Source organism: Amblyomma mixtum, chromosome 6 (genome assembly GCF_055824585.1).
Source record: "Amblyomma mixtum isolate Tamu chromosome 6, ASM5582458v1, whole genome shotgun sequence".
NCBI lineage: Eukaryota > Metazoa > Arthropoda > Arachnida > Ixodida > Ixodidae > Amblyomma > Amblyomma mixtum.
The window spans coordinates 41,358,927-41,430,119 of record NC_143017.1 but is presented as its reverse complement, the minus strand read 5'-3'; the positions used below and the strand labels follow the sequence as shown (position 1 = coordinate 41,430,119).

Genomic DNA, 71,193 nt, shown 5'->3' with positions numbered 1-71,193 from the left:
AAAGCCTTTGACTGCATCACTCATCATATTCTACAAGACAAACTGCAAAAGTATGGAGATAGGGAAACTGCATTACGGCCGATGACATCATATCTTCATAAACGCCTGCAATGTGTTAGCATTACCGGCTTGCGTTCCTCCTTTGAATATATTAAGTATAGGGGGGAAGTATACTCAGGGAAGTATACTGGGCCCTTTTTTATCATTTTATATATTAATGCCCTGGGGCAGATTACAGACAGGGAAAAATTTACAATTTATGCCGACGACACTAGTTTGCTTCTTTCGGGACTATGTGCAAGTGAATTACTTGTGAAAGGAAATTCCGTTCTAGAAAAAGTGCTACACTGGTCCAATATGAACTCTTTAAAAATTAACGGCACAAAATCTACCGCAATAATTTTCCATCCAGTAAACCGCATAATATCTGCCCTTACATCGCTTACTCTGGGCAGCAATAGCATTGAAGTCGTCACCAAACACAAAAATCTAGGAGTCATCTTTGACGAACATCTTAAGGGATCAGACCATAATCAACATCTGACAAGTAACCGAGCAAGAAATATAGGTGTCATCTGTCGATGTCGCCATATACTACGTGCAGGATTTAAGAAAATGATCTACCATTCATTATTTCACTCCCAAATTAACTATTGACACATAGTTGGAGGAACCGCAGTCTGTGCTGTCATTAACCACGTTCTCATCATGCAGAAAGAGGTCATCCTTATTATTTCATCTGCCGATTACGTGGCACATAAACCACCGTTAGTAATCCTACACAACATTCTACCAGTAAAAAAAATGTTAGAGTACAACGTCCTGCTTGTTATGAAATCCACGACTTTCCACCATAGCAATTTCCTCCTCAAATTCGCATCGTTACAAAGAATGGCTCCACCCTGATATATACATAAAAGAAAGAAATGGACAGTACCTGAGGTTCGCACAAACTATGGCAGGCATATGATGCAATTCGTAGTTCGTAACACACTTAAATCAAATGAATAGTCGTGTGGAAAAGCCGGCTGTATAAGAAATCTTTTTACGACAACTTTTCTCAGTCGTATAGATGATAATAACAGTTTTTCTGTTTAATATTGTTTGTTGTACATGCTTGTACATCTTCACTGTGTGTCCTTATAAACTGAAAATTTTGGCTCCCTATCTCTATTATCTCATAGTGAACACCCTATTTTGTACTCATGTGTATTACTTAGAACTACTTAATAGCGTTGTGTTGTAGATGTAGGATTATGATTTCATGTATTGTTCTTCTTGCCCGTCATATTGTGTCCTTTTTCTTTTGATTGAATCGCTAAGGAAAACCTTGCATAATTCGTATCTACTGCTCTTCGAAATTGCATGGCTTATCCAAATTCATCCTGCGTTTTACTATGTTTATGAATTCTGTATGCTCTCTGCTGCCTTGTAATGAGCCCCTGGCCTAGTCAAGCTATTGTGAAGTAGCTTTTTGTCCAGGGCCTTTTTCTCTTTTAGAGAAATAAAGATTGTGTGTGTGTGTGTGTGTGTGTGTGTGTTTGTGTGTTTGTGTGTGTGTGTGTGTGTGTGCGTGCGTGCGTGCGTGCGCGCGTGTGTGTGTGTGTGCGTGTGTGCGCGTGCGTGTGTGTGTGTGCGTGCGTGTGCGCGCGTGTGTGTGTGTGCGTGCGTGTGCGCGCGTGTGTGTGTGTGCGTGCGCGCGCGCGTGCGTGCGCGCGCGCGTGCGTGCGTGCGTGCGTGCGTGTGTGTGTGAGTGTGTGCGCGCGCAACTCATGAATTGCGCGTATAGCCATAGCCAGTTAAATGACATATGTGATATATCCTGACGTGTTGGAGAGGGGGTGGGGGGGGATAGGGAATCGGTCCTGAATACAGCTGATTATCGGGAGGGTCTCTAGGGTGGCTGTTCGAGGGAGACCAGTCCAATAAACCTTGTGGCATGAATGCATGCATTGTCGAGGATGCCATCATGTCCAGCTCCCCAGGTGGCGTTTATGGGGTGTTGCTGAGCGTTTCAGTGTTCGAGTATGCTAGCGCCTGTAGGCATGAAGATGCTATGAAGAATATGTCTGTTCGCCGTTTGTGAATCGGTAAAAACACTCGTGACGTTAGTGTGTCGAGTCGTATTGTCGACGGTTTAGGGCTGCGACCACGCATTACACTTCACCAGAGTCCCGGGGGCGCACGGCTGCCACCATGGCGTGTGCCTTGATATCTGAGGAGGTCGCTGAAGCGGCGACAGTGCAGCTATAGTGATGAAGCGCCGGTTCCGTGTAGAGAACACTATGACAGTCTCCGAATTGGCAGGTTAGGTGTTGCGCATGTAATTATCGTCACCCCGCGTGCGGTCCGCTATTCATGTTCCGCGGTAGTGGCTGAGGCGCAGCTGCTCGGCAACCCGAATGGGAAAGGGTCTGGAGCAGCGTCCGGTGTTCCCTTAGGAACATGGTACCAAGCGGTCAGAGGAGTCTGTGGCCGTTGGGTTTGGTGCATTGTGCCTTGTGGTGGTCCAACCGTTGAGCCTTTGAAATCTAATTCTATTGAGTTCTGCACGCCAAGTTGGAGGCACTTCCCCGTGCTGGCATACGGGGTAATGCGTGAGGAGGTCTTGACCGCCTGTCGGTGCTTGGTGTTACACAAGTCTAAAGGTTACACAACGATGTTTGGCAATAAAATAAAATTTTACAGCACAGCTCTTCAGCACTGGTTGGCAGGATGAGCCGCGCCGTCGCCGTCGATATAACCAAGCCAAAACATAATAAAGATTAATACTGCCGCAAGTGGGATTCGAACCCTTGGCGTCACCAAAGGTCAGCTTCGCTGGCCACTGCCTGAGAGCGCAAGCTATCGCCACATCTGTTTTCATCATGGTATTTATTACAATAAGGCGATGTTTGATATACATCAGCTATCTACAAACATTAAGGAGGCAGTGTCACATCAACACACATAAGCAACTAACTTTTTCAACAAATACTGATATCGGACTAATACACATTCTCGCGGACTGTGCACTGCACATCGTCATCTTCATTAACTAATAATACTACCGAACTAATGTAGCCAAACATGGTGACGACCCAGCAAAGCAGAACAGTGAGCCTACAGAGGCTGACACACCTACAGAGCTGCGCTCGAATTTCGCAGTCGGGTGTATCGGAGTGGTCCTCAGAATTTTTTTCATTTCATGACTTAAATAAAGTTTGTACGCCCACCACTCTTAAATTCCGTCCTTTCCTGCTGAATGGAAACAGTTCAGGTTGATAGAAGAAAAATACTAAAGGGCTATTTCGCGTATTTTAACGCGTTCTCCCATCCGAATTTTTGCCGAGCCCCTTAGTGTTCTGGCAACATTGCAAAAAGCCTGCCTAAGCACTTCCTGTTTTAAGTTGATACAGCAATTTCTATACCAACGTCGTCTACAGGAGGCACTTGCGGCACAAAATGTAAAGTTCTCTGGAGCACCGTTTTCGCTTCTGGATTGCTTTGGGGAAGAATGTTCTAAATGCTGAAAATGAAAGTTGTGTTTTGAGTAAAGCAAATGACGCAGAAACTTCTCACATATTTCCGCGGACACCCGAATCATGCCGTGAGGGGATGAATAAAGGAAGGAGTGAAATAGAAAAGAAGAAAGAGGTGCCGTAGTGGAGGTCTCCTGAATAATTTCGACCACCTGGGGATCTTTGACGTGCACTGACATCGCACAGCACAGCCTTTGTGCGTTCCGCCTCCATCGAAACGCGGCCACCGCTGTCGGGTTTGATACCGGGTACTTCAGGTCAGTAGACGAGCACAACCCTAAGCCACCAGGGCACGCAGCTGTAAATGTTCCCTTGCCATGATTATGAGGTCGTGCTCTATTACCTTCCTAGTTGAACACACCATCATGCTGCGTGCAAAATCATATGCGTCATTAGGAAAAAAGACGGCTATTAATCTGGCGCCTTTGCTTTCGTTCCCCTCTTTTGTGCTCTCCGCTAGGCGCTGCAGTGTGAGCTCATTATGGTGGAGTGGTGGAGTCACTTACATTGCTGAATTCAACCCGTAATGTTCGGGCCACTGCAGGCTAGCTAGAGTTTTACCTTCCACACACTAGGCTGAGCGTTCGGGCTTGCTGCAGAATCAGGAACAAGTTCTGCTCTCTTCCGTGCTTCCTGTTTATGGCAGGCATCTACCGATTCGAAGCTTACAGATACGGCTTCAAACCTTTCCTGTCCAGCTCCTACAGACATTCAGTCGATGTTTCAAGCACATATTGCACGTCGAGAAAATAGCGGCCCCAAACATTCTTGCATCGGCACTGGAAATATTTTAAACACTATGCCGACGATTATGGAAGTCCTTCCGACTGAAGAATTCTGTCCCGTCTCTATAGTCGTCATCTGCCAGGTTTGCTTTTTCTTTAAAAAAGAAGGAAATTCCAGGGAAAAGGAAATAAAAGGAAAAAGAAAGTGGCAGGATAAAATAAAAAAGAAATCGCATCGATACGCTATTTGTCCACTTGCTGCTGCAAAAACGCCGCAGCACTAACTTTTCGTAAAACTTGTAACAGGATTAAATTCATTCGCCGGCACGCTTGCACAAATCTTACACGAGAAACTTGCTTGTATCGCAGCTATTTCTCCTACTAGCAACTCAGTATGGGACGTCGATCCTCGAAAGCAATTAATTTTTGGCATTCCTTCCATGGCCTTATTGCTTATTAGAAAAACAGATTTTAACAGGCTTTTCTGACTCTAGGATCGGGGATCTCCCGTAGAGAACGTGTTGGTTTGGCGCGGACGGCTTGCGGGAGGCGCGGTGGTGTACGGCGGTGGAGGCAGTATTGCTATCGGATGGCACCATCAGACGGTACAGTGGGTTAGTGGAAGGATAAGCGCTTCTGATACTCATCTTGTACGAACGGTAGACGACGCGCGGACGGCTTGCGGGAGGCGCGGTGGTGTACGGCGGTGGAGGCAGTATTGCTATCGGATGGCACCGTCAGACGGTACAGTGGGTTGTGGAAGGATAAGCGCTTCTGATACTCATCTTGTACGAACGGTAGACGACGCGCGGACGGCTTGCGGGAGGCGCGGTGGTGTACGGCGGTGGAGGCAGTATTGCTATCGGATGGCACCGTCAGACGGTACAGTGGGTTAGTGGAAGGATAAGCGCTTCTGATACTCATCTTGTACGAACGGTAGACGACGCGCGGACGGCTTGCGGGAGGCGCGGTGGTGTACGGCGGTGGAAGCAGTATTGATATCGGATGGCACCGTCAGACGGTACAGTGGGTTAGTGGAAGGATAAGCGCTTCTGATACTCATCTTGTACGAACGGTAGACGACGCGCGGACGGCTTGCGGGAGGCGCGGTGGTGTGCGGCGGTGGAGGCAGTATTGCTATCGGATGGCACCGTCAGACGGTACAGTAAGTTAGTGGAAGGATAAGCGCTTCTGATACTCATCTTGTACGAACGGTAGACGACGCGCGGACGGCTTGCGGGAGGCGCGGTGGTGTACGGCGGTGGAGGCAGTATTGCTATCGGATGGCACCGTCAGACGGTACAGTGGGTTAATGGAAGGATAAGCGCTTCTGATACTTATCTTGTACGAACGGTAGACGACGCGCGGACGGCTTGCGGGAGGCGCGGCGGTGTACGGCGGTGGAGGCAGTATTGCTATCGGATGGCACCGTCAGACGGTACAGTGGGTTAGTGGAAGGATAAGCGCTTCTGATACTCATCTTCTACGAACGGTAGACGATGCGCGGACGGCTTGCAGGAGGCGCGGTGGGGTACGGCGGTGGAGGCAGTATTGCTATCGGATGGCACCGTCAGACGGTACAGACGGTTAGTGGAAGGATAAGCGCTTCTGATACTCATCTTGTACGAACGGTAGACGACGCGCGGACGGCTTGCGGGAGGCGCGGTGGTGTACGGCGGTGGAGGCAGTATTGCTATCGGATGGCACCGTCAGACGGTACAGTGGGTTATTGGAAGGATAAGCGCTTCTGATACTCATCTTGTACGAACGGTAGGCGACGCGCGGACGGTCTTTCTGGCTTCACCAAAGTTACAATGAGCCCGTACACTTCTTCGCCGCAACAGCTCAATGGACTGCTCTTTTTTGCTCTTCTTTCTTTATCTGGTTCGCTTCGCAGAACATTTCCAGGCACTCGACGTATTCGTCCCACGACGCGTTCGTGCCGAGATGATACTCGCCGATCTTGCCGACGGCCATCGCCACCGCTGCCTCGTCGCCAACTGTTGTGTCAGTCAGACGCCAGGCTGGAACCGAACAACGTTTATTGATACAGTGCCTTTTTATAAGCCGATGGACATGTGATCTGCCGACGACTGCTTGCGTGGCTGATAAGCGATACATGAAAATGCAGTGTTTAAAACATGCGCATGCGCTGTTAGTACACCACAAAGCGCCGTACTTCAACTGATTTATTTGCATGCGATGCGCTCACATTTATGCAGTGCACCACTGGCACTCGCAGAAAAAAGTACAAATATGACAACAAAATCGAAGTGATACGCCTGGCTACTCCTTGATAGCGGTGATGGCCGTCGTGCGAAGAACCAGGCCACGTCATAAACAACAAAAAAAGAAAAAACAAACATTATCCACAGCGAGTAAACACGTTTAAGGGCAACCATTGCAACAGGCGTTACTGGGGCATTATGTCTAAAAATTGAAGCTCCATTGTGCTTAACTGTACAGAAAGAATGCTGACACAATTATCTTTGAGTTTATCGATTTCACTAGCTTCAATAATCTCCCTTGTGGTTTTTTCCCCACACCTCCGCAGAACTGTGGTCTGCTCAAAGATAGACCCGTGTTTCTTGCACAGTTCGCAATCACGGCAGGGTATTCTCAGGTGTCGTGAGGCATTATTGATGTTGTTGTAGTGCTCTCTGAGCCTCACCTTAGGCGCCTCTCAGTCTGGCCGATGAGGCTCGACCGCAGGGCAAGGGGCTGGAGTACACCACGTTTCCTGCAGATGCAACAAACTACTGCTGGTGTCTAGTGGTGCAGCTCCTACCATGACAGCCGGTAGAGTTGACCTTCTTGCGCACTTTGGACAGCTTATTCGGTGGCGAAAATGCCACTTACACTCCGGCTCGTTTGCCTATTTTCCTGAGGTTATGAATGATCAACGTTCATGGAACTAAACTCAGTTGCCAAACCGAGAGCGGTTTCGCGGCGCCGCCACCACTGGCTGCTCTGAGTGGCGCTGCAGTCGTACCAGGCTTCAGCCGGTCCGATCAGTTGCTGTACTGCGCACATATCGTAGAGTGTTTTCGCGACGCGATTGCCCCTGTTGTAGTTGTCTTTGTGCGCTTGCATGTAGAGTTTCAGATGCTGTATCTGCCATGCCAACGTGCTGTGTGCCGGGCTGCACGAGCGGTTAAAGAAACAGCAAGACTGCGAGGCAATTTTTCAAGGCTCCTCGTGACGCGGGTCTCCGTGCGGCATGGGATCGATCCATTCCCCGTGTTGACAGAAAACCCTCCGACAAATCACGTGTGTGCGACCTTCATTTCCATTTTGAAAAAAGCGTGGTTATAAGAGTTTCTTCGCCAAAGTAGCATATTAGACATCTACTTTGAAGGGGGAGATCAGATCATCGCAAGGCTCATCGTAAGTTCACTTACCAGCTTATCTAAACGCGAATGTCTGGTAGGCATTAGTGCAGTGTGTTTTAAACATAAATTAGCAATAGCTTCAGAGCGCAAAGTCCCGCATTTGTGGCACTCGAAAGCAGACCACAAGTACCTACGATTTCTGTGGTGGAGTTTTCCGAAATAAGCAGATTTTACGCACAGCGTTCACTTCGTGAATGACTCCGCGCGCTGCTCACAACCCGAGCTGCGAAGGCAATGAACTTCCTCGGGTTCCTGAGTCGTTAGTTTCTCTTTCCTTGCAGCAGCGAGGATGCCTGACGCCAACTCCAGACAAGAAATTTCAGTATTTTGAGTTTACCGCTCTCCGTGTATTGCTCCTAGAGTGCGCAACCGTTCCAAAAATATTTTTAGATCCTTCACGCAGTGCACTACAGCTGGACACAAATACAGAGATATTTTTACATTTTATTCACAACACATTTTGCGCACGCATCCCTCGACAAGGCTCCATTTACTCCTCTCGATTTTTGCTTCTTCCCCATTAATAACATGGGTGTGCGTCTTCAGTATGTCTTCTTCGTGAAAATGAAGGTCGCACACACGTGATTTGTCGGAGGGTTTTCTGTCAACACGGGGGATGGCTCGATCCCATGCCGCACGGAGATCTGCGTCACGAGGAGCCTCGAGAAAATGCCTCGCAGTCTTGTTTCTGTAACCGCTCGCGCAGCCCGGCACACAGCACGTCGGCATGGCAGATACAGCACCTAAAACTCCGCATGCAAGTGCACGTAGCACAAAGACAACGATCACAGCAGCAATTGCGTCGCGAAAGCACTCTACGACATGCGCGCACTGTAGCAGGCAGACATTCGCGTTTAGATAAGCTGGTAAGTGAACTTACGATGAGCCTTGCGATGATCTGATCTGCACCTTTAAATTAGATGTCTAATATGCTACTTTGGTGAAGAAACTCTTATAGCCACGCTCCTTTCAAAAATCACGACCGCCCGCAATTTCGGCCGAAGGTAGCATTGGCTAGGCAGCGATGATCTATCACTTGAGTTGCTGCAGCAAAGATTTGTGGCATACTCGCCGCACAGGATTCAGAACTGACTGGTGTCTTTACGATAAACATCGGTAAGTGCGATATTTGGGACGCCATTTACTGAACATTCCCGAAGGCTGCGTGCTACGACGCTGGGCGGCTTGACCTGCGGCGTCTGCTAGCGGCGGCCAGCAGGAGCCTGTTTCGACGGCAGCGCCCCCTCGCGCTAAAATTGGCGGGCCGCTTCAGCCGCATGGAGAAGGCGAAGAGTTTGGCAACTTAGTTTAGTTCCATTAACGTTGATGAAAGATGGTATGGAGGTAATGGATGACAGCCACTTTTTTGTTGCGACAAGTGTCCTCCATTGTGTTAGAAGCTGGCTTCTTCAGTTGCCGGGTCATGCCTTCAGCCACAGAAAATAAAAGCGTGCGAGGGTAGCCTGAACTGAGGAGCCGGTACACGTGGTGATAGAAGGCCACTTTAAGGCGGTGCTCGCAAGAGTGTGTGAGGGCGTTATTTAAGCAAGACCGAATAATGCCTTGCTTGACGAGCTTCGAATGAGCTGAATCGAAGGGCACGACAGGTTTGTTCCCTCTATGCTCGTAGGCCCAACATACATGAGTTGAAGAAAAGCATAGACCTAAATCGAGGAATCTTATAAAGTTGTTAATAGGGACCTCGGGGGTCAGAGTCACGTGTTCTAGACTAAAAAAAAGGGACATGGTGTCGGAAATATATGAATCAGGGCACGTACTAGCAGCACTTGACACAACAAGATAGTCAACAACAGACCTAAACCCCGCAACGATGTTCGACTCTTCACAACCGCGGCTTAGGTTTCGGTCGCACTCCGCAACAAAAATATCACTCAGCCCGGGCGCGACGCAAAAACCTATGCATATACCATTCTTTTGGCTGACAATAGTATCTTCCCAAGATGAGAGAAGTTCGAAAAAGCTTTCAGACCTCAAGCTACAGTCATTCTGGAATGAGATCAGCCCATGCCTATCTGTGCAGTTTTGCACACTTCTCGTGAGGTCGTTGTGCGGGATGGAGTAATGCAAACCTTTTCCGGCTATAGAAAAAGCTTACAAATCGGTGCCATGTCTGTCTATGAAAAACGTAATCACCTCGTCTGAATTCTGCACCTTAGATGGGTCGTGACTAGAAAGATGGTTGAGCTTCCGCTGTAAAAACTTTGCTAGGAACTTTTGCCGCGTCTCGTTCTCAGATACGATGACACGCAACGGACAATCTATTTTGTGAATTTTTGCAGAGATGAAGAGGTCTAAGCTGAGCTTCTCCTTGTTGTAAACGAGACGAGCAGCAGGGAAGAAAAAGACCGTTTATTCTATCACGCAGCTGTATTTAAGGACGCGTGCGATAAGCGGTCTGCGCAGGATTATGCGCAGTTGTCAGTTTGACAGGCATGACATTTTGCTCTGTCAGATCTTCCCTTCTTTCGAAAGAAAGAAAAACGAAAACAAAACGAAAACTTGGAAGGGGAAAAAAAAGAAAGGAAAATTATGAACTTCTGCAAACCAGGCTTGCTTTGCTATGTTTTACGTTCTGGTAGTGGATAACGCTGCGGCTCTCGGCGCATGCGTTCACTTCTTCGTAGAGCGCCATGAACTGCGTCCATAGGCGGGCTACTTGAAGAGACTGGGGTTGCAGGGGCATCCGCCACGGCTTCTGTGGCCCTCAGATGCTCTCTCGTACGTCGTAACTGCTGTCCGCTGTCTGTAGCCACGACGTAGGATCGCGTCAGTCCTGCTGGACCGATCACTGTGGCGGGAGCCCATGTTCTGCTGTGTGTCGTACACAGACACCCGGTTTCCACTGTGAAGGTCATGCAGATTGCGTGTCGTTCTGTTGTATAGCAACGCTGTTTGTGTCTTATTTCTTGTAATTTCTGTAGAACGGCGTCGGTGGGGATCGTCTTCGGCTCCAGGTGACAGTTGAGGACCGGAAGTCGTGTTCTGGTGTGACGTCCCATTAGCCTTTGAGCTGGAGATTGCAGACGTTCGTCCCTCGGAGTGTTCCTCCATTCCAACAACGCACTGTAAAATTCAAGGGTGGAAAACGGGCTTTTGTTGAGCAGTTTTGTAGCTTCTTCAAAGGCGCGTTCTGCCAACCCGTTGCCCTGAGGGTAATATGGGCTAGACGTAATGTGGTTGATGTTGAACCGACTCGTAAAAGATTGGAAGTTTGCACTGCTGAAGGGAGGGCCATTATCACTACACAACTCGGCTGGGATGCCATGCGTCGCGAATATTTCCGCACTTGCATCAATTACAGCTGCAGCGGATGTCCGATTAAGCTTGCGAATCTCGAAGAAAAACGAGTAAGCGTCTACAAGTACGAGCTACTCATTGCCTTCGTGGTGGAAAAGGTCGGCACCGACAATTTGCAATGGCAAATATGGTAACTCATGGCTAAGCATGGACAGTTTTAAATTTCTCTTTTTGTACTTGTCACAAATGGTACATGCCTTCGCTACAACAGCAATGTCCGCGTTCATGTTTGGCCAGTACATTACCTGTCTGGCTCTCGCCTTCATTTTATCTTCGCCACAATGTGCAGTGTGCAGCAGGCCAAGAACTTCTCTGCGCATGGCTGGAGAAATGACAAGCTTGTTGCTTCTGAGAAGCAGCCCATCCTCGACGTGCGGCTCGTTGCGGTAGCTCCAGTAGGCCTTTAAGGCATCCGGCAGTTCTTGCTTGCGTTGTGGCCACTCTGTGCTTGCATAACGGCATAGCTCTGACATGAGGCCGTCGTTATTGGTCCCATGCTTGAAGTTCAGGAGCTGTTGATCTGAAATAGGTAGCGTAGAAACAACGTTGACCTGAAATTGCTCCGTTTCGTCCACCAGCTCTGTTTTACACGGAAAGCGCGACAGGGTGTCGGCCAAAGACAGTTCTTTTCCCGGTGTGTAGATCACCCTGACTGTGAATTTTTGAAGCACCAGCCTCATGCGTTGAAGGCGGAGAGGGCAGTCGCAAAGCGGCTTCTTCAAAATTGATTCAAGTGGCCTATGGTCGGATTCTACTGTGACCTCTGGTTGCCCGAGTATGTAGTCCCTGATCTTCATACAGCCATGAACAATGGCTAGTGCCTCTTTTTAAATTTATGCGTACCGCTGCTGCGCGTCAGTTAAGGAGCGGGACGAATAGGCTATGGGATGATTGTCTTGTAAAATCACGGCACCAACACCGTACTGGCTCGCGTCCACAGACAACTTTACAGGCTTTGATTATTAAAAGTGTGCCAGGACTGGCGCTGTGACAAGGCAATCTCTCAACCTTTAGAAACTGCTTTCCTGTACTTCTGTCCACGTCCATGCGACGTCTTTTTTTAGTAGCTCTCGAAGAGCCGCGGATGTAACGGACAGATTCGGGATGAACCGCGATACCAAGTTAATCATACCAAGAAATACTTGCAGCTGCTTACGGTTCTCTGGTGCTGGCACTTGCCTGATGTCTTGCACTCTGTCAGGGTCCAAGGAAAGTCCTTCTGCGGTGAGGATGTGGCCCATGTAGCGTACTCTGGACAGCAAAAATTTGCACTTTTTTTATTAAGCTTTAGGTTGTGTTGTCTGCAACGTTCAAGCAAAGCGGCGAGGTTCCTGTCGTGTTCCTTCCTTGAGGTCCCCCAGACCAGTATATCATCCATCACGACAGCTATGCCTACCAACCTTCCAACCACCTCGTGCATTGCGCGTTAGAAAACCTCTGGTGCCGATGTGATGCCGAATGGCATCCGCAGAAACCTGTACCTTCCAAAGCACTCCTCATGTTGGAAACACGCGAAATTTCTTCATCAAGAGTTATTTGCCAAAACCCTGACGCCGCATCGAGGGTGGAAAAATATTTGGCTCCTTGCAGTAAGTAAGTCTTCCAAAGAAGGCATTTGGTATTGTTCTCTTAGAATCGCCTTTTTAAATCTGAAGGGTCCAAGCATATGCGCACCTTTCCATTTTTCTACACTACAACAATATAACTGGACCAAGGGCACGGCTCTGTCACTTTTGCCATGACGCCGTCGTGTTCCATCTCATCTAGTTTTGCTTTCACGGGCTCTTGCAGGGCAACAGCAATCCTTCTTGCTGGTTTTACGGTGGCTCGTGCTTCGGGCTTCAGCTGCAGGCGATAGGTGATACCCTTAAGTTGTCCTAGGCCTTGAAAGACGTCTTTGCTTTTACTGCGTCTATGCTTCTTTCTGGCGCTGAAGATGGGACGGTTGCTGCTTGGATCTGCGCGAACTGCTCTTTACCCTGTTTCTTAGCAGGACAGATTTCTACTCTTTTGGTATAGGATGGATTATCCGAGATGAGTCTTTGCTGCAATTCCTTGTCTTTCATACTGAGGATTATTCGGCTGCGTAGAAGGCTGTCCTCAAGTTCTCCAAATTCGCATGGCCTCGCGAGAGTCCTGAGCTCTGTGAGCCAATCGTTGAATGACTCGCCAACGGGCTGGTTCCTGGAACCAAACCGGAACTCGTTGAACGTGAGGTTCGTGGCCGGTTTGTAATACTCTAAAGGAAGACGAAGACGAAAGGAAGACGTCTGTAAAGGAAGACGAATTTCCTCCGCTAAACCCCTCTCTGTCCGATGAGATCTCTGCCATTGATGATGCGATCGCCAGCATTCGCCAACAACTTGACCAGCTATGCCGACGTCGCCCTCTCTTACTACAACGTCCGCATCTACCCCCAGTTGCGCCTGTCTGCCAATTGCCTCAACCTTCAGGCTCAAAATATGAACAACCCGAGCAATCTGCAACTACAACCTCAATGCCATCTCTGATTATCCTGCTGCAGCAACTGCCTCAGATGATTGCATCTGTTTTGCAAGCGAATGACCACTAACGCTACTTCCCATGTGCTACAATGGAACTGTCGGGGTCTTACTAATAAGCTCCCTGAATTGAAGCTGCGTATTCAAGACGGCAAACTCTCTGCCTGGGCTTTCCTTCTACAGGAACATAATGCCATCCTTCCTCTGTCTGGTTGTTGTGCATATCACTGTCCATCAATACCCGACCGCCGAAGTGGCCTTGCTCCTGGAAAAGAAGCTATACATGTTCATTGTTCGACACCGCATTCTCCCGTGGACCTATCTCGTTGGTGCAATACCCGCCAAGAAGTAATTGCCATTATCACTAAGCCGCAGCGTACTCCAGTATTATTGGTCTCTTTTGACGGACGGGCCCAAACCTCTCTACACAACTTTGGATGGCTTACCCATCTACGCACCTCCTACCCAGGTGTACCCATACTAGTTGGAGGAGATTTTAATGGGCCACATACAGCCTGGGGATACACTCATAACTCTGAACGTGGAGATCAGATTTACGACACGTTTTTCGACCAGTCCTTTACACTTCTGAACAACTCCTCTAATTATACCCGACTGCGTGCTCCTCCATCAACTCCGGACATTACCTGGTGGCTGGGTCCCGGCAATCCTCACTGGTCTTGCGAAGCAGACACCTGGGGCAGTGATCACTCCCCCATTCTAACTGACTTTGTCTCAAGTACATAACGTAAAATTCGCCGCAAGGTCCATATCACTTCTTGGGACAGTCTTCATATGGATGGTCGCCTCCTCTCAATAACTCCTGCCTCGGCCCTTTCTACATTCAAGCTTGTCTTAACTCAGAACACAATTTCTTCTACTATCAACGAAGACCAACCAAATCCTGACTTTCACCTGCTTAATCTCTTGGCAAGGCGCAAGCAGCTGGACGTATACGTCACTCAGCATCCGTCAGATCAACACGCACGAACGGAACTTCATAGAGTCACAGCTAAAGCCAGTCGGTATTCTAAACGCCTTCTGCACAAGCGCTGGACAGAGTGGTGTTCTCAACTCAACACCCCTGTCGGCAACCGCCACTTGTGGCGTGTATTTCATTCCATGGAACGCAAGCCGTCCGTCAAAGACTATGCCGAAAGTATTCGCCTTGCCCTTCGTCTTTCTCCGGATGAATTCGCTTCGCAAGCTGCACTTCAGTTCTTTCCAAATTATGATTGCTCACCTGCGCCTGTTCCAGTCAGTCATAAACATGAGACAGAGGATGAGATCACCTGCCCGTTCACCATGGCTGAGCTTATAGCTGCCATTGAAGACATCCGTCTTTAAAATTTCACCAGCGCTGCGACTAGGAACAAGAAACAGAGAAGGAAGACAAGCACAAGCGCTTGTCCTTGTCTTCCTTCTCTGTTTCTTGTTCCTAGTCGCAGCGCTGTGAAATTTTAAATATGTACCAACTAGCTCAAACCACCATTTTGCTCCAAGACATCCGTCCTAACACTGCACCTGGTCATGACGATGTACCTTATGCCTTATTCCGGAATCTGGAATGTGAAGCATTGACTTCACTTCTCAGAATTTTTAACCAAATCTGGACATCCAGTGAAATGCCATCCGATTGGAAACATTCAGTGGTTGTTCCGATACCAAAGCCCGGAAAACCACCCACAACTCTTGGAGCCCTACGACCGATTTCTCTTACCCCAACTATTTGTAAACTCTATGAAAAACTGCTTGCCACTCGAATCTTTTGGTGGCTCGACCATCATCAGAAATATTCGTCTGCTCAAATTGGTTTCCGACCTGGATATGGAGCTGAGGATGGTCTTGACCGCTTTGCTAACGACGTGATACGTCGCTCACCTCACAGCCGTCTCGTTCGCACAGTCCTGGCAACAGACATCACGAAAGCCTACGACAACATTCTCCACGCAGCCATTCTTAACACTATGCAATCACTTGGCATGCCCTTGCAGCTTTGTCGAGCAATTCACGCCTTTCTTTCGCAACGAACATTTGCTATCCGCGTCAATGGCAAACCCACAGGCCGCTTCATTTCGAATCGGGGTGTACCGCAGGCCTCAGTTTTAGCCCCAGTTCTATTTAACATCGCATTCATTCCTCTGATACACAGTCTCTCCACCCTTCTTAATGTTCAGGTTCTAGCATATGCAGACGATATCACTCTCTGGTCCACAAATCGCTCAGCTCAGGTGCAGCAAGACTCCCTGCAAAATGCTCTCAATATCCCCCACAACTTTCTTGCCGACACTGGCCTCTCTCTCAACCTCTCCAAATCCTGCTATGTCCATGTGGGCAATAAAGCTGGCCGCTGTACTTTCAAAGCCACACCGTTCGTGCTCACTATTGACAATGCCCCACTTCCTGAGGTGGAACATACCAATACTTTAGGCCTGCACGTTCATGCTTCAGGCAAGGGCACGACTTGGTTGTCAGCTATGCGCAAAAGTGCTATAAACACACTTGGCCTCATCCGCAGGATAGCCAATCGCTCTGCAGGTGCCCGTTCTGATACAGCTCGTCAACTTGTTCGTACTGTCTTTCAACCTCGGCTCCTATACCAGGCTCAGTTCCAACAACTTACTAAACGACAGTGGTGCACACTTGAAGCACTCAACCACGAAGCCATGGGAGTCATTACTGGCCTACCCCGAGCAACTCCTATTTGTCTGCTGCAGGAGCATGCGCAGCTTAACACACTGCAAGATTTAATTACCCAGAGACAAACCAATAGACCACGATAAGTTTCTCTTCGTAAGATGTTCGCGCCTCAACCACCTCCATGGGACTACCGTCACATTACATCCAACAAGCCTGCTCGTCATAAGAAGTCGGAGTTCCTCTCGCCGCCGCTACCACAAACTTTTTCTACCCAACATGACAGCTGCACTCTTTACACAGATGTTGCCATAACCCCAACAGGAGGATCAACTACTTTTATAAGCCCGACACACCCTCAACTCTACGGCCGACAAACCTACTCTACTGACACTTCATCATCTCTTTCTTTGGAGCTGCAAGCGATATTAAATGCCATCACAGCCTTACCTGCCGACCCTCCTTATAACCAGGTGCACCTATGTACCCATTCACAAGAAGCCGTGAAGCATCTAAAGAAAGTCCGCGGTACCCTTCGGGTTTCCCAGGCCATACATGCTGCTTGCAAATCTTACCGGGTGCCTATACTCATTCACTGGGCACAAGCTCGCACAGATGTCCACAGCATCGCACCTGACATGACATCTCGTGCCACTGACATTCCACAAACTCCACCTGCCTCTTTGCCACCAGATCCACTTTTGACACATCTAACATCTTCAGCCTCCCTCAGGCAGCGTACACGTGCTCTTATTCCCCCTAACCTATCGCGGGTGGAGGAGGTCTGTCTGAGGCGGCTGCGTGTCGGAGTGGCCCTTACGCCTGCAGTTCGCAACCAGTGGCAAAGTGCCAAGATTCCTGCGCCGCAAAAATGCCCTCACTGCGAAGCACCCGCTTCCGACACCAATGTCCACCACCTTCTGTGGACATGTCCAGGAATTTCACTGGTGCGCGCTCGATTTCTTCAAGAGGCAGGCTTGTCTGCCAACAATGACTCTAATTTTCACGTGTGGATAACGAAAGCATTTACGCCCGAAGCTTATGTGACTTTTAACACTCAACCGGGCTTCATGCGTTTTTGTAACATATTCTACCGTTAGTCACTAACACCACGTTTTATGCCGCGCGGCACACTTAGCGTCACAAATAATAATAATAATAATAATAATAATAATAATAATAATAATAATAATAATAATAATAATAATAATAATAATAATACTCTTCAAACTTCAGGATTAGAGACTTCAAATCCTTTTTCTGCTCCTCTTTTTCAAACTTTAAGGTACGGAATGTATGCCTTGCCTCTTCGCCAATACCCATCTCAAAAGTAGCGGCCTGAAAATCATTGGGTTGTTCGTTCAGCTTCGTCTCAGTTGCAAAAAGTTCGAACTCACATTCCCAGACAGTCCAGTTGTCGAAAACGTCGCCTGTAGCGCCTGTAGCGTCGAGAGGCCTTGGCGGAGGGATCAGCGTCGAACTCATCGTTGTGGCTGTGCTCTGGAGGAGCAGCTGTCTCGAACTGGGGCCTCAGGGGCACACGCCGGTCATCAACGTGACGACTTGCTTCACATGCTACAGCTCGCTGCACGGCAGAAACGAACTGCCGGCGCCACTTCTGACGCCATGTAAACGAGACGAGCAGCAGGGAAGAAAAAGACCGTTTATTCCATCACGCAGCTGTATTTAAGGACGCGTGCGATAAGCGGTCTGCGCAGGATTATGCGCAGTTGTCAGTTTTACAGGCATGTTATTTTGCTCTGTCACACTTGTAAAAAGACTTTACCAGGTTATCAAGGTTGAACCTGCCGCATAACTGCTTAGCGGCGCTTTTCACACGGAACAATTACACACCTCTCCGCCTATCGAAAACCGAAAGCACAACATTAGTGGCTATTCTTTTATATGCGTTATCTGAGAGCACAACAAAACCACCCTCTTTGTCTGCGGTCAGGAGCGTCAAGGAAGAGTCCTTCAAAAAGAAGACAGTCTTCTGAATAGGTAAGTGGCGGCTACGTGCCGTACAGCGCGACAGGACATCCACACCTTGAGGCGCTAGCGTAGACACTAGCGTAGATCTGTTCGCCGCAGGGGGAGGACAGAGACCATGATGTACGAATATTCCTGATTTAGGTCGAGATCTCCTGCGCTCTGTACCCCTTATGGGCTATTAGACTGGTGAACGGGTCACTTTGAAAAGTGTTACAACCCGTGAGCTTGACGGCATCCCCGGTTTCTTGCAACACAAGGACTTAAGGTCTTTAAGTGGGCGCGTTCATTATTGTCTTTGAAACCCTGACAGTTCCGCTCCACCGCGAAAGTGCTTGCTGTCTCTGCGGGGGGCGGCGCCGCTCAGAGGGTTGGTTGGGTGGGGACGCAGCCATGTTGATTTGGAGGGAGATTGCCTTGGGGAGCCGGCACAGACTCCGTCACCTGCAGCGGGAGCGTTTACCGCTCCTCCGAGAGTTCAGTTACATCGATCGGTCGGTTGAATATGAGTGGTACGCGTTTTTGAGGGGTCTAATTTGACGGAGAAGCCGGGGGTTTGACTCTAGTCACATCTTAAAGTTGGGTGTCACAGCGGCCGTAATCGTGGCCATGACTGCCTTGAGCAGGTTGTCTAGGATTTAGCCAATATGTGAGAACTGAGTGGTTAATTCAGCAACGACATTTTTGAAGGCGCTGAAACGCACGCCCGAGCTAGAGGGCGTCGGGTCCACCAGCACTTCTTCCATCGATTCTGGAGCTACCTGGGCAGTAAGCGGGAAAGACCGAGCCCTTTCCAGGGCGTAAATTTTGGCTTGGAGTTGGGAATTTTGTGCCCGGAGAGTCCCGCGCTCGAGCGGGTACCTGCGACGTCAGAGCTGTGGGGGGGGGGGGAGGAGAAGGATTTGGTGGGGAAGAAATTAAGGGAGAGCGGGCATGTTGAGGATGGCCGTCTCTGCTGCCTACCTTAGGCTATGACGTCGTCTTTGGCGCGCCAGACGAAGGGCCCTCGAGAGCCTGAAAATTCAATTTTGGAATGCGGGTGCGCCTGGATCACGTGACGATGTTCGGATAATTGATGGAGGAGGCTTGAGGGCATGCCTGTGTCACGCGCCCGCCGACGGCGCTTGTCCGGATGTGGCTTGCACCATCTTGTTGCAAGGCGGAGGAACTTTTGGACCGATGCCAGCAGTCAAGGGGCACTGCACACTGAGGCTGGTTTCGCTGTCCGGTCGCGTTGCCTGGTTGCTGCAGCCGTAAGAATTTAGTTTTGCAGTTTTGCGAGCCCGCAAGATGGCCGCCACCACAGACAATGCAAGAAGGAGCACCTCATGTGGCACTGCGTTGCCGTCTTCGAGGACTGCGACCGTTTGGCCGTGGTGTCCGCAGCGATTCTCTTGAGGACTGTGGCATAAGTCCACGTGGTGACCGATGGTATCGCATCGAAAATACGCGGAAATAGTCCGCTTATATTCACTCACCACAGCCACTACACTGTTACACTGGAGGTAACGCGATACTTTGTGCCCCACGAAGGTGAGCAGGGCAATCGTCGACTTCCCCGGCTTGGGTCTTAAGGCTATCACTCCTCCGCGCCACTGGACTTTAGATTTCAGGGTAGTAGAAGTTTCCTGCTCATGGGCCGTAATACTCCCCCGGCAGACTTAACCGTTGATTTCGGTGTGACCGAGCATCCGGATAGAGCCTTTTGAAGTATTAACCCAGCAAACCAAAAACCTCTCAGAGACGCCTAGCTAGACGTCTCTGAGAGGTTTTTGGTTTGCTGGGAAGTGTAAATCCACGAGCGAGCGCGTTCACCGCACTGACGTCTTGAGCGGTGGCAATGATAATATTCTGGACGTAGATGGGCCAGATAATGAGCGTTCACCGAAGAGGCATATACATAGCAAAGCATCAAGCTCACCGTTCTACAGGGATGCCTTCAGGGAGTTCATCACTCTGTGCTTGATGACTATCGTGTATTTTCCTCCCAGAAAGCGGACAAAACAAGCTCGCGTATGGAGTCTATATCTATACTCGAGGGTATATCTGACTGACCACTGACAGAGGACCTAATGGACGCAAAATGGACAACAGAGATGGGACAGCTTATAGAATATGGCGGCTGGTTCATGTACTAGAGCGCTTTGCAGTTTTCCGCCGAAGATCAGCGTTGGGATTGGCGTCCACGAGGTGGCAGCAAAACATTTCTGAGGAGGGAAAGGCGGCCTCATTCTTTCCGAACCATATTCGTGCCGTCTCCTCACTCACAGATTAGGCGTTATTAAGCTTACAGCCGTCGCCGTAGCCATTTATGGAGGCGAACCGCTCGGCGCTCGAAAGTCACCTTTAAGAACCTTCAAGTGGGGGGTACGCAGCGGGCGGCACAAAATTGGAGCTCGTAGGCTGTTTTCAGTGGCTATGTCTACTGATCATGACGTCCGTGGCTGCGTCATTCTGTTTATTATAGGACGGGCCTGAATTTCGAAAAATTTTCGCGGCAGAGGTGGCTGGGTTGCTGGTGGACCGGTGTAAAATCCGCACTCTCTGCTGGACGACGTACGCGCACTATTGGCAGTAGCGCACCCGCGCCTCCACCAGATCGTACTTGTACTGATCTTTATTACCTACCTATATCTTAAAACCGCAGACCTTTAAGCTCTAGTAAATGCATGCGTACTACAAAATATTTCTTTGGTCATACTGACGTCTACCAGACCCCGTTCATTATAAGTTTAAAGCCACACCGTTAGGAAGCTCATTTCTCAGAAAGGTCGGCTTCATCGGAGGCATCTGTAGTAGGCGACGTTTAACGAAAGCGAAAAATGCTCGAAATAACCCCACACAAGCAACGTATGGGGCAGGTGGGCTACCTCTGTTGCTAGACCTTGCGGCGTCATCACAACCTGTCCACTGGATTCTGAGCAAACTGCTCACTGCTCCCCGTGGCTGCTCCCCGTGAATAATGATTGGGGAAGAGGGTTTGCTTGCGAAGAACAACCTGGGTTGCGTAAGCCCCACCGTTCATAGCACCTGCCATTGCGAGGCAGTGGTACATCGGCTAACCACTGCAAAAGTGCTCCAAGAACGCTATGAGGTTAGTTAATTAGTTAGGTTACATGCATTTTTTTGAGCTTTGAAGCAAAAATTTGTATAAAGATTTCAAGAAAGCTATGAATGTAAAGTCGAGAATGAACCCATTAACACTATCGCGTTATACCGTTCAGGCGGAGCTAAAGCGTCTCCTCAAATATTTTTATCCCCTTCATGCGCCGAGCCCTCAGTGAAGGTAAGGACATTAAGCTAATCATCTGCTTGCGTACAGGGCCAATTTCCACTTTTGTTATCAACGGCCTAAACATTTAAACCCTGCTAGTCAAGTCTGTTGTTCCATCTCTTGGACCTATAGCAAAGTGTAGTGGTAAACAAAGTAAGAAAAAAAAATGCGTCTCTGTACGGTTTATGTCGGGACGAGAAACTCGATATATTTTTGCATGCCGTCTTCAAAACTTATTGCTTCATTAAATTTTTTTTAAAAAGCGTGTAATAAGATATTGTGCAAAGGTCACCTAACTTTCAATGTCAGAGGAAAAAATTTCCTTAAGCTATATGAAACTTAGGTGCGCTCTCACTTTTGCTTTTGTTTAGCTTTGTTGGCCTTTGTTTAGGATTTTATAAGTTATAAAAGTTAGTGTTGGCCAAATGTTTTTCTATTTATTCTTGGCTTTACTCTTGAGTTAAACCGGTCGAGCTGCTGGATACCATTCGAGTCGCCGTTCCTTTTGTTCGGCGGTCTCTGAAGCCACCCGTACACGCCTGTCGACAGCACTTTCCTCCAGCGACTGCACCAATGGCCTCTTTTGTTCTCGCTCTGCTTCGCATTTCTCGCTCTTAATCAGTTTCCTCATCCGTTTTAGCAAGGTTACGCTGTCTTCGCTGCTCTGCTTCTGCTTATCGCCTCGTTATATCCACAGAGTCGGTTCACTCACGTAGGCGCTCTATTCTTTTGTGCTGCTGTTCGGCTCGACTGTGCCTTGTTCGGGTCCCAGATCTGTCGGACAAGCTTCTCTTGTGATGTGATTTATTTATTGGGGTTTAAGGTTCCGAAGCAACTCAGGCTATGAGGGACGCCGTAGTGAAGGCCTCCGGACAATTCGATCACCTGGTGTTATTTAACGTGAACTGACATCGCACAGTACACGGCCCTCTAGAATTTTGCCTCCATCGAAATTCCACCGCCGCAGCCGGCATCGAACCCGAGTGTCTTTCGGGTCAGCAGCCGAGCGCCGTAACCACTGAGCCACCGCGGCGGGGTTTCTCTTATGATTTATCGTTTGCTGCCATGCACGTTCTTCCGGTGACTACATCCGTGGCCTCTCCTTACTGTCACCTGCAAGTGGACACAACCACGTTACTTGCACCTGGCATACTCCGACGCGTAATCTTGCGGGCTGCGTATGCACAACGCTGTGGGGCAGCCAAAAAACATCCGGTTTCGCCTCCGGCTGGTGTAAAGGCTTTTGAAACAACAATTTTTTATTGAAGCTACTTCAAAATGCGACCTATATTGTAAAGCACATCCGCAAATGGTTAATTGGCTTTCGCGCGAATCATTGCAAGGGCATAAAAAATGACGGGTGAAATATACATTTCGAGACTTGTTTAAACGGCGATCTCTCCTCAAAAGCACCTCAGAATGCTACCTAGAAGAGAACTTATCCATAAGTAATTTTCGTGCTGTGAACGCGAGGTGAAAAAAAAATAGAAGAAAATGTGAGCAGGAAACCAGATTCGAACCAAGAATCACGGTTTTTAATTGTTGTTTCACGCGCTCTCAAAAGTAATCCCGTATATTCGTGCATGTGCATAACAGCAGATGGCACGTTGGCGAATGTCTGGTGTTACTCGCTCGTCATATTCTTCCTGCATCTTCTTTGTCATCGTATTTCTTCCGATTGCTGATCTCCTTCAGGGTTCCCCGAGCTTCCTACTACTGGCTGCCGTTGGCGTGACACTCCTCGGAGCTTACCCAAGTTGCTTCGCGGCTTCACCAAAACAAAAAAAAAACATGCATTTTTACTCACCCTAATGACATTTCGCTTTGGGTTTGAAAATTATTTTTATTCATATCTGTGGTTGAAAAGTTGGTATTAGCTGGCTGATGCATCATCCAAGACAACTGATGCTTACAGATAGACGCCATACGTGCAAGGCCACATTCAAACAAGGCTGACACACCAGCCTCGTGTTCCTGTGTTTTCCTGGTGCGACCACTATTTAGTGGGTGTAGTTCTCTTAGACAGTTGTCGAATTTAGGACTTTAAACGCCTATGCCACTGCGTTATCTGGTTTAGATTCCATGGAACGCCTTTCCTATTTTCAGGCAACACGCCTTCAATGAACCATCTGCCCTTTGCTGTTTTTCTAACTTCTCCTTGGTGAACTGCATGTGACCGACGCTTAGAGCAGTATTTTTCCTACTTTGTCCAGCAGCTTCCTCTCCAGCTAATACCACTTTTGGGCCATCGCTCTCGCCCTTTTCGCAGGCAACCTCCTCATTGGCTATGCTAGGGTGTAATTTAGCAACGGGCTTCGATTTCTTCCAATTAATATCTGGATTTGACGGCTCACGGGCCTCTGGTATATTTCCAATTATGACATCGTACAAAGGGGCCTCCATGCACTTCACCAGGGCCGTCCCAGCAAAATAAGGGGAAGCGATATAGACTTCTGCCTCGGGAACTTCCAAAATACTACCATCAATGAGGAACACCGTAGAACTCGAGCCGGTGAGAGCTGAGTCAGGAACTAGGACCCTCCGGACAACCACCGTATTGCTCCCCGTGTCCCGTAAAACACGTACAGGTAGGCCACGGAGCTCTCCCTCTAAGACAGGCTTGTGTCGTCCATCTGAAAGATTTTCCCGGACAAGCCCGACCACCACCTTATCCTCAGCTCAAGCATACCTCCTGTTGTGTACATCGCTTCAGGCGCAGCACACTCTGGCTGTTAACCTCCGAGTTTCTGCCCGAAGGTGAGTACCGGTAAGATGCAGTACAGCTGTTGTATACTTTTCTCTAGAGGAATATTGCTAAACTGCCATTCACGATCTGAGAGAACCTAATGCATGCGCTTCACCTCGTTATTATTCTTCTAGTTATTTCACTCTGATGATCCGGATCATCGGCCACTGCTTGCCCTAAGTACATGCATTTTGTTATCGCTTCCAGCTCCTCGCTACGAAATGTGAACTCCGGTTCCATTGCGACATGGTTGAACATTACTGTCGTTTTCTGCATGTTAATTTTAAGACCTACCTTTCTGCTCTGCCTCTCTACCTTAGTGATCTCGCTTTGCAGCTCATATCAGCTCATATATACGTTTTGCAGACATTGGCAAGGCAATCTCATCAGCGAATCGCAAATTACTTAGGTATTGTTCCTTAACTCTTATCCTCAACTGTTATCAATCCAGTCCTCGGAACACCTCTTGTAAACAAGCGGTGAAGAGCATTGGTGAGATCGTGTCTCCCTGCTTGACAACCTTCTTTAATGAAATTTTAATGCTCACTATATAAAGGGCTATGGTAGCTTTGCAGTGGTTATGGATATTTTCCATCATTTTGATATTAGGCTCTTCTACAACCTCATTCCACAAAGCCTGCATGACTGCGGAGGTTTCAACTCAGTCATATGCATTCTCGTAATCAATGAACTTTGAATATAGGGGTTGGTTCTATTCTGCGCATTTCTCTAGCACTTGAATGGTAGTGTGGATGTGGTCTAGTGTTGGATACGCTTTAGAAAAGTCTGCCCGGTCATTTGACTGATTGAAGTTTAAGGTTGTCCTGATTCTGTTAACGGTTAATTTAATAAATACTTTATAGCTATTTATTAGGCATTTACTCCTTTCTTATGAATACAGATAATTTTATCTTTCTTCCAAGCTTCTGGCACGGTCGAGGTAGTAAGCCATTGCGCATACAGGGTGGCTAGTTTTTTTAGCACAATCTACCCTCCGTCCTTCAATATATCTGCTGTTACCTGATCCTCATCAGCTGCTTTCCCCTTTTACATTTCTCCTAAGGCTTTCTTGACTTCCCCTTTCATTAGTGGCGGGATGTTTCATTGCTCTGCTTTACTACACGTTTCATTAGCTTTCCGATTATATTGGCTACTGTATATATTTGTGTCGAGCTCTCCAGTTACTTTTACTATCGTATCCATATTGCACACGACATTACCCTCTTTGTCTCTTGGCGCATATATCTAGTTTTTTCTACGCCTAATTTTCTCTTTACTGCTTTTAGGCTACCTCCGTTCTTTGAAGCATGCTCGATTTTCTTTGTGGTGTCCGGCTATCGCCGCCGCCGTCGCTAATGCGCATGCGCGCCAAAACTAACAAAGGCGTGCGCCGCAACCTACGGGTGGGTTATTCTCGGCCAGCCACGCACCGACGAACATGCGGGAATAAAGGCCGCGTTCGCCCCTGGAAACTTCTCTGCTCCTTCGCATGAACGTGCGCTCAAGAACGCGCGCGTCTCATGAACCACGCATCATAACAACTGGCGACGAGGATGGGATGGAAGACGGCGTTCTTCAGTTTTGGAAGGCAAGTGTTTCCGAATTTCACTCCGTGAAGAAGACTATCGTTTTTGCAATGTACGGAGCCGGTGACTGTCGTCATGACTGGGGCCGAGGCAGCAGTGGCGCACTTCGCTGGGCGACTGGGCCAACTGGAACCCTTCGACGAGTCTGCCAGCGATTGTCTTCGTACGAAGAGCGGCTTACGTCGTTCCTGATTGTGAACGGAGTACCCGACGGCGACAAGGTACACGCCTTTTTGAGCATTATCGGTCCGAAGACCTACGGGTTGTTGAAGTCATTAACTGCTCCAGACCTGCCTTCTACGAAAAGTTTCGATGTCCTCAAGAAAGTTTTGAGCGACCACCTGTCCCCGAAGCCGTCCGTCATTGGAGAACGGGCCAAGTTTCACAGGAGGTGTCAACGAGAAGGCGAGTCCATATCTAGTTATGCTGCCGAGCTTCGTAAACTGTCGCAAACGTGCGAGTTTGGAAGCGTCGTTGACGAGTCCCTTCGGGACCGCTTCGTGTGTGGCCTGCTACGAGAAGACATTCAGCGAGTGCTTTTCACGGAAGATAGCAAGCTGACGTTCCCGAAAGCCGTGGAGAGGGCTCTTGCAATGGAAGCGGCTAAGAAGAGTGCTGCTGAAGCAGGCGGCACAGACGCCGCAGTCAGCGATGTGTACAAGGTGCAGGCTCACGCGCAGAAAACACGCAAAAGCTGTTGTCGCTGTGGTTCGCCAAAACACACGAGTGAAGCATGCCTTCACTTGGACGCCACCTGCTTCAGTTGCTACAAGAAAGGGCATATCCAGAGAGCCTGCAGAAGCAGTGGTAAGACTTGGACGTTAAACCCCATAAACCAAACCACTAAAAGAAAAAGCCAATGAACAAGAATGTGAAGATGCTGACAGTTGTGTCTCGGAAAGCTTCGACCCTCAGTCTTAACGGCGTGTCAGCAGCTCAGTGCGACGCTGTCACCGTACAGATGACCATCAACGGTGTCTTGGTGAACATGGAGTTGGACACGGGAGCGGCTGTTTCCGTCATGTCAAAGACGCAGTTCCGTCAGCTTTTTCCTTCGGCTGTACTGGAGCCTACTACAGTTAAACTTCGTACCTACACAGGAGCACTGGTACGACCCCAGGGCGTCTCTTCGGTCAACGTGCAGCACGGCGACCATTCTGAAATTCTTCCACTCTACGTCGTAGACCCCAAGGGACCACCTCTACTGGGCCGGGAGTGGCTCCGCGCCGTCCGGCTGGAGTGGGCGAAAATCTGGAACCTGAACATTACAAGGTCAGACACTCCTACTCAAATCACCGTTAAAAAGAGTCTTGACGCATTGCTCGCGAAGTACCAACCCCTTTTCAAAGACGATTTAGGCACGATAACGGAAGAACGCGCCGAACTTTTTCTTAAACATGGTATGAAGCCGAGATTCCTAAAAGCCAGGAATGTTCCGTTCGCGTTGCAAAAAGCTTTCGACAGTGAATTGGCCAAAATGGAACAACTGGGAATTATATCTCCGGTTATGGCGTCAGAATACGCTACGCCTGCGGTACCCGTAATCAAGCAAGATGGTAGCATACGGATTTGCGGCGACTACAAGACGACCGTTAACCCGTGCCTTGATGTCGACCGCTACCCATTACCAAAGGTGGACGACCTGTTCACAGCCTTGTCGGGGGGTAAGGATTTCTCGAAGATTGATCTCAGCCGGGCCTATCAGCAAGTGGTCATGTCGGAGTCGTCAAAACAATACCTCAAGTTAAATACGCAAAAAGGATTGTTTGCTGTTAATCGACTCGCGTTTGGAATTTCGTCCGCAACTGGGATTTTCCAAAGAATAATTGACACCATGCTGAAGGGCTTGCACGGCGTTTGCTGCTACCTGGACGACATTCTGGTTACTGGTAAAAGTGACGAAGAGCATTTCACCAATCTGGAAGCTGTGTTAAAACGACTTCTTTATGTGTCAAGAAAGAGAAGTGTTCGTTTTTCCAACAGGACCTTCGCTACCTCGGACATAGAATCAGCGCACAAGGCATCTCGGCAACGACTGAGAAGGTTGACGCACTCCTCAAGGCTCCAGCCCCAAACAACAGGCAGGAGCTGCAGTCGTTCCTGGGAGTCGTCAACTTCTACGGCAAGTTCCTTCCTAACCTAGCAACGGTGGCACAACCCTTTTCCAGGCTGATACGTAAAACGCCCCGTGGTGCTGGGATGAGCGTTGCCAGGAAGCGTTCATCAAGATAAAGAGCTTGCTAGCGTCTCCGCCGATTTTGGCGCACTACGACCCGTGAAAACCGTTGCAGCTATCAGGCGACGCATCGCACTATGGTTTAGGCGCGGTTCTTTCTCATGTTTCGGATGATGGCAGCACAAAGCCAATCGCTTTCGCATCGCGTACCTTGACCGATGCCGAGAAGAAATACAGCCGGCTTGAGAAAGAGGCCCTTGCAATAATATTTCAAATCAAATCAAATCAATTTATTCAAACATCCTGAGATGCTTGGTGTTAAGAAGTTTTGATTTCTACATCTTCGGTCGTTCGTTCACATTAGTCACCGACCATAATCCGCTTCGAACAATCTTGGGCCCAAAAACCGGTATTCCGACTATCGTAGCAGCACGTTGGCAGCGTTGGGCTGTCACGCTGTCAGCGTACCGGTATTCGCTTATCTTCAGAAAATCAAGAGAGAACGCTGAAGCCGATTTTTGTTCGCGCCTGCCGCTCTTAGTGGTGAAAGACGGAACACAAGAAATAGAGGAAACTTTTTATTCATTGCGGTTGCAATCAATGCCAGTTTCAAGCCAGGACATTGCTCGAACAGCTCGGTACCCCTTGCTTTGTAGAGTGATAGATTTTATAAACGTGGGGTGGCCGGCGTCTGTGTCTGAAAAAGATTTGAAGCCTTTTTTTGACAGACGCAACGAGCTCACAGTTCACCAAGGCTGCATCATGTTCGGGATGCGAGTGATCGTGCCGGCAAAGTTGCGCAACTTTCTGCTGGACGAACTCCACGAGGGGCACCCAGGCATCGTGCGCAGCAAGCAACTGGCACGCAGCTACGTGTGGTGGCCGTCCATCAAGGCGGACCTCGAGCATCGTGTCAAGGCCTGCGTAAGTTGTCAAGAACAGCGTTCCGAGCCGTGCAAAGCGCCCCTGCATCCTTGGTCTTGGCCAACAGCACCATGGCAGTGCGTACATATAAATTTTGCTGCCCCCTTTTTGAACGCAATGTTTCTTGTGGTCGTGGACGCGCATTCCAAGTGGCCGGAAGTGTTTGTTATGCGCTCGACTACGTCGGACGCTACAGTGGACAAACTGAGAGAGCTGTTTGCGCGGTTTGGTTTCCCAGAAACCATGGTCACTGATAACGGCTCGCAGTTTACTTCCGAAGAGTTCAAGCTTTTTGTGAAAGAATTGGGCTGTCGTCACGTGCTTACTGCACCGTATCATCCCAGCTCAAACGGGCTTGCAGGGCATTTCATTCAGACACTTAAAAACACTCTTCGTAAGTCTAGCGGAGTGGACACATTACATCTGAGGCTTCACAAGTTTTTGCTTACCTATCGCTTACTCGCTTACCTATCGCTTGCTTACTCGATGTTGTCAAGCCAGCGGTGGGAGGAAGGGTTGCATATAATGAGTTCAAGCAATCCGTGGCTCACCCACGTCGTGATCGTGACAAAGCAGTCGGTGACCAAGTGATGGCTCGCAATTATCGAGGCAGACCAAACTGGGTCCCTGATGTTGTGGGGCAGTCTGGCCCTTTGTCTTTTACCGTTCGTGCTACCACACCCAGAGGCAGTTTCACCTGGCGTCGTCACAAGGACCAGCTGCTCGCGCGGACCACGGATCCGGACCGCGAGGCATCCAACCAGGAGGGAGACGAGTTCCTGGCGTTTCCACCAAGCGTCGTTCCAGTGACATCCTCCGCCCCTACCACTAGTGGTTCTGCCGCGTCGCAAGCGTTCCAGACGGTGGCTACAAGACGCTACCCGACCAGAGACCGTCGACCACCGCACAGATATCAAGCTGGAGTTTAGCTTGTTAAATTAGCCAATATAAAAGGGGAGGGATGTGGTGTCCGGCCATCGCCGCCGTCGTCGCTAATGCGCATGCGCGCCAAAAACTAACAAAGGCGTGCGCCGCAACCTACGGGTGGGTTATTCTCGGCCAGCCACGCACCGACGAACATGCGGGAATAAACGCCGCGTTCGCCCCCTGGAAACTTGTCTGCTCCTTCGCATGAACGCGAGCTCACGAACGCGCGCGTCTCATGAACCACGCATCACAACATTCTCCACTTTAAACTTCCTTACATCGGCTACCTTGCGCTTATTTGTTAACTTTGATATCTCTGCAAGTTCTGTTCTCTCCGTAGGGAGAGAATTAGTGGAAGAGTAAAGGTACTTGCGCAAAAAGCTAATCCGATGCGCTGGATACCGCTGTCGACCGATTCTACGACCGGAATACCACGCTGATTGTGCGTCACAAAGGGACGGTTATGGGTGTTTCGCCCTTTAGCCATGGTGGTCCCTTGAACTGGAAGCGAAGCGCCCTGTATGTCGCACCGCGTTTCAGGCGCCACATGCCTGTTAACACATGCCTGTTCATCCATATGGTACCCTGGACAGGTCTCCCTGACACAGGTTCTAGAAACTGTCCAGAATCATGCAACTGGAAAGAAAGAAAAAAGAAAGAAAGTATTTATTTAGCATAAAACATGAAATACAAACACACAACTTCAGGGACCCAACAAAATTTGTTTAAGGGTCCCGACCACTATAAGCTATTACATATTACGTAGACGACAGCAACAAATAACGCAACTATACAGCAATAAGCATGTTACAGCAGTAGGCACTGGATACTAGTGAAAACGTCAAATAAACATGTTATAATTTGAAAAAAACACAAACCCAAGCATTTAAAAAATTTAGACAAGGTTGAATGTAGTAGAAAATGCTTTAATTGTTTTTGAAAGGCATGAAGTGTACGTGAAATTTGAACATTATAATCAAGACTATTCCACAAATAAGGACCCGTAATATGCAACGTTTATCGACCATAATTTGTGTGTATTGTTCGAAGCAAGAGCCGATGTCTTGTAGTAGACGTGTTGGTGCATAGTGAGTAATGAAGACATACTGTAGTTAAATTGAGCGTGTTGTGAATTATCTGATAAATTAAGGAAGCGGTATTATAAGTTACTAGGTCGTATACATTTAGGATACCAAGAACGGCAAATAATTCATCCTGATGAGTATGCTGAATGTTTTGCGCGACAATTCGAAGAGCTCTTTTTTGAAAAGCATATAATGGGGCGATGTGAGATGAATATGTGCATCCGCAAACAGATATACAGTAAGTAATGTGAATTGACAAAGGCGTAATAAAGGTTAACAAGTACATCAACGGGGAAAACATTTCGGCATTTGGAAAGTGCATGCAGGCCGTATGAGGCTTTTTTAATCACTGAACGGACGTGTAAATCAAACGAGATAATTATCTATCACAATACCCAAAACTTTTGTGTTGGTAGCATGCTGAATAGGCCGGTTATTGTTAATTACATCTGTATGCTGAGAAACAATTCTTCTGCCAGAGTGAAAAAGGATAAAAACAGTTTTATTAGGATTAAGGTTGATTGCATCCGCCATGCACCATGTAGATTTTGTAATTCTTTGTTTACTTTTCTAATCAGGGCACTTTCATCGCAATCTGCTAATACTAGAGTCGTAGCATCGGCATATAATACAGTTTGGGCATAAGTTAATTGGGAAGGCAAGTCATTGATATAAAGCAAAAAAAAAACAAAGGTCCCAACACGGAGCCTTGGGGAACCCCGACATTGATCACCTTTGCACTCGACTGTGAATTTCCGAAGAAAACAACTTGATGGCGGTCCTTTAGGAAACTTTCAATGAGTGTTAGGGGTGTCCCGTTGACGCCGTAACCAATTAACTTTTCTTTAAGAATACTGTGGTTTAGAGAATCAAAGGCTTTGGCGAAGTCGATAAATATGCCTGCTGCTAGAGAACCCGAATCAATAAACTTCCTAACTATGTCAACAAAGGTCGAAACGGCAGTTGTTGTAGAAAATCCTTTTCTGAACCCAAATTGGTAGCGCGACAGAATACTATGTTTTTCAAGGTAGCTGTTAAGTCTTGCTGCTAACAGTTTTTCAGCGACCTTGCTGAAAAACGGTAATATTGATATCGGCCTGTAATTCTGGATGTTATCTTTTTCTTTTGACTTCTATAATGGAAGAACTTTTGCTACTTTCATTTCTGCCGGAAAAACGGCTGTCGAGAAAAATAAATTGACAATATGGGCTAGCACTGGAGATATTATTTCTATCACCAGTTTAGCACTTTGGGCTGAAATGTTATCAATGCCGCAAGAAGCATTACGCATGCTGGTTATTGCTGAATTTAACTCATCACCATCGGTAGGAAAAAGATAAAATGAGCCAGTTGGTCGAACGAGGCATGTGGCACAGGGTTCGGTTGTATTGACATTTTCTATTGATGAAAAGTAATCGCTAAAAGCTGCACAGATATCCTCTGGTGACGTACGTGATGTGCCATTATATGCTACTTTATCAGGAAATTGTTGCTTTCTTTCTCTGCCAAGGTATTTGTTCACGATGCTCCAGTTTTTCCATAAATCCTTTCCATTAAAACGGACCTGATCACAAAAGTAGGCTTTTTTTTTTCAGCAAAGAGCACATTGTTCAAAATTCTTGAGTACTCAGAATACCGGCGTCTTAATGATGCATTAAAGGGTTGTTTTTTTAGTTTTCTATACATATTGCATTTCTTTTTAATGCAAAGTAAGACCGAATTCGATATCCAAGGATTTCGGGGGGTTTTGTGCTTAGCAGTAACAGAGTAAGAGGTGGTCGCAGAGGTCATTGCTTCTGTGTAAAGTTCAACAAATTGGTTATAGCTGTCATTAGCGCAGGGAGATGAATATACAGATGACCAGTCAATAGCACACACATTATTTACAAACCGCGAGGGATTAAAAAATCTCTTATTATAATGCTTATTAGAAATTTTCAAATAGTTTGACATTGTAAACAGCACGAGATAATCATCACATTCATTTTAGGCAATTACCGTCGTACATCTAGCGTCACCCAAATGAAAAGGTCTTTAAACCTCCTGCCACTAGCTACCCGCCGTAAGCACTTCCGCATCTCCCTATTCCATAAGATTTTATACTCTAATTTTCAACTTCGCTCTCGATGGATTCAACCGGCACCGTTCATTTCTCACCATCGTGATCATCAGCAAAAGGTCACAGTGTCTCATTGTAACACAGTGACATGTGCGCACCTATTTTCCGCTAACCTCTAAAGAATGGAATTCCCTACCCGCATCATTAACTAGCATCACTGATAAAATTCAGTTTAGAAGAATACTTACCACTCTGATTACATAATGATCGCTTTTGTATTTTATTGTAGTGTTGTGTTCTCCACCTACTAGTATTGTTCTTAAACTACTTTATTAATATTTTGCGAGTTAATTTTGCTCACTTCTTTTTATCTTCCCTCAGTTCTATACTTTTGTATGAATTGTGCTTTGTTTACTTTTTTCTTATCAACTGCCCTTCCCCTGTGAATAGTACTTTGTACCGTGAGGGTATCACAAATAAATAAACTCTGAACAATAGAGATTGCGAAGGACTCGGTGCTACGTCACGCCCGTCTTAATGGGACTTGAAAAAGTTTTTCGACGCAGCCTTTCAGAAAGCATTCGACAAACTGCGCGCCCCCGTATTCCTACCGCCTCTGGACATCGGAGGAGGCATTCTGACGACTTCCGTCCTTGGGTCCTGGTAAATTTCGACCTACGCACTGGTCGCCTTCTTCAATTTTTTGATTGATTACACACTACATGCGTCTATCCGCACATCGTTCGAGTCACCTTACCAACCTTCTGTAGCGCCGGGAGCACAGTTCTCGCGTAATCAGCTTCAGTTTGTCCTGAACACTCCCGGTACGCGTACGGCTCCCGGCCTGGATGCGCTGAATGCGCCGTGGTTGCCGGCCTCTGGCCTGCTGCCCAGGTGTCCTTCTTTCTCTTCCTTTTCAGCAGCGGCCTCCACCTCAGCGGCTTATCTTCTGCGTGGCGCGGGGATGAATCATCTTCCTTCCAAGCTAAATCTCCCAGTAGTAATGAATACATTGCTAGGCATTATTAGGAGGCCTACTTCACGCCTATAATATTTCTTGGATACCAGGGTCGTCCACACAATAGCCAGTTTGATTTCACCCCTTAGCGCAACGCTGTGCAAGCCTTCGCCTCGTTCCGAATTGCTTTCGAACATTTTCGCGCATCCCGCACGCCCGTGGTCGTCATATTCTTTGGTTTTCAGGGTGCATTTGATGGTGTTTCGCACACTCAGTTCTTGGCTACTTCCGCTGCCGTGGTCTCTCTTCCAGCCTTTATCACCTGTTGCGCTTCTCTGTTTCCCAGCGCACGGTGGTCCATCGAATGCGCACGGATGAGGAGGTGTCTGCCAACTCTACTCTCAGAAGCCCTCAGGAATCACTCGTTTCCCTCCTCTTGCGAAGTGTAATTATCGCAGGCCTTCTCGAGTGTCCAATGCCTCTTGGCGTCGTAATACGTGCGTATGCCGACGACGCCATTGTACTGATTCCGGCCCGCACGCGCCAAGCGCTCGAGAAGTTCTGTGCGGACGTCCTTGACAAGATAGCCTACTGGGCCTCGCATTCCCGTGTTACCTAGTTGTGGACGAAACATTCTGTATGCATTTCTATGGTGTGGGCGGAAGGAATAAACGTCATCTCACTGTGCGCTTCTCGGACCGTCTAAGACTGAAACAGGAACTCCGAATTTTAGGCGTGGCTTCGACCGCCTCCTCTCATTTCTATCTCAAGTTAACTTTTTTCCGCGACAAGGCAGAGATCCCATCTTCGGTTCTCGCCTCGTTTCTATATCCCTCTCTCTTCTCTACGTAGGCTTTATTTGCACGTAATACAACCCGCCCTTACTTTCGCCGCTCACGCTTGGTGTTTCCACGTTCACTCCTGAGTCTGGAGAGGGCTGTATTTAGTGCAGCGCGTCCCTCTTCTCTTCATCACAGATGCATTCCGCAAAGCGCGCACGGCTGCACTTCAGGTGCTCATTCCCCCCCCCCCCCCCCCCCCCCCCTGTCCCCTTGGAGCTTAACCGCCTTTATGAGCAGTACAACCTGCTAAGCTAATCTGCGACCGTCCCTTTCAGGCCTCCTGCTTCCCCTTCTCCCGTCTCAGTATTACTTTTAGTCCTCCCTTCCCGGCCTTCGTATCTTCAAGGACGGTTCTTATACCCTCCACTCTGCTGGCGCTGCCTATGTCGCATTCTCGGCTTCTATCGCGCTGCGGCACGTAATCTGGTTTCGCTTTTGCGAACCAGACAGCCTTTTACGCAGATGTTGTTCATTTCACGAGGCTTGTTCTTATGCCCGGCACGCCACCTCTCATTTACCCTTGCACATATACTCCGGTTACTTTTCTCTCCTTCAAGCTATCGAATCACTTTCCTACAAAGACTTCCACGTTCCAGGCACAAAGCGCGCCCTTGCCTCCATTTATGTTCACCGTCCCGTCTTCCTACATCACATCCCCGCACAATGCTGGGTCGGGGGCAAAAACCAAGCAGACCCGGCCGCCTGTCTGGTGTCGAAAAATCTTAATTTTTAACCTCTTTGCGGCCTTTCTGCCCTACAAACCACCTTTCCTGGCCGTCATTTGTGCCATTTCTTTTGTTCTGCTTGGTTTCACTTAAATTGTCTCTTAGGCTTTTGCCCATTTTATTTCAATTTCAACTGATTTTACTGCGATAACTCTGGTTCGTTGCGGCTTCCTCTAACGTTTATTTATTTAGACTTTTAATGATTTCTTCAGGGTTATACAATAGACAGAAGGACGGAGGAGTTTGCAGGCAGCTCGACATCGTGAGAAAGGTGTGCTTTGGTCGGATGCTCGGGAGACGGTTCGACCGAGGAGGCGTTGAGCCCTGCCGAGAATGTAACTTCGGCTTAGGCGCAATCGACTACGGCGGCGGGCTCAAACAGAAATTCCTGTGCTGGAATTACGTTGTGTGATCAGGAGGATAGGATCAGGATCCGAATTGCTGAGCGTTAGTAGTGAGAACAGAAAAACCATATAATGGCGTCTTAACGTTCTTCACTCTTCGGCATAATTTCGCGGCCATAATTAACACCGCAGCCCCGGTTTAAAGAGCAGACGTCTCAACACCTTCCACGATAACATCAGTAACGTTTGTGGGTGATGCCGGACGCCATCTAGATTTCGCAAGGGTTGCAGCTCTTGTCTGCGGAACTTCGCTCACTAGTTCTCGACGTAGGAAGTGCTGGTGAGGCGGCACCTGGGGGAGATGGAATGGCGCAGCGCAGAAGTGGAGCTGCAACAGATGGAAATCCGGCGGTCTGTGGAGAAGGCAGGAGGCAGTGAGTCAGTTTGCACGCGACGTTGCTGCCCGTGAGACACGAACACAGATGGCGACAAGCCTTCAGAAGGCGAAGAACGACTACGCTAGTGGCGGGTTATATGTCCGGCGAGCTCGCAGGCAAAGCAGATGGGCCTGCTGTCGCGAAAGGGCTGCCGGAGCAAAGCGAGGCGACAGTTGTGCCATGCGCGCCCGATAGGAGAAAACAGGTTGGGCGCCGAAGGCGGTAGCGCTTTGGCGCCTTGGAAAGAACCTGAGCGATGGGACCGTGGTCTTGCCAGAACAGCAGCGTACGTGAGAGGGGAGCCACGGTTTGCTGAGGGAGGGGTGGCGGTGCCTCCGAGACCTGTGCTCAAATAATCTGCTCACTTGTGGGAGCTAGAGCTGGTGGTGCGCAGCTCCATGGACGAGCCCCAATTGATGCGCGACCTCTCATCTCACGAATTGCTGCGAACACGGCATCAGCGGACAAGACCACGGCATGATGCACGGTGCGGCGAGTGATTCCGCGTTCGACGCAGAGTCCCACGTAGGTATGGAAGACATCTTCATCGATACCCTCCGTGATATTTTTGATCTTATCAGCCTCTCTCATATCAGTGTTCATGCGCTTGCAGAAACCACGACATCCTCCGTGTAGACAGTGAATGCCTCGCCCGACTGCTGAGCCCACTCTCCTATGCGCAGTTCGGCGCGGAGCTCGCGATCTCCTGGTACGTCAAAATACTTAAATGAAGCTCACCTTGAAAGCCGACTATATGACGATATCGCCGCCGCGGTGGCTCAGCGGTTATGGTGCTCGGCTGCTGACCCAAAAGACGCGGGTTCGATCCCGGCCGCGGCGGCTAGAATTTCTTTGGAGGAGAAATTCTAGAGGCCCGTGTACTGTGCGATGTCAGTGCACGTTAAAGAACCCCAGGTGGTCGAAATTTCCGGAGCCCTCCACTACGGCGTCTCTCATAGCCTTAGTCGCTTTGGGACGTTAAACACCATAAACCATAAACCATATATGACGATATCCGCTTCGTAGTTGGGGAACTAGAGGTGTGCGACGTCAGCGACGTAAGAGATGACGTTTTTAAATTTTATGGGGTCGTGCCAGTGGTTGTGCGTACTGACCATCTCCTAGGAAGCCAGCCAGATCCCTACGTCGGAGTTGGCGATCCCATTGAAGACAGCTGGGTACTACTGTCGAGGCGTGCCGGCGCTAGCAGTGGCTAGGTCACAAGGAGGGGGGGGGAGGGGGGGGGGGAAGCGGGGCGTCATTCGGCATTTCGAATGTTACAGTGCCACTGCGCAGCTCCAGGACGGGTTCAGAGGCAAACTGCAGCACTTGGAAAGGGGTTTAATGGCCTTAAAAGAACCAGGCACAGAACGACGTTTGTATGCCCGTCGGCGGTCGTTCTCGAGCCAGCTATGACAACGCGCTCATCTATGACAGTTCTGCTACCGCGTGGGCACATATTCGTCGTTACACACGTAATATCTCGAGGCACAAAGTTATACAAGGTTATGAGGTTTGTAAACCAACATCGTGGCTGATGATAATACTTAGCCCAGAGTGCTTCCGGGATCAGTGGCACACCGTTTCAAAAGGTTTAGTGCGGTGCACACGAAGCGTGTCCCCACGGTTATTGGAAAAACGCCGATGCGTCGAGTATGTGCGTCGCGATGTTTTTGATAAGGTAGCGCCTCAAGTGAAGCACTGCGTGCAGTGTTTAATAAGACTCCGCTGCTGATGGCGCGGAAGCTTTTGTTCGAGCAGGAATTATTTTAAGGAGAAATCAGCGGTCCCAGAACAAAAAAAAAATTAGATATCCCTCTGCCGCTCGGCGCTCGTCGCCTCTCATTATCATTTTCATTTCGTTTGTTAATTAATTTAACTAATGATTCAGGGTAATTATCTTACGGTTTAATTCAAGATCGATTTATTTACTCCAATTATACGTTTTTTTATCTCAATCAAACATGTTAGTTTTTCAAATTTGGCACCGTGGTTGCATTCCCGTCCACTTATCCAATCCTCGTACAGAACATTCAGCCGTACAGTTTTTTTTGCTGATAATTATTTAACTAATTATTGTGACAATGAAACTCTTTTGCTCGATTAATTATCGCTCATCAAATTCATTTCAATTCATTGTAAAAGCTATTTTCACTCCTTTGCCTACACTTACACTATTTTGCCGTCCACGGCTGTTTTCCCGTCTATTCACTATATCGACTTCCGAGCTATTTCGACGTTTTTTCGGCACTTCTGGTTCTAATTAATTCACTACCCATCCTAGCGAAATATTTTTTTTTTTTTGCGCAGCATCGCCCCATCATCCTCTATCGATTACAATTACTCGTTTGATGCTACCTCTTCTGAGATCGTCACAACTGCCGAGGACACGTTTTGCGGCCACGTTCTGCGGACACGACCCCGCGTACACTCGGGGACAAAAGTCTCCGGACCACGTGTTCTTCTAACGAAGCCGATAGCTCTACTATTGGTCGGCGACTGGAGACCACACTTGTGGAGGTAAAAGTTAAATTTTTGTTCTTTCGTCTCCACAAGTGCGGTCTCCAGCCGCTGCTTGATAGTAGAGCTATAAGCTTCGTTTCAGGAACACGTGGTCCGGAGACTTTTGTCCCCGACTGTACATAGCCTAGAGATGCTTTCGCATTAAAAGCTTCACAAAGCTTTGCGGCAAAATTAAATTTGCCCCGCGCTACACTCTTGCAATAAAAAGAGCAAAACGTTGCCAATAAAATTCTCCTTTCGAAACAAACGATTGGTTCACTGGCTTGTTAGGTGTGGCAAAGTTTCCGGTGAAACCACTTGTCATTCTTATTTTTAACCTGTGTTTTTGAAAAATAGAAAAACAAATAAGACTAAATGGCTTTTGTATTTCCAAGAGGAAGAAATGGGCTTGGGCGGGGCATGTAACGGGAAGGAAAGATAACAGCTGGTCGTTAAGTGTAACGGTGCGGATTCCAAGAGAAGGCAAACAATGCAGGGGGCGGCGGAAAGTTAGGTGGGCGGACGAGATTATCAAATTTGCGGGGATACGGTGGCTGCAACTGGCGAAGGACACGGTTAATTGGAGAGACATGAGAGAGGATTTTGCCCTACAGTAGGCGTAGTCAGGCTGATGTTGATGATGATATATTTCCAAAACCATCGACATAACTGCTTTCAATTTCAACACATATTGAAGTAATTATGTAAGTAGTTATGCTTTTCGGTTGCTGAGCATTCTCAAAAAAAATTGGTAACGTTGGTGTGCTCCCTAGGAAGTGCTGTCTAGGTAGTTGCAGTTATTACTGAAATCAGATTATAGCAGCAATCAGAGGCACAGATGTACGGATCAGTATAACAGAGAACTATTTCTCGAAAAAAACACAAATTGAGTTGTAAAAATTTATCCTAATCCTGTTTTTTGGTGGCAGAGCAGCCGACGTATTAGTTGAATTGAATAAGGCGTACATAAGAAATCAAATTTATTGTTTTAGCCTCATACGCAAGCAAAAGTGCTTACTCAAAATATGAGCTGTCTATATGAGCAATCGCTCATATCGTATTTAGCGTTAAGCACTGCAAGCATGCAATAAATGGTAATATGAATAAAGAATGCGCAACCCATTAGGAATCCGAAGATCCGAAAACTGGAGGCCTATTGACTTTCTAAGAATGCCCAGCAAGTAATGGCTCACAGTTTCCTGACAAAGGGTGGCGCATCTAGTAAGACCCCTACAAGAACGGCAAAACCAGTGTGTAGTGTGAGAGTTAGAAGGGCACTGCTAATAAAGATTCCATGAATCAGGTATTACTGGCTCATACAATGAAATGAAAGGAAAACTTGCCCTTTTTTTGCATTTAAAGAACACTTATACCTAAGTTTTCGCTCTAGCCTTCCTTTTAAGGAGCCGCCGTGGAGGCTCAGTAGTTACGGCGCTCAAAAGACGAAAGGTGAGATCCCGGCCGCGGTTATCGAATTCCGGTGGAGGCAAAATTCTGGAGGCCCTTGTACTGTGCGATGTCAGTGCACGTCAAAGAACCGCAGGTGGTCAAAATTTCCAGAGCCCTTCACTACGGCGTCCCTCATACCTTCAGCTGCTTTGGGACGGTTAAGCCCCATAAACCGGAAAATTTCCCTTCATGGTGTTGTCGTGAATAAATGCCAAATGTAAATTCATTCAACTGGTTCAGAGATCAGACCTTCTGTTTAGACATGAAATGGACTCCTAAGCTTCACGTAATATGAATACAAGAGCAGCCTCAGAAAATCGCCTTTGAAAAGAGCGAAGCCCTCTTTTAAAGGTGCACTGAAGAGGATTCTGAACATGTCTTTTTGCCGCGGGAACTTGATGTACACGTTCCCAGCATTCTTAGGAGCTGCGACTTATTGCCCTGTGTGGCCGATTTCCTCAATTAAATCTAATTAACGTCCGGCTCCCGCCTTTTTTTTTTGAATTCGGCCTCATACGATGGGAGGAGTCTACCAACGCGTCGAGTGCCTTTCAGCCAGTTCCGTGGAGGCTTGCCGCTCCGTCATCGGCGGAGTAATACGTAGTAATACGCGGAGTGACTTTTTGAAAATGCGCACGTTGTTGGCCGAACTACGTTCAGCCATTTGTGTTTTTGTAAGCCGATGAGATGGACATCGACGATCTCACAGAGCTTGAAAGAGAGATTCTTCGGCGGACGGCAGATTTAGGCGCCATCTCTTACGATAGTACGCCTTTGCGCGATACGGCCGAAGATAGCAGCAGTGGCCATCCGTCCGGCCGTACCACGGACGAAGACTCGGACGCCGATGGCTCCGAGGACGGCTGGCAACGAGTGGGAAACGTGGACTGGTGAGTGATATGAACTCTATTATGCTCGTGGCACGCATCGCTGACATCCGTTTTCTGCGAAGGTGCCAGTGCGACGGCTGCGCTGCCATGCCGACAGCCATCGAGAACGTCTGCTGCCGGGAATGCCCGGCCGCCGTTAAAAAGCAGCCGGGACACAACTGCATCACAGCGCACCCCGAGTTCGGGTATCTTTGCCTGGACGAGGGTGTGCTGCAGCTTGCATATTTAAACATGCGGCATTACCGGCAGCCAGGCATGGGCGACACCGCGAACGAGTAAGTACAACTGCAAGCTTCACGGATTGCGTAATAACGCTACCGGTGCTAGCTCTTGCAACTACGTTTATTGACCACAGTGCGATCTAAAGCGCATACGCATGCGGTGCTGTTCTATTTAAAAAAAACGACAGAGAATGCCTAAAACTTCGTATACAGTGCGGAATCACGGTGTGCTATGGCCATAACCACTGCAAAAGACTGCAGCTGTCCACTGCGCAAACAAATGGGATCAGGATAGTTTGCACTGACAAAGCCCATTACTGTGCAGGAGACAGACTCATTCTCCTTTCAGGAATTAGATTACGAGCTATATAGCATAAGAAGCATGGAACCTTTTTTTACCTTACATGCTGTCATTTTCAGAAAAAGGAACCTTATTTACAGTTTCAGGAACGGCTGAAAATAAGGCAGACCTTATTGACTGCTAGTCTAATACATGTCCGGGTTCAGGTACGTCGGGATTTTGGCTGGTTTAAATTTATCTTTATTGCAGTTGGCAGCAACTGCTGAGCCAATTCGAAATTTCAAAGGAGATTGTCCTATCAGAAGTGGGCTTCTGGCACCTATATATATAAATTTCCTTAGTTGCAGTGATAACATAAATACTAGTAAGTGTGATGAAAAGTGTGCTTTTGGAGCATTTAGCAGAGTTGTAGAACTTGGTTCCCATATATGGAATTGTACATAGTGTATATTGCCGCCCAACACCTATCCTTTCTTACTATCGCTCCCCCCTTTCTTTCCCTCTCCCTGTCCTTTTATTCTCGCTAGCCGCAGCTCAGGTTTGGATGGCAGATGCCGCGGCTAGCAACATCGTTAGCTTCCATTGTTATTTTTTTTATTATCAATAAAGAGCCACTAGCAACAACAAGGGAGGTCAGCTTGAGACATCTAGAAAAGAGTGAACATTGGGCCTCAACCTTGGTGTGCATGCTTACTCAAGTCACCATTGTTTAGTGTAGTTACAGGAATGATTGTTTTTGGTTCAAATGAGTAAATATGCAGAACAGGCACTCTTCTGGCTGAATTAAAAAAATTAGGAGGCGGCTAGGGGTCAGAACATTCTGTCCCCTCCCGACTTGGATGCGCATCTGATCAACTTCATCCTGTGTACTGCTTGCTACATCTAATCATTGGCATTGTTTCAGGCACTACCGGTTTGCTGCCTACAGGCAGTGTGTGCTCTGGCTGTGGGGGCGGCTTGGGCGCCACAACAGAAGGCCCCTGCCCGCCTGCATGGTGAAGGCAATAAGGGCAAAATATCCTGGTGAAAACCATGTAGGTTTTCAGCTTGCAACTCCTTAAAGCGGGTAGACGACGACGACGACCAAGAGCGTGGGAAGAGTAGAAGACGACAACGAAGTTCGGACTGTGTTCTCGGTGCCGCTAGCAGCTGTTCTTTCCTATTTGTAAATATATTCTTTCCCGCAACATATTTGGTGGAGGTGCGGCTTTCCCCTACGTCTACCAACGACGGAGCTCCGCAGCGGCCGCCAGTTGCCTTCCCTCATCATGACCCAAGACGCCTCCCAGCAAACCTCAGCCCCGGCCATGACATCACTCGTTCTTTCTCCCCCTTGTGACCCTGGGACATTTTCTGGTACCGACAACACTGACGTCGACGACTGGATCAACATGTACGAGCGAGTGAGTACCTACAACCGCTGGGATCCGACCCTTATGCTCGCAAATGTAATATTCTACCTAAAAGACACTGCCCGGGTCTGGTATGAGACCCACGAAGACCATCTAACCAGCTGGGACGTGTGCAAAGAGAAACTCCGCGAATTGTTTGGACCGCCGCTCGGCCGAACACTTGCTGCTAAGAAGGACCTCGCCTCCCGAGCTCAAACATCTACGGAGTCCTATGTGTCGTACATTCAAGATGTGCTGGCCCTCTGTCACAAAGTTGACGCCAACATGCCCGAGTCTGACAAAGTCGGCCACGTGTTGAAGGGAATCGCCGACGATGCCTTCAACTTGCTCGTATACAAGAACTGCACTACAGTCGACGGAATTATTAAGGAATGTCGACGCTTCGAGGAAGCCAAAAGCAGGCGTATTAGCCAGCCGTACACACGCCTCCCCAACACGGCTGCGACTTCTTCATGTGAAGACCTGCGACACAGGGAAACTTCAGCGCCCCCAGAAAATGTGACCCGTATCATCCGACGCGAGCTCGAAGCTATGTCCCCTGCCCCCCTGCATCTACATGATGGCGACAACCGCTTGCCTACCATCTCTCTGGTACAAGCTGTCGTCCGCCAAGAGTTTGCAAACCTTGGTTTCCAGCCCGTCAGCCCTGTACGGTCTTCACCACCACCCGAAATCACTGCGATTGCTCCTGGACGACCTTCGTACTTCACTCCACGTCGCCGAAACCCTAACGACTGGCGGACAACCGACGACAGGCCCATTTGTTTCCATTGCCACCGCATTGGCCACATCTCCCGCCACTGTCGAAATTATTGGTCCCGTCGCAGCACATACCGTCCTCTCAGCTCCCATCGCGACGATGAACAGCCCAGCCACTACACGCCCCCTCAAGCCCAGCACGGTGCTACAGTCGACGGCCAGATTCCCCGCTCCAGCCGCTCCCCGTCCCCCCTGCGTCGACAGTCTCGTTCGCCCCAATGCCGTCGCTCCTCTCCTGGCCCCTACGGACGCTCGCAAGCGGAAAACTAGACGCTGCAGTGTCTGGAGGTTATGCTGCAGTACAGCCCCAGTCCCAAAATCCTCGATTAGCCCTTCGTGCACACCATAATTTGCTCGCCATTCATGTCGATGGAGTGCCTGTGAGAGCCCTGATCGATACAGGCGCGCACGTATCCGTCATGAGTTCAGCCCTACGACGCCGCCTCCGAAAAGTACTGACCCCTGCACCCAAAGCCGTTCTCCGCGTTGCCGACGGCGGAACGCCTCATGTTGTTGGACTATGCACAGCCCGTGTGACCATATCCGGCCGCCATACATCCATTCTGTTCTCTGTTCTAGACCAGTGCCCTCATGAAGTCATTCTTGGCCTCGACTTCCTGTCTGAGCATTCAGCCCTCATTGACTGCGCCACTAATGTTGTTCAGCTTGACCTTCCTCTTTCTGCTGAGTCGCCGTCCCCAGTTATACAGTCTTTGTGCTGTCAACTTTGTTCGTCTACCGCCTCAAGCCGCAACTTACATTTCTTTCTCATCTGTTCCCCTGTACCTGATGGTCACTACGTAGTCACTGCGGAACTTGACGTCGCCCTGACGCGCAGCATTGCGCTTCCACACATTGTATTTACATTGTCGGCCAACCGCGCGTACCTTCCTGTCCTGAACTTTGGTTCATCCATCCAACCGCTCCCGCAAGGCATCTCACTCGCCACGCTGTGCCCTGCTGCCGAATGTGTGATATCAGTGGTGGACAGCTGCTTACCTTCCACTCAGCAATGCCGGTTGCCTGCGGCCCCATCAACAGTGAACCCAACGGACGACTACCCTGACATGATCGCTTCTGACCTACCGCTGATGCAAGCTCGCGATATTAGGTGCCTCTTATCATCTTTCCGCGACATCTTCGACTTTGATAGCCGTGTTTTGGCTCGGACCTCTGTGGTGACGCATCACATAAACACCGGTGATTCCGCTCCTCTCCGCAGACGTACGTACCGAGTGTCCAGCGCCGAACGCACCGTCATAAATCAAGAGGTGGACAAGATGCTCGCAAAAGACATCATCGAGCCCTCGTCAAGTCCTTGGGCTTCACCAGTCGTCCTGGTGAAAAAGGACGGCAGCTGGCGCTTCTGCGTTGATTATCGGCACCTCAACCGCATCACAAAAAAAGACGTATATCCACTCCCAAGGATCGATGATGCCTTAGATTGCCTCCACGGCGCCAAATATTTCTCTTCAATTGATCTTCGATCGGGGTACTGGCAAATTGCCGTTGATGAAAAGGACCGCGAGAAGACCGCCTTCGTGATGCCTGATGGCTTATACCAGTTTAAAGTCATGCCGCTCGGCCTCTGTAACGCCCCGGCTACCTTCGAACGAATGATGGACTCCCTTCTTCATGGCTTTAAATGGTCCACCTGCCTCTGTTACCTAGACGATGTTGTGGTTTTCTCGCCTACTTTTTCCACGCACCTCGAGCGCCTCTCCAATATTCTGACAGTGTTTCGTAACGCCAGACTTCAGCTGAACTCATCGAAATGCAAGTTCGGTTGTCGCCAACTCACTATTCTCGGACACCTCGTTGACGCTTCTGGTGTACGCCCAGATCCCATCAAAATTCAAGCTGTGAAGGACTTTCCTCTTCCAAGGTCGTCGAAAGATGTGCGCAGCTTTGTCGGCTTGTGCTCGTATTTTCACCATTTTATCAAAGATTTCGCCGGCATCGCTCGTCCCCTCACCGATCTTCTGAAGAACGACACCCCCTTTACCTGGGGCCCTGCTCAAGAGAACTCATTTTCATCCCTCGTCCATTTGCTGACCACTCCGCCCATCTTAGCACATTTTGACCCGTCGTCTCCCACAGAGGTTCGCACCGACGCCTCCGGATATGGCATCGGCGCCGTCCTAGCCCAACGTCAACAGGGTCAAGATCGAGTCATCGCTTATGCCAGCCGCCTACTTTCAGCCGCACAGCAAAATTACACCATTACTGAGCGTGAGTGTCTTGCCCTTGTCTGGGCAGTAGCTAAATTCAGACCCTACCTGTTCGGCCCTTCATTCGCTGTTGTCACTGATCGCCATGCTCTCTGTTGGCTGTCTTCACTAAAAGATCCCACCGGTCGCCTTGGTCGCTGGGCATTGCGCCTCCAAGAATACTCATACTCCGTCGTGTACAAGTCAGGGCGCCATCACCAGGACGCTGAATGTTTATCCCGATACCCTGTGGAACCACCTGACCTAGAGGACGCAGAGACCCTGCCCTGCCTCTTAGCTATCTCTGATCTTGCCGATATTGCCAACGAACAGCGCCACGACTCATCTTTACGACCTATCTTTGATGGCATCCGTTCTGCAAACCGATCTCCGTCTCTGAACCTTTATGTGCTCCAGAACGGCATTTTGTATCGCCGAAACCTACGCTCCGATGGCCCTCCGCTCCTGCTCGTGATACCCCAACGTCTACGCTCTTCTGTCCTGGAAGAACTGCACGATCTGCCGACAGCCGGTCACCTTGGCGTGTCCCACACGTACGCTCGGGTGCGGCATCGCTTCTTTTGGCCTGCTCTCTATCGTTCCGTCAAGCGTTACGTGGCCACTTGAGACCTGTGTCAACGTCGGAAAAGGCCCTCCACTTTGCCTGCCGGTCTTCTGCAACCCATCGACATACCTCCGGAACCTTTTCACCGTGTTGGCCTCGACCTTCTTGGCCCTTTTCCAACACGTCCCTCTCCGGCAACAAGTGGATCGCTGTCGCAACTGATTATACGACTCGGTACGCCATCACGCGTGCTTTGCCGTCCAGCTGCGCTACCGATGTCACCGATTTTCTTCTGCAAGACGTCACCCTTCACCACGGCGCCCCTCGTCAACTGCTCACCGACCGCGGTCATTTTCTATCCAGAGTAGTTCACGACATTCTTCGTTCGTGTGACACGCAGCACCAGCTCGCGACAGCTTACCAATGGGCTTACGGAAAGGTTCAACCGCACGCTCACCGACATGTTAGCCATGTACATATCGCCAGACCACCGAGATTGGGACGCAGCCTTGCCTTATGTGACATTTGCATATAACTCTTCCCTTCATGACAGAACAGGCTATTCTCCTTTCTACCTTTTGTTTGGTAGGCATCCCACCTTGCCTTTGGACACACTCATGCCGCCTTCTTCAGCCCCCACCACTGCTTACGCTCGGGACGCCATCTCCCAGGCCACGCTGGCGCACCAAATAGCACGTAGTAGGCTCCAAGCCTCTCAAGTTTCCCAGAAGTCAGCCTACGACCGCCGTCACCAGGCCGTCGAATTTACCCCAGGATCACTCGTCCTTCTCTGGACGCCCTCTCGCAGCGTCGGTCTCTCCGAGAAGCTCCTTTCGCACTACCGTGGCCCTTACCGTGTCGTGTGCCGTGTTACCGACGTGAACTATGAAATTGCTCCCCTTGAAACCTCGCCATCGTCCTCTGGCGCCACCACCGACATCGTCCACGTCTGTCGCCTTAAACCTTATCACGACGCTCACACGTCGCCGCCCTAACGCCGAGATGGCGTTTCAGCAGCCGGGGGTCCTGAAGTGGGTAGACGACGACCAAGAGCGTGGGAAGAGTAGAAGACAACGAAGTTCGGACTGTGTTCTCGGTGCCGCTCGCAGCTGTTCTTCCCTATTTGTAAATATATTGAACCATTGAAATATATTGAAAAATAGTGAACCATTTCGCACCTCATTTTTGCTTCCAATGCGTCACAGCATTTACAGATTGCATGCAGACCATTTTTGGGAATGTGCTTAGTTTATTCAGTGTCTGTGTAGTAGTATAGACAAAGTCTCTGCCTGACAGGCAAGGACAAGCTCGTCCTTGTCATACCTCAGCACCATGAGAGGTTGCTCAACTACACTCACACTCACGGCCACTTGCACTCACTTACACTCATGTCCACTCGCATTCATTCACGTCCTCTCACACACTCGCACTAATGTTCACTCACATTCACAACCCGTCACCCAAACTCATGACCACTCACTCAACCGCACAAGCTTCGCTTGTGTGGTTGAAGAGCTAGGCCAAGTAGATCAGGCTCATTGCATGGGTCTGGCCCAATAAAAAAAATTATGGCCCGAGCAGAGCTCTACAGTGCACACGGCCGGCCATAGAAAAAAAAAAACGAAGCGTCCACTGCAGTACTCGAGATCCCACCTTACGCTAGTTATTGCTGAGAAGTTGACAGTCGTGGTTTCAGCAGCAAGCATTGGAACTCTGTGTACAGAGCTCGAGCCGTGTAGGAGGCATGTCAACAGACATCTGCCTTTCTAGCTGTGGTAATGCGAAATTCGATAAAAGGATCGGACACAACTCGTATCGGTTCACTGCACCCGCGAACCTGCGCCCATGCCAACGGTGAACTAGTAAGGTGAACAACAACGAAATATTTCCATTCTCGCGCCAGCGTAATCCTCTGCGTCATTTGTAAATAGACACCGGTATGGTGCCTTATGCTACCTCGAGCGCCTTCGGCAGTGAATATCTAATTCCCTCAGCTATCAACAGAAAAAAAATAAGCACATGCAACAAACTTCACTGTCACGCGGCATTTGCCTCCAATCATGACCACTCATGCTCACAGACGCGAGTGAGGTGATAAGAGTGCACTCACGAGTGAGTGTGCCGACCCACAGTCCTTGTAAATCGTCCAAAGGTAGGCATCCTACGCACCCGAACATGGGATTTCAGCTTTCCACTGGCAGGATAAAGAACTGGATCACCTCATACCACATTTTTGCTTGCAGTGCATCAGAGCTTTTGCACATTGTAATTCATCCAGACCACTTTTTTTTGGAATGTACTAAGCTTATTCAGTCTCCGTGTAGCAAAGACTTATTTGTAATTCAACTGCTCTATAAGAGTTGGTTTAAAAGGCTTACAGAACTGTGGTGGTGGACCAAAACTTTCAGACTTCAACTAACCTGCTGATACATGAACCAACAAGGTGTGAACCTTCCACATCTTCACAAAATTTTGTTCTGCAGCTCATCAAACTGCCATACACAACTGAATCGCAGGAAATGTATTTGCCTAGCAGCGTTTCAAAATCAGTAAGTTAGGTGGCTCCATTGCTCTTTTACAGCATAATGTATAGTTCTGTATTTCAGCCATGCGGTAAAGTACGAAAAGATGCACAAAGCCACTCAGAATAGCAGTTGTAAAATAGTTTATTGACTTGCTTAGATGTATCTGCAGAATCCTTCCGGCACTTGGTAGGTGGCCGGGATCCTGCTCAAATCTGAATGCCTTTTGGTCCGCGGGTGCAAGCACCACTCTTATCACACTTGCCTCAATTGCTCCTCTGCCAGTCAAGGGGAATGTAACTGCAGGTGCACTGAATCAAAGTTTATTCCTGCTAAAAGTGTCTTGCAAGTGACTGCACAAATTGCAGAGGAGAACGGCCAGACTGTGATAAGAGCATCCCTATCCGCCAACTGGGATACGCGCTCTCTAGCAGGCAGGTTCTGCCGAGAGAAAAATCTGTGTGATCTGGCTGAACCAGTCATTTTTCTGCAAAAGATGTTGGTTGCCAAGGTGACCATTCAACAAAGGATACGTGTCTTGGCATGTCCATACAATCTGGGGCCGGGTAGACAGGAACCTGGGAATCTGTAGCTGGTTGGACCTGCATGCAAGAAACTTGTAAAAGTATGTGCTGACAAGACGTTCATGTCGACCTCCGTTACAGTAAAGGGGAAACGCACATCTTGCTGCTCGTCAGACAGTTCAGACTTTCAAACACGCTGGATGTTGTCCCCCTCACCTTGGCGAAAGCCGATCGTTGGTGCTGGGAAAGCACTTATGCTGGCTTCTGATGCATCAGAGAAGGATCGCTGACTCTTGGCGCTGCTCATAACTTCCTTGTCAAACTTTCAGGTGCGCTCTGGAAAGGAAATTGGCGCATGATATTGTTCGAAAATACGCCCCGAATGTCATTCATGCAGAAGTTACACATGTTACTCACTGAAAGTTGGAAGTGTTTGCATGGGACACAGTGTGAGTGATGTCATTGGCAGCCATTGGTCCTCATTACACTTGCAAAGTAGGATTCCGAGCCCTGCCACGAAGATGCTATGTCGGCCTCTGGTGCAGCAGAAGGGGGAACACGCATCTTGCAGCTCATCAGACAGTTCAGAGTTTCAAACACGCTGGATGTTGTCGCCCTCACCTTGGCGAAAGCCGATCGTTGGTGCTGGGAAAGCACTTATGCTGGCTTCTGATGCATCAGAGAAGGATCGCTGACTCTTGGCGCTGCTCATAACTTCCTTCTCAAACTTTCAGGTGCGCTCTGGAAAGGAAATTGGCGCATGATATTGTTCGAAAATACGCCCCGAATGTCATTCATGCAGAAGTTACACATGTTACTCACTGAAAGTTGGAAGTGTTTGCATGGGACACAGTGTGAGTGATGTCATTGGCAGCCATTGGTCCTCATTACACTTGCAAAGTAGGATTCCGAGCCCTGCCACGAAGATGCTATGTCGGCCTCTGGTGCAGCAGAAGGGGGAACACGCATCTTGCAGCTCATCAGACAGTTCAGACTTTCAAACACGCTGGATGTTGTCACCCTCACCTTGGCGGAAGCCGATCGTTGGTGCTGGGAAAGCACTTATGCTGGCTTCTGATGCATCAGAGAAGGATCGCTGACTCTTGGCGCTGCTCATAACTTCCTTCTCAAACTTTCAGGTGCGCTCTGGAAAGGAAATTGGCGCATGATATTGTTCGAAAATACGCCCCGAATGTCATTCATGCAGAAGTTACACATGTTACTCACTGAAAGTTGGAAGTGTTTGCATGGGACACAGTGTGAGTGATGTCATTGGCAGCCATTGGTCCGCATTACACTTGCAAAGTAGGATTCCGAGCCCTGCCACGAAGATGCTATGTCGGCCTCTGGTGCAGCAGAAGGGGGAACACACATCTTGCAGCTCGTCTGACAGTTCAGAGTTTCAAACACGCTGGATGTTGTCGCCCTCACCTTGGCGAAAGCCGATCGTTGGTGCTGGGAAAGCACTTATGCTGGCTTCTGATGCATCAGAGAAGGATCGCTGACTCTTGGCGCTGCTCATAACTTCCTTCTCAAACTTTCAGGTGCGCTCTGGAAAGGAAATTGGCGCATGATATTGTTCGAAAATACGCCCCGAATGTCATTCATGCAGAAGTTACACATGTTACTCACTGAAAGTTGGAAGTGTTTGCATGGGACACAGTGTGAGTGATGTCATTGGCAGCCATTGGTCCTCATTACACTTGCAAAGTAGGATTCCGAGCCCTGCCACGAAGATGCTATGTCGGCCTCTGGTGCAGCAGAAGGGGGAACACACATCTTGCAGCTCGTCTGACAGTTCAGAGTTTCAAACACGCTGGATGTTGTCGCCCTCACCTTGGCGAAAGCCGATCGTTGGTGCTGGGAAAGCACTTATGCTGGCTTCTGATGCATCAGAGAAGGATCGCTGACTCTTGGCGCTGCTCATAACTTCCTTCTCAAACTTTCAGGTGCGCTCTGGAAAGGAAATTGGCGCATGATATTGTTCGAAAATACGCCCCGAATGTCATTCATGCAGAAGTTACACATGTTACTCACTGAAAGTTGGAAGTGTTTGCATGGGACACAGTGTGAGTGATGTCATTGGCAGCCATTGGTCCTCATTACACTTGCAAAGTAGGATTCCGAGCCCTGCCACGAAGATGCTATGTCGGCCTCTGGTGCAGCAGAAGGGGGAACACACATCTTGCAGCTCGTCTGACAGTTCAGAGTTTCAAACACGCTGGATGTTGTCGCCCTCACCTTGGCGAAAGCCGATCGTTGGTGCTGGGAAAGCACTTATGCTGGCTTCTGATGCATCAGAGAAGGATCGCTGACTCTTGGCGCTGCTCATAACTTCCTTCTCAAACTTTCAGGTGCGCTCTGGAAGGGAAATTGGAGCATGATATTGTTCGAAAATACGCCCCGAATGTCATTCATGCAGAAGTTACACATGTTACTCACTGAAAGTTGGAAGTGTTTGCATGGGACACAGTGTGAGTGATGTCATTGGCAGCCATTGGTCCTCATTACACTTGCAAAGTAGGATTCCGAGCCCTGCCACGAAGATGCTATGTCGGCCTCTGGTGCAGCAGAAGGGGGAACACACATCTTGCAGCTCGTCTGACAGTTCAGAGTTTCAAACACGCTGGATGTTGTCGCCCTCACCTTGGCGAAAGCCGATCGTTGGTGCTGGGAAAGCACTTATGCTGGCTTCTGATGCATCAGAGAAGGATCGCTGACTCTTGGCGCTGCTCATAACTTCCTTCTCAAACTTTCAGGTGCGCTCTGGAAGGGAAATTGGAGCATGATATTGTTCGAAAATACGCCCCGAATGTCATTCATGCAGAAGTTACACATGTTACTCACTGAAACTTGGAAGTGTTTGCATGGGACACAGTGTGAGTGATGTCATTGGCAGCCATTGGTCCTCATTACACTTGCAAAGTAGGATTCCGAGCCCTGCCACGAAGATGCTATGTCGGCCTCTGGTGCAGCAGAAGGGGGAACACACATCTTGGTCAGTTCAGACTTTCAAACACGCTGGATGTTGTCGCCCTCACCTTGTTTGGTCTAGCCTCACTGGGGACCCAGGCTGAAGCGGGACCTCCTTGCTTCCACAAGGTCCTGAAGAGAAGGCCTTGTGAAGGCCGAGGTCATTGGTGCTGGGAAAGTACTTGTGTTGGCCTCTGATGCATCAGAGAGAGATTGCCAAAGCTCGCTGCTGCTGATAACTTCTTTTACAAGCTTTCCGACATACTCTGGAAATGAAATCTTCACATTACTTCATTCCAAAAGGCTCCCCTCAAGTCACTCATTTGGGATGAAGCATAATACTTACTGTAAGTGGTAGCTGTTTTGATGGGGCACACTGTGTGATGGCCTTTTCGCGCCTTGGTAGTCTTCATCATCCAGCGTGAATTGCCTTCCTTTGTCTTCGCCTGGGACCGGTCTGCATTTTCATTGAAGTGGAGGATGGCAAGCTGCGTCCTGTAAGTTGAGGATATCGCATCGGATGGCAATGCTGCCTAATGATCTGGAGTACGTGGATGTGGTTACGTGCTGACTCTTGGAATAAACCAACTGCCTCTAGACAGAGGACAGAACTACAATATAATATTACCTTGCGAGCATCCCTGCTGGAGAAAATGCCATAGACTTTGGCGCGAAGTCAATCAAGATGCTGTGGAATGCCTCCAGAGCAAACGTTTGGCCATGGGGGGACATCTGTGTGATATCCTTGAGGAGACGCTTGTCCTCAGTGATGTGCTTGAATTGCTCGTATGCCTGGGACTCTTGAGGAAAAGGTATGCTTTAAAACAAGTTCTTTAGACAAGGGCAAAAACAACTCACTAGGGTCCATCCAAACTCTTGTCTCCTCTGGCATGTCGCTGTGGAGACACCTTGGGTACAGTCCACCATGTCCAGAGTGCTGGTTGATGACGTGATTTTTCATACTCCGCCAGACGTCGACGACCAGCTCTGCATTGCCCCCTCCAGCGCGGGCTGCCCAGTACATGTGGTTGGTAGTTGACTGAATCCAGAGGTCCAGCTCCTTGCATCCAGCCCGCTTGCTTGCCGCAGCTAGCTTTTTCTTGACACCTTAATTTTAAAAAGGCATATCAGGGAAGCCTGCAGCACATTCTGTGCAAGCAAGCATCTTTTCAATCATGCTCTCAACTTTCTTACCTTTTGAGATGTGCCAAATGTCAAAGTAGTGCTTGATCTTGGGTTCACGGGTCTGCATGTGCTTTCGTATGGCAGGGTGACGGTCAGTTGTGAGAGACCGGATCTTGATACCTGTGTTATGCATTGTCGGTGGGATAACGATAAATTGTCTACCATATAAACCTTTGTGGCATGCCATACATTTCTCCTTGAAGAATTCCAGCTGCTTGATTAGGCCTTCCTTCTCCATGTTCACGCTGGCCATTGCCTGCTCCGACTGCATGAAGACGGGTTTCAAACATTACATTCCTGTATTTCCACTCTACATACCAACGGCTTACATAAATATTTATCACTGAATTACTGCAACAACTTTCCACAGACGTGTCTACTGACCTCCCCCAGCTGGACCTGGACCGAGTGAAGAATTCTGTTGATCTGCTCAACATGCGTGGTGTATGTCAGGAACTTGGCAGAAAACCCAGGGGAGTCAAATCGTCCATCACCGGTGACATCAACCTCTTGGTTGTTCAACTGGTCCATGAGTTCAGCTTGTTCTTGTAGCCAGATCTGTTCAAATGTTATTCCATTTCTTGACTAGCCCAGTGTAAAATTACAACTTAGTTTGATTGTGCACTACTGCAGCGGTAGTTACTACAAAACAACAAAAAAGTGATGTCAGGAGAAGTGTGTTCGTTTAATCTGAACTTCATTTCTGCCTTCTGGCTAACGAGAATTGAACTTTTTTGAAAACATCTGGTCAAGCTGGGGTAAATATATCAGTATGGTTTGTTGGTCACCTTTTCTATCGCAGGAAAAAGGAGGGCATCCTGATAGTTGTAGAAGGTCCGGTCACTTGGGACCTGCACATTCATGTGGCGCAGCATCCTCAGTGTGGAAGCTACATTTGCTCCTGAAAAGAGGAGGTGGCTGGACAGCAGAAGGTTTCCTGCTGCCCTTCCATTGATGACAGGCTGGCTGTTCCACGTCCGGACATGCTCCAGAGGACAGATGCTGATGACATTGATGAGGCTGCCTTTGGTGGTAATGGTGGTTTCACAAGGCCTCGAGCACTCTGGGCATGTCTGGAACAGCTCCCTCAGACAGCTCTCAAAGACCAAGAACTGCCGTTCTTCTTCTGGGGGGGCCGGTGTACTCTCTGCGGATGACTCACTGGAATCAGAATAGTGCCAACTGTTAGGCCCAAAACCCATGCAGCTGTGAAGAGCCCACCTTTCGGTATCGTCATGGTAGGTTGGAGAGTAGCTGGAGTCAGAGTCTAGCCTGTCACCCTGTGGAGATGTGCAGTCAAGTGGATCACTGCTGCATGTGGCCGGGACGAAGGGTGGAAGCAGCAAGGGCTCCTCTGTGACACGGCCAGGAGAAGTCGCAGCTGGCGTCACTGTAGGGAAACAAATATTCATCCACACAGAATGGACGAAATGCAATAAGGACTTACAGACAGCTTCAGATCTAGTGCTGTGTTCGACAGAACCATTGTCCTGGTACGGACCACTGCTGGCTGCAGCTGTTGAAAGCCTTGCCTCAGAGGGATCTGGTTGAAGATCCTTGCTCTGAAAGATGGTTGTACAAATGCCGATCAGTCACTTCGGTTTACAAAGCTGGAGGTGGTGCAACATAGCATTTCAGGATTGCTCTACATTCCATGCCTTCACTATAAATACACCGATTTGGGAACTTGATTAGTTTCTATCGGGTGCACGGCATCGTGAATCACAGCATTTACAACCAAACGCCATGTCTGCGCGAAATTTGAGCGCGAACAATGCACCGTTTTAGCCGGCGGAAGCATTGTACGGCGCGCGTAAAATTGCCGAACAAGCTGTATATCAAAGTTTCTAAGCTTATTTAGCCGACCCCACACTTACGAACGCGAAGCACGGAACACTGTTACTTCTTTCGCTTCTGCAAATGATGACCATTCGCGTCATGATACAGCCACGTAACTTTTAGAACAAACTATATCTTCAGCCTGACGCATGTTCGAGTCGGCGATCCTACAGAACGACACTGTCGAGCCATGCTAAGAAAATTAATTCATAGAAATACTTACCAGTACTCTTTGGCGCTTCGGGGCTTGTTGCTCGGTTCCATCGACGACGGGAAGTCGAAGCGTGGGCATAGCGTTCCAACGCAGGCGAGAGTGACTCACGTCGGGCCGATGGAAAGCGCTTATCTCGAAGTGTTCAGAGCAGAAGCGGACACACTTTGGTAGCGTCTCGGTGTTATCGAGCCCCGCGCAACGTAGCCATGCACTACGTCGCGGTTCGTCCTTCGGCAAGGCGAACAAACGTAGGCCCTTGTGCCAATTTTTCTTAGTCCGATGAGGGCACAACCTCACCGCACAAACGTCCGGCATCGCGAAAATATCACTCGCGAACCGAACAACACTCGCAACAAAACGCGATGGCGTCCCACAGATCACACGAAAAAGTGTAGATCCAAGGATGTCGCAGGATAGCAAAAGTAGGAAGTGGGGCACACAGGACCTTCTGGGAGTAAGGACCGCGTGCACCAACAACCGACAAGTAAAAGAAGCGAGGCGAGCGCTTCCTCGGAGCAGGCCGAAGCCACCGCGGTAGGGCGCATCACTCCTATGGCAGCAGACGAGGAGAAAACATAGTCCGGCTGCTTCGGGCTTGTTTTTTTTTTAGTGATACGCTCTATGAACCACAACTATGTCGCGGATTTATCAAATTATTGTATCCTGCGTGTCCAGAAAGAGTAATAGAAATTAGTTCGATTATTTTCGCGGTTTTCATTTCACTTCAGTCAAGTCATTGGCGAAAGCAAATAGTCCGCGCGTAATTTTATTTCTGTTGGCTTATTTTGCGGCTATATTATCTACGAATGCAACTACTTATTCACGGAAACTTAAAAAACAAAATAAAGCCAAAGCAAAGCCTCCACAGAGCTGACTGAAAGGCACTCGACGCGTTTGTAGACTCCGCCCATCGTATGAGGCCGAATTCAAAAAAAAAAGGCGGGAGCCGGACGTTAATTAGATTTAATTGAGGAAATCGGCCACACAGGGCAATAAGTCGCAGCTCCTAAGAATGCTGGGAACGTGTACATCAAGTTCCCGCGGCAAAAAGACATGTTCAGAATCCTCTTCAGTGCACCTTTAATCTTTTAAGACTATTACCAAGGCATTCTATTTAAAATATCAAGGAGACTTCTGTACCGTTAGCAGCCACTTGGTCTTTTTTCTTCGCCATGCCTAGGAGCGATTACAGTCACTTTGTTAAGATCTCCGTTGGAGTACGACAACTGCTAGCCGATGAACTTCGCCCTTAAAAATGAGTTATCAGATATTCCCGCGACTATTTTCATAGCACAATGTTCTCGATAATCCCGCTTCGATTTGCAAAAGGAGCAAATGCCATATTGTTCATATATTTCTTTTTTCTTGATATGCGCACTTGTTAAATTTCATGTACCGTTCAATGACCAAAAGGCAGGAATGCGAAGAAACAGAGCGCCGTCGTTTTTGACGCAATTTGTGCGATATAAAGAAACAATTAAAAAAAACAGTGTTTGCTGCTTTTTTTAAATTCCTACTCAAAAGACAATGTATAAGAACTGTTGAACTTGCTCGGCGTCACTAGTATTGTGAAATATCCATTCGAATTAACTCCTGGCATCTGTGAACGTTCTTTCCAGCGGCGCTTCGGCTATTTAAGTGCGTGTCGTGGGAGTGGAATAACTGTCCATCGCGATCAGTCTCTGAAAGGAAGAGAATGGCTGCTTTTGCAGGGATAATCTTGTTCGTGCAGATTATGAAAGTGCTCGCAACCGATTCTGCCGATATGTGTTCACCAGGCAGCACGACTGATGACACAATAGATGGCTACAAGGTAAGCAAATATTTCTACCTACTCTATTACACAGTCTGTTGTTATTTAATTCGGGAGGCAGGAATTCGAATTTTATGAAGCTTGCCTCTAAAATGCAGTAATTTTAGGAAGCCGCCTGCGGTAGTTGGTGGTCCATCTCATATATTTCGGTTAACCTCTTGTGCCTTTCAACAATTTGCAAAGTATATTTGATAAAAATATATTACATTCACCCATCATTGATATGTTTTCTGGGAGGTGTGAGGGAAAAGCCGGAAACAGTTTTCGTCTGTACCCCTTTGTCGTCAAAAAAACATTGAGGAACAAGGTGCAGTACAAATTTTTACTAGCACTGCTGCACTAACTTTGGCTCTACGGCATACCACCGAACATCTCTGATACAAAATGGGAGAGGCTTTATTATAACTTTTCAAACTTCACGCAAGCCATCTGCCTTTAGTTTTGCCCTCCCAAACATCGCACATCATACAGTGCTTAAAAAAATAGCATGTGGTAAATTAAAAAAAAAAATTCAGAGAACGCTGACACCTTGGTTTTGAACGGGAGAATTCGGCTTTGTAACAGTTAATTGGATTCCGAAGTTGAAGTGATCGAAAAAAACTGAACGTCCATAATGCGACCAGAGAGTTATTTTGTACTTTGGTTTTATTCTGAGTGGTTTCATGTATAATAGAGAATCTGGACTGGTATGCAGATTTCATTTTTAAAAAAATGGGAACAAACACCCAGCGTGCTCATTCGTAGGGTGTGCTTGATTTTTCGGTACCATTTCCCAGTATTAGGACATCGAATATTACGGAAACTCTACCAATACATTGTTTTTATAAAACTGCCGAGCAACGATCATATCTCTTTAGCTTACTTCCTTATACAGCGGGACAGATGATTCAAAACAATTTTGATTTATGATTTACGGGGTTTAACGTCCCAAAACAAGTGCGGGTATAAGAGACACCATGGCGAAGTGCTCGGGAAAATTTCAACCACCAGGGGTTATTTAACGTGCACTGACAACGCACAGTGCACGGGCTTCTAAAACTTCGCCTCCATCGAAATTCGACCACCAAGGCCGGGATCGAACCCGCGTCTTTAGGGTCCGCAGCCGGGCACTATAACAATTTCGTCACCGCGGCGGCAGTTGATATTTCAAAACTGATTGATCACAGAGAAGAGAAACGATGTAGGCGGCTTCAGATTTAACCGATTCAACAGCTGTTATTCTGTGTCATACGCCTTCAGTTTTTATGACTAGATTGAAACTTTGTAGTGCTATTGAGGATGCATTGTCGATAAATTGCTATCTTCTAACACACATTGCATGTAGGGTACGCAGGCATGTTACTTTTATTTAGGCTGGTCATATGTGATGAGAAAAGCACTGCTAAAGTTCGCGTATGCGTTGTTCTAAGATAAAAATTCTAAAATGTACTTCTTGTGCCTTGTTCCTCTCTATTTCACAAGCAAACGAATGGACAGTTGCAAGTTTCTGCGATCACGGTAGGCGTATAACTGCAGGAACGCAGCGATGACACCTACGTGTAGGAAAGCTAATACCTAACGCTTGTATCACAGCTTTCACATAAGCGCAGAGCTTTGCAGCGTGCTGAAGGACGTAGGCAAATAAATTGCTTCTTGAGGGATTGTTGCGCGCGCTCTCACGCCTTTTTATGTGTGAACCTGACATCATGATCCCAAGCGCTTCGCATCCAAAAACACATTTTGGACAATTTCTGACCATTCATCAGTTTATTTCGACGGCATTAGTTTGAATACAATGTGTTCAGTTCTGCTTTTGCAAGTTATTTCCTGCATCTAAAATTTCTCGCAGGGAACGTTTATCTTATGGAAGCTTGCTATCGCTGATCCTACAAAAAAATACAAATATACAAAAAAAACTGTTGAACTGTTGAACTCAGTGGCAGCTATGCGGGAATCCCTGCACGTTTCAGCCCCCAAAATTATTTCGCGGCAGTTTGGTCTTAGTTGCTGAGCGGTCTGGACATGACTAAGATGAGAACGTTTTACTCAATATTGCAGATGTCACAACGGCATGGTGGCGCATATGCCTGTCTATCCTTTGAAAAAAGGAGACGGCAGTGATATGGCGTCGCAAAGATATGCGGTGCGAGAAAAAACATTTTGTAGACATTCTCATCTTCACACTTGCGTCTTCCGATAGCCTTTTGTAATCTTAATGTAATCCCTCATTGCTGAAAAGAAATAGGGGCAGACTACTAGAGAGGCTGCTAAAAAGCATTTATAAGACATGAAGGGTAGGGTTAAAAAGCGGCAAAGTATAAAGTTCTCGAATCCCATGGATGTATGTACTAGAGCAATCAATATTGTTACGTTGCCCGAAAGGCAAGTCACAAGCAAGGGCGACCGGAGCGCAGAGGGAACAACACAGGAGGCACCGAACAATAGCGCACGCACACTGGTCAGGCACTTCCTTCACATTCGTTGCAATATGCATAACCTAAGCGGAGTAAGGAATTATAAATATAAAGTAGCAAGCTCTCAAGAATGCTGTAGCCTACAGGACGTAAGGAGAAATTTGATGCTTAAAAACAATCAAGAGATATTTATCCAGGTGCAAAACTCAGCTGCGGTTTTTAGGAGGCATTAGAAATATGAATCTAGTCGTGAAATTAGGCTCGCTATTCTGCACAAATTTGTAAAGTATTCGAAATAACTCCAACTATAATGACACATATCATAAAGCCGCGGAAGTGAAGTTTCTGCGGGCAACAAACACCAAAGTTGAAAAAGCCTAAAAAGCAACGCATGGGAGAAAAGTGGTCGGTGAGAATCACATAGCATAAAATTCTTTGCAGGAGGGACAGCAGATTGTGCCCAGAATCGTTTCCACCTTATTTACGCACAACCTAGTGGCCTCGAGTGTTTCGGAAGCATGTAACGTTGTCCTAATCGATAACAAATTACATGTAAAAGCGTTGAAAAAAAAATGGATGGGCGATTACGATAGCCGGTAGTGCAAAATTTTATCGCAGCTCTGGGCAATAGAGCTACGGGGAAGAATCAAGGTTGTACTGTTGGTGACCCCTGTTTCACAGAGCGTTTCATGTAGCCACGTTCATCTTTTTGTAAGCACTCGAGTTTATTTGTAGTGTCTGCCATTTACAATCATACAGGTAGATAGGAAAGATTTGCCAGCTAGGTTGCTATGTCAATACCAGCAGTATATATACATTCTAATCATGGGATGGCTCTGTAGTTGCAATTTCTTGGAACTCCACAATGAATATTCTGTCTGATCTCCGCAGCCAACTTTCTGTAACGTGAACGGCATAGCAGGGAAATTTTGAAATGAAAGCATACGGAGACGGAGGATTTTTCATCTGATTTTTTTCTGGTAAATTTAAGAGGACACCCAAAAGAGCACGCATTGGAAAAACAAACTTCACATGCCTAGAATATGAAGGCTATTCAAAACCTCTATTGCATTACTTACCACGGGGCCTCTTGAGCTAGTGTACATGACAGAGCTGTGCTTGAATAAGTGGACAGGACCAGTGTAATGGACGCGACCAGGACAATGGTTTGTTCGCAGCAAGTAATTGAGATGACGATATCTTCGGCAATCATCAGTTTAATTTTTCGCGCAGAAGTATCGCATGAACGGCACAAAACAGAGAAAATTCCCCATAAGGTACGCATTCAGAGCAGTTTTCTTTCGTGGCACTACAGCAGCATTGGAATTCACAGTCGCACAACATGGGGTAAGTGGCCTTTTTTTAATTCAGGCTGCTGATTTCCAGGTTACAGCGGCGTTTTAAAGCGCAGCTCTTAGGTGCTCGTTAATGGATTCTGCTTCGTAGTTGTCGGCGTTGTCGGCGTAACACGCAACCTGACATCTTTGTCAGGTAGTAGCGGAGCTAAACGCCACCTGCCGCAGCTAGACTGGAGGAATGGACACCCAGAACATTGATGCCACGGAACGAACCCGGAGGGTGGCTTACAGCGTAACACGCTACCTGTCAGCGGTTGCAGGTGGCGTGTGGAGAGCTGCGCTCAAATTTCGTATTAGCGACTATCCTAATCGTTTGTCAGTTTTTTTTATTACACGCTCATGTTCTATATGGCACCCTTCGACAGTTTTGCTAGTGGGCAAAGCTCGACTGTAATGAAACTCCTCAACCGTCCTACTGGCATAGAGGCTTTCTCCAGGGGTAACTCGGAGTACCTTTCATGGAAAGGCACACTCTACAATTAACATGAAAAGAGAGCTCTTCTCTTAAGGTGTTATTTCATGCACCCCACTAATTTTCAGGTGCAGTGCACTTTGCAGCATTTCGATATGATATATTTGTGCAACTAATCAAATTCTGAATGTCGAAATAATTACTGCAGGCCTTTTGTCAAATTTAGCCTTTCTGTAAACTTTTAATAAAGGGGACCGAAAGACTTCAGCTGTAGTTCGAAGTGTGACGCCGACAGCGAAAGCTTAATTTACCCGAAAATAAAGTTGTTAAGCGAGGACGCTGTATATTCTTCTGAACGGAAAATCTCAAGAGCCGCAAAACATCCTTTGAAATTGTTCAGAAATGTGATCCTTTCTTCAACTTTATTCCGTTTCAGCTTTTAGAGAAGAGCCACACCTACCGTTCGGCGGCAACAACTGCCGCAAGTCTTACAAGTAGTACCTATCGTTGTATTACTACCACTACCACCCACAAGGAAGATAGCAATCGCATAGTTACCGAGGAAGTGCGATACCAGACGATACCCTCAGATACCTGGTAAGCTGGCCTTCTTTTTGAGATTCGTGCAACGCGAACTGGAATGGACAGCGATTTGTAGCAACGAAAGGAAAATTTTTCGTGACAGTTCAGATTACGCGTGGCATAGCGTTCCCCGTTTTCGGTCACAATGAGCAGGAGTACAATTCTTTATGTTTTCTAGCGTTGTCACTAATGCATATGCTTCGACAATGCAATCTGGCGCAGTCAGGGTTAATTGGGAGCAAAAATTAAGCACTTTTAGTGCTTTTAGTTTCTATCCACAAAATTTACTCTCTCAGCCATTCCAGAACTTTCTGTTCGCATAAGAAGAAATTGTGGTATGAAGAAGTCTGCGCGACGAGATATTCAAAATTGTATATAAAAAAACAAAAATGGGAGCTGTGGAGTAATAAAACGGGGAGGGCGGAGGAGGGGGGATTCACGATGGCCGACGCAAAACGTCAGAAAAAACGGCGGAGAAAGCAAAAAGAAGCCAGCCCAACCGAAGCGATAGCATGCAGTGCGGCGGCGCTTCGTCTTTCTCAGTCATCATCATAGGCGCCATCAGGTGCAGCGGTCGTGGTTCGCTACAGTTGCCCAGGGAAAGAAGAGGAACCACCAGGGCGACCTATGGCGAGGGCAGGATGAGTGGGTCGTTGTAAATCTTCAGGCGCCTGACGTGCACAGTTTCTTAGCCTCGATGGCGTAAGTCCGAAGAGGGTGTGAGCAGTTTCACCGTTTAATTTAACGGGGACATTTAATAGAAGATGTGATAAGGACCGTCGTATTCTCCACGAAATTTCGAAGACAGTCCAGGTGGCAAATAAAAGTGAACTTTACTGAAGCCATGTGTGCGTAGTCCTTGCGAAGCCTAGCCAAACAGAGCTAGCGCTCGAGATAACTCGGTTTAAAAGAGTTAAACTAAGCCAAGCTTTCTCCAAAGCGAAAGAAACATTTTTTGCTTTGAGAAACTTCGAATTTTGATTTAGTTTTACATCTATCTCTGCACTTCTGTAATGGTGCCCAGCACATCTTTGAAAAAGGAGTCAAATTTCGCATGCAGACCGTGCACCCTTTTCTTCTAACCAACAAGAAATAGAAATAACTGACCTTGGCATCCAGATATTGTTCCAGTCCAGTCGAATTGCGTGAAGCCACTAACAGCCGAGCAGTGGAGGTCACTCCTGGTCTACCACATATGAAGGCTCGCCTCATTTGCGGCGTTTTGCAAGCTGACCGTCAAGACTTCTCGCGGCGGCAACGGGGCTCTTGTATAGGTGCGAACCTTCACTGCAGTAGGCTTCAGGCGAGCCGATGGAAACAAGACTGAGATATTGCTTAATAGGCATAACTGACACTGCGGCCCCAGTGTCTAGCTCTATGCAGACCAAAACATTTGCGCTCATCTCTACCATTATAGTATCAGTTTTGTTGCGAAAGCAACACTACTGGAGCCCAGCTCGGCTCGTCGCGTATGCTCGTGACTCTGTGGCTACCAAACGACCTTGAATCACCGTTGCCTAGCAGCCACTTCAGCTGCGCTCCAACAGGTGGCGCCGCGCCGCTGTCGCCTGTTTTCCCGCGAATCCGCGCCCCGCAAACTTGTCCTTGACGATCTTGTACCGTTCCCTAGTTACCCGAGCTCATCCGAGTTACACGGGTGAGCTCGGGTAAGTCCGGAAGAGCGTCGCTCCAGCAGCGCTAAAGGTTGCTCGGGAGGAGCAACATGGGCCGCACAAAGCATACGGATGGCAGTGATAGAAACAGCCACCTGCAGTGGAACATCTCTTAACCGCTGCGCCACTGCTCTGGTAGTGGTATAAAGACTTAGCGCCATCTCTGAATGTAAAATAGGTAATGAAAAATTATGCATACATGTGCATTCACCCTCTACTGGTATCGCGCCGTGCTCTTAAGGCGGAGTTTAACTGCCCCCTCAAGCTGAAGAATGAACACCTGCTTTTTTGCGGGTTCTCGGTTTAACTAGGTTAAACCGCCAGCAATTTTTTGTTGAATGTTTTTGTTGTTAACGTTGTGAGGCAACAGTTCACGTCTTCCCCTTGTCCCTGGCTGGTCGTTTCATATGCTACGCACCGCCGGCGCTGTGGGAGGCCCTTTCAATGGGCTCCTTTCGGTTACAATGGTAGCACTTGTTGTCTTTGTGGGGATGCCCCTGCCTTCAGTGCATTTTCGAGCTGCAGAGAAACCACGCCTGCTGCTTGGTATCCGAAGCGGCCTGCATGTTTTGGACAGGACTAACCGCTGGCACATTCGGGTGAGCTTCACCACTACTTTTTGTTGCTGCTTCCATGGCCACAGCGCGCTCTAGAGTTTTCTGAAATGTGACGCTATCATTTGTGAACAGCGCGCGCGGTCCGCAATCACGCAGCAGGCCACATACGAAGAGATCCCGTAGGGACTCGTCGAAAGTCACATGTTCACATGTTCGCGACAGCTTCCGAAGCTTGGGGACGTCATCAGAAATGAACCCGTCTTCATGCTCTTGTCGTTTAGGAAACTTTAACCGCTAGCCGATGACCGAAGGCTTGGGCGACAGATTATATGCGATGGTCTTCCTCAGTACCCCGAAGATCTTAACAGATGTCAACCCCCAGGATACCTTGAGAAGACCACAGGTTATGGGACCTTTGATACTCAGCAATGGGTGTACCTTATTGCTTTCGTTGACGATAAGGAACGATATTAACCTTTCTTAGTATGACGTCCAGTCACTTGCGGAGGCTTCGAACGGCTCGATCTAGCGCAGTTGACCGACAAATTGCGTCGAAGCTCGACCATCTTCGTTCATATCAGTGAGCGTATCGGTAGCACTCTTGAAAACGTCTAATTTGAAGAGGCTGAATGCAGGGAACACTTGCCATTTTTGACGATGATCGGCTTTTAACTGTTAGCGGCACATGCAGATTTCGCGTAGTGACTTATCAGTGGCGCGCACGGACATGACACAGCCTTAAAAGAAGCGGCATGGGATTGCATGCGTACGATTTGTGCACTGTCGAGTACCCTTCCCTGTTCCAAGCAGATGCTTGAGGCCTAGTCCAACCAGAGGGCATTTTGCAGCAGTGCTCTCGTAGCATAGCTCCCCCTGTTATTCGCAGTTGTCTTCGGTGCCCTCTCTGTTGCATTTGCTTCTTAATTCTATCTTTCATTTGGATGGAGAGAGGGACAACTGCGAAGAAGAGGATAGATAAGCAGAAAAAGTTCACGATAAGGGGAAAGGTGGGCTTAGTCACAGTGCTGTGGAAAAGAGCTCTAGTGATGCATTAGAGAGAAGAACAAGAGCCATTGTGAACGGCTCCCGGTTATTATCTACTGCCTGAGTTTCGTAATGGGCAGTGACATCGGATCCTGCAAGGGCGTATAATGTAATTCATCCCATCACAGAATCGTCCTTCCCTCGAGCTTGAAGTCATCACAGCGTTACTCATTTGGCTAACCAGCGAGCGCTGACCACTCGTTGCGCCCTACGGGAATGCGGCAGTTATTCTCTCATTAGGATACATGACGGTGAAGTGATCTGATGCATACACTTCCCACTGACTCGGCTGCAGAAGTACTATTGCTGTATTTGTGTTTGCTTGCAGCCAAAATGTATTTCTTCTATTTGAATGATTACCTAGAAGTCATGATCGAAATCACCATCATTATCCTTAAAGCCTACTGAAGAACGAAGGCCTCTCCCATAACTCTACCTTAGCCCTGCAAAGTGCTTAATCTCATCCACCCACCTTACTTTCTGTCGCCCCAGCTGGGCTTGCTTTGTCTTGTTATACATTCTATTACCGTTAAAGTCATCGGTTATCTCGCCTTCGCACATAATGATGATACCATAATGTGCACAATTCAAATCCGGCTTTTTGTTTCTTTTCAAGGCACACTTTTACTCAACGCTTCCAAATTACTTGTGGAACCGAGGGATACGACACAATGACCAGCTTTGGAAACAACAGTAAGAACACATGGCCTCTCGCATGCTTCATGCTTCCACGTGCATAAAAAAATAACAGCTAAGAACAATGAATGAAAACATTTTAATATCAAAATTTATTAGGATGCACTTTCAGAGGACGGAGTGCTCAGAAATTTTATGTATAAGAATAAATTTATTGGGTATATATCGATTAAGTACATAAATTTGGTATACAGACGAGGACTCTCCTATGTCAAGCAACTCTCACGGGACCCTGGGTAGATAAATACTAAATAAAATGACATAAAAGCAGCAACCGAGGTAAGTAGATTTAGCAATAATAACAAATGTAATTTGTATAGAGAAACTTTATATTTTATGGAAATGAAATAGTTTATAAGGGCGAAGAACATAGCAGATATGCAGAACAAAAATAACACCGGTATAGATAATATTTTGCACTTTACAAAAAGAGACAAGAAAAACAAAACCAGCGCTGTGAAAACCGATCAATATATTCTTTAAAAGATATAAAGAAACCTACAACTGAAGTTGGAATTCTAGGGTGCACTTGTCAAGCCCCAGCAAACAAGGGCAAAACTTCTAGCACATAATTAAGATCATGAATTTCAGAATGAGACAGAGGCTGTTCACTCGGTTTATTGCAGCAAAAGAAAAGTTTCGAAGTTTGGTTTAAATGTAGACGAAAGCACAGGCGATTTTAAACGCAGGAATAAATTAATTCTAGGAAAATACATGCAAAATGAGAACACTGTTTTTCATGGGGAGTAAAAACATGAGATAGCAAAATGTTTCTTGGAGCTCCGAATCTAGTAGGGTTAGAATTCTTCAAGAACATTTGTGAATAAAATAATTTGTTCCTCATTCATCTGATAAACATGATAGCTAGGTTGTAATGAAACAAATAATTCGCGGATCAGATATATTGGCGAAGCAAAGGCATAGCGGTAAAAAGGTATGATCTGCTGGTAATAACGTAATAGCCTGATTTTGAGTGTGATGGATAGAGTGCAGATGTTAGTTGAAAGTGCTCTCACACACTACAATGCTGTAATTATTGTGTGAGTGAATAAAAGCAAAGTAAAGCTATGAGAATGCTGGTGGACGAAACACCGCGACTTTTTAACCAAATGCAGTTTTTGTCTTCACCTGGCCGAGATTATGATGAAATTTTAGTTTAGAATCAAGTTGAATGCAAAGGAAAGTAACGTTATCACAATGATAAATGGAGTTCACTTTTCTTTTGATGGCAAAAGCATAAACTTAGTTTTAACAGGGCTGATATTTAGGTGGTTATTGTGGCACCAGGACATAAAGCTAACCGAAGAGGCATTTACTTCGGATGTTAGAAAGATTATAAACTTATTACAATAAGAAATGAGTGTCATTCGCGTAAAATACACAGCCAGTGTCAGTAAGCGTATCACGAAAATCATTATTGTAGATTAAAAAGAGCAAAAAGCCAAGAATCTATCCCTGAGGGTCACTTATATTAGATCCATAAATTCAGAAAGGGCACCAGACACGAACACCACGTTTTTCTATCAACTAATTATTTGTTTAAAAAGGCTAGAGCTGGACCTGTTATGCCATAAGCTTCAAGTTTTGTAAATAAAATATTCCGATAAATAGGGTTGAACGCTTTTGCAAAGTCTAAAAATCCCGAACCAACAAGCGGACCACTGTCCAGTGATTGTTTAACATAGCCTATTAGGCAAAGCAGTGCAAGCTTAGTAGAACTTCTCGAACAAAAACGAATTTGCAAGTTTTTAGTAAGTTATATTTACTTAGGTAATTATTTACCTTACGGTAAGCAACTTTCAATAAAATCATTAAGCGATGAAAGCATTGAAATGGGTCGATAATTATTTCCAAGCTCTTTGTCACGTCTTTTAAACACAGGATGATTTTGCATTTTGGAGAATATCAGAGAATATTTCAGTTTATAAAATCAGGTTGATTATATAGCAGAAAACATTGGATAAAAAAGAGGCATCTAATCACAAATGCACCACACAAATGCCGCCTAAGGCGGGGCTCGTATTTTTAGTTCAGAAATAGTTCAGTGTACTTCTTCAGGGGTAATGGGAAAAATATAGAATGTGATTTACGTTGCATGTTTGGTTCTGAGGTTGGGTGTGGATGATTACTGGATGATAAAAAGTTATCGCTGAAAGCATTAGCAATATCTTTATGTTGGATATATGATATGCCATTGAGAGTAATTTTAGATATAGGGACACTCATAGAACATGTGTTCCAAAATTCTTTCCACAGTTTCCACTGTTCCTTGGAATTATTTTAAGAGCATTAGCTCTTATTCATCATGTTTCTCAATTTCTTGGGGTCTGAAATTTTCTATGTCCGAGGAATTCAAGATGGCCGCCCCCATAGTAAATCGATATAACAGCCCAAGTGGTGGTTGATTGCTGACGTTACTAGTATATCGAATTGGTGATTGGTGACGTCACCGATTTTGTGACATCATAATTAACTAGTCACATAGCTATGTTTAATCGCTTATGACTCAGTAATTAATGAGGCATTATAAAACGAATTAGACATTTGGAATCCTGTAAATGAGTAGAACATGTTAGACACCAAATTAAGCAATAAAGTTTATATTTAGTTATAGTTTTGCTTCTATTTAATTGCTTGTAATTAACTAACCAATAACGTCATGATCTAACTAATGGATATTCGTAACGGGCTCGATGAGTACGACATGTTAGACACCAATATTATCTAATTAGGTTAATATTTACTTATGGTTAGGCTTAACGTGGCGGCTATATCATCAGCACTCGACAGGTCTCAATTTCGCACACCACGGCGACCGGGCACCTACCGCCCTGAGGTAAGGAGAAATGGCCCTCCAAAGAGTCGAAAAACTTTTTCGGCCCAGATTGGTCCAAAACATCAGACCTGAAGCCGGTAGGTGCCCGCTGGCCGTAAGGTATAGAAAAGTAACCTAATCAGGTTGCAATACATCACATGGACGATATATGGCGCTATCGAACGGCTAAATTCCGTTACTTCAACGTCTTCCAGACGGAGGCGGCATTTTTTTTATTTAAGTTGAACGCTGTCTCCTAGTAACGGTATTTTTGAGACTTAGAAGGGCGTTCAAAATGTTGCGGTATTTCTTATAGCGAACTGCAAGCGCGTGGTTAAAAGGCTGCTTTCTTAATTTTCTTATATAGATTACCTTTTTTGCGAATTCTTTCCAAATGCGCATGAGTCATCCAATGGTTAGATGCGAAATTGCACTTCATTGTACATTTGACAGCATTAGTGCTAGAGGAAACAGCCTGTAAAAATGACGTGTAAACGTAAACAAGCGCCTGCACAGGATCGCGATAATTGCAAAAAATATCGGTGTGGTTTAGCTCTGGTTAAACCTGGTTGGTTGCAAAAGCTTAGCTTGCTTAGCTGCTTCTGATTCTCATCGTTTTCGCAAATGTTCTTCTCGTTGTTCCTCTGTTTCCTGGGCACGTTGTGTCCGCTTCGCTTCATTTCGTATAGACCTCCTTCACCCCGCGACGTCACGGAGATGCGGTGGCGCTGATGTCAGTAGCGACTTTCGCGTGGTAGGCAAAACAGGTTCCGCCTGCCCGTGCCTACCGCAGCTGCCGCAGCTACCGGCGGCTGCATCGTGGCTGCGCACTGCAGAAGTAGCATGTACTGACCAGCTGTGTCGTTGTTTATCCACGTAGTATCATAAAACGGAAAATTAGATTAGCCTTAATAGGTTTCTTGCATATAAATACCGCATTCGGAAATGGGCCGCGGTAGTAAAAGCGCGAAGTCTGGGTGTCGACAGGCGCTGCCAGTCAACGTTGATAGCACATCATGTTTTAACGTGTGTAGAAGTTATACGAAAATATAATGGCGCGTTTTAGGGAATTTAATATATTCTTGAAATTATTTCTTAACATGACCGACATGATCATTTGATTCTAGTAGAAAGCAGTCTGGTAAGTTGTGACAATTTTCATTGCGTCATGAATGTATCATAAGTTGCTTCATGAAGTAGTACATGATCGCGAAGCCTGTTTGGAAAGAAGCAACCGCAGGCGGGCTACCAAAATAGCACGAAGCGAGATTTACAGGGGATGAGGCAATGAAAAGTTTTTTCTTTATTGATGCATGATATATGTAACCAAATTTGGTGCAAGTATGAAATTGCTCTGGTAATTTTAGTAATGCGTTTTATTTTCAGCTATACCTGGTACAGTTCTTCGGTAATTACAATTAACACCCTCGTCAAGTCACCCCGGGTCTTGAATAATTAAGTATAAAGTGCAGAAAGTTTTTATGCCAGCATGTCCCCAAAGCCCTGTTCTCTATGATGGCGGTATTACTTCTTTTTTTATTAGATTATCAGTACTTATGCTTGCATAGTCACATGAAAACTTTTGTTATAAAAATAACTAACATACTACTGCTCCTGTAGGGAAAAAATCGGGACATTTATTGCACTTCTCTACGTATCCGGAACCGTTCGCGACAAACAGAATCATTCTATTTCCATTATTTACAAATTTACGAAGGGGGGGAGGGATGCCAATCACTGAAAATGTGGTAGATCCAAAACAAACCTTAAGTTCACTCCCTTGTTATGGCCTCTACGCTTTCGCTTTGGTCAAAGAAATGCGGCACTGAAATCAACGAAACCTCTGATCCCTCTTCGTAGTGATGCTACCATTGTGGTGCTCCGTCGTCGGAAACCCGCAGAATTCGCGACGTGCAAGGACCATCAGAAACCCCCTTACCTCACAATTTTTTACGGCCACAGATCAAAAAACCGTAATTTTATGAATTTCTAGTGAATATTTTGCTATATTTTTTCGTCACAAAACCAAAGACCCAGGGCTAGGAAAGAATATAATTTCAGGAATTCAAACTTTTCACTAAATCGACCAGTTTAAGAAGGGGAGAAGTCGGCCTGGCT

At 47.5% G+C, this 71,193-nt stretch overlaps 2 protein-coding genes and 1 long non-coding RNA gene across 6 annotated transcripts; 1 reads left to right on the top strand and 2 right to left on the bottom strand.

The window, feature by feature from the left end:
- Positions 1-40,486: 40,486 nt before the first annotated feature.
- LOC149338822 (uncharacterized) lies at positions 40,487-47,642 on the top strand. Its single transcript, XM_089547796.1, has 3 exons — positions 40,487-41,007; positions 41,070-41,282; positions 42,434-47,642. The coding sequence occupies exons 1-3, from the start codon at positions 40,805-40,807 to the stop codon at positions 42,588-42,590; spliced, it is 573 nt and encodes a 190-aa protein (XP_089403922.1). The 5' UTR covers positions 40,487-40,804; the 3' UTR covers positions 42,591-47,642.
- A 1,481-nt stretch (positions 47,643-49,123) lies between these two features.
- On the bottom strand, positions 49,124-51,882 carry LOC149338821 (uncharacterized). 3 transcript variants are annotated; one of them, XR_016283459.1, is made up of 9 exons: positions 51,763-51,882; positions 51,358-51,677; positions 50,953-51,272; positions 50,749-50,867; positions 50,548-50,667; positions 50,344-50,462; positions 50,143-50,262; positions 49,738-50,057; positions 49,124-49,599 (listed from the first exon to the last, which is right to left on the bottom strand). It is a non-coding gene; the product is annotated as an uncharacterized LOC149338821 (long non-coding RNA). The 3 variants fall into 3 exon arrangements; XR_016283458.1 differs by having other exon boundaries at positions 49,679-50,057; positions 50,143-50,462; XR_016283457.1 differs by having other exon boundaries at positions 50,143-50,462.
- A 476-nt stretch (positions 51,883-52,358) lies between these two features.
- On the bottom strand, positions 52,359-56,786 carry LOC149338820 (uncharacterized). 2 transcript variants are annotated; one of them, XM_089547795.1, is made up of 12 exons: positions 55,742-56,786; positions 55,127-55,241; positions 54,901-55,069; positions 54,468-54,840; positions 54,064-54,237; positions 53,869-53,944; positions 53,689-53,799; positions 53,353-53,601; positions 53,123-53,294; positions 52,841-52,989; positions 52,563-52,760; positions 52,359-52,487 (listed from the first exon to the last, which is right to left on the bottom strand). In XM_089547795.1, the coding sequence occupies exons 1-11, from the start codon at positions 56,045-56,047 to the stop codon at positions 52,579-52,581; spliced, it is 2,076 nt and encodes a 691-aa protein (XP_089403921.1). In that variant the 5' UTR covers positions 56,048-56,786; the 3' UTR covers positions 52,359-52,487; positions 52,563-52,578. The 2 variants fall into 2 exon arrangements, with proteins under 2 accessions (XP_089403921.1, XP_089403920.1); XM_089547794.1 differs by having other exon boundaries at positions 53,689-53,944.
- Positions 56,787-71,193: the final 14,407 nt, after the last annotated feature.

What these genes read in the sequence shown, in the direction of transcription:
- LOC149338820 (XM_089547794.1), bottom strand. Translation starts at nt 56,047, where the DNA reads ATGCCGGACGTTTGTGCGGTGAGGTTGTGCCCTCATCGGACTAAGAAA. An exon ending in CCAGCAGGGATGCTCGCAAG is followed by an intron (nt 52,990 to 53,122) that starts GTAATATTATAT and finishes CTCAACTTACAG; the next exon opens with GACGCAGCTTGCCATCCTCC. An exon ending in CAAAACAGCTACCACTTACA is followed by an intron (nt 52,761 to 52,840) that starts GTAAGTATTATG and finishes TTTCATTTCCAG; the next exon opens with AGTATGTCGGAAAGCTTGTA.
- LOC149338822 (XM_089547796.1), top strand. Translation starts at nt 40,805, where the DNA reads ATGGACATCGACGATCTCACAGAGCTTGAAAGAGAGATTCTTCGGCGG. An exon ending in CGAGTGGGAAACGTGGACTG is followed by an intron (nt 41,008 to 41,069) that starts GTGAGTGATATG and finishes TTTTCTGCGAAG; the next exon opens with GTGCCAGTGCGACGGCTGCG. An exon ending in ATGGGCGACACCGCGAACGA is followed by an intron (nt 41,283 to 42,433) that starts GTAAGTACAACT and finishes GCATTGTTTCAG; the next exon opens with GCACTACCGGTTTGCTGCCT.